The sequence below is a fragment of the Salvelinus alpinus genome, chromosome 28 (genome assembly GCF_045679555.1).
Source record: "Salvelinus alpinus chromosome 28, SLU_Salpinus.1, whole genome shotgun sequence".
NCBI classification, from domain to species: domain Eukaryota; kingdom Metazoa; phylum Chordata; class Actinopteri; order Salmoniformes; family Salmonidae; genus Salvelinus; species Salvelinus alpinus.
Genome location: NC_092113.1, coordinates 18,698,642 through 18,770,730, shown reverse-complemented (window position 1 = coordinate 18,770,730; position 72,089 = coordinate 18,698,642). Strand labels below are relative to the sequence as shown.

At 42.2% G+C, this 72,089-nt stretch overlaps 1 protein-coding gene across 2 annotated transcripts; it reads left to right on the top strand.

Annotated features, from left to right (window-relative positions):
- The first annotated feature begins 20,902 nt into the window (after window positions 1-20,902).
- Window positions 20,903-49,587, top strand: LOC139557324 (gamma-aminobutyric acid receptor subunit delta-like). 2 transcript variants are annotated; one of them, XM_071371984.1, is made up of 9 exons: window positions 20,903-21,273; window positions 36,108-36,223; window positions 37,649-37,716; window positions 38,297-38,517; window positions 39,056-39,138; window positions 40,837-40,974; window positions 41,538-41,693; window positions 45,254-45,465; window positions 45,690-45,989. In XM_071371984.1, the coding sequence occupies exons 1-9, from the start codon at window positions 21,206-21,208 to the stop codon at window positions 45,852-45,854; spliced, it is 1,227 nt and encodes a 408-aa protein (XP_071228085.1). In that variant the 5' UTR covers window positions 20,903-21,205; the 3' UTR covers window positions 45,855-45,989. The 2 variants fall into 2 exon arrangements, with proteins under 2 accessions (XP_071228085.1, XP_071228084.1); XM_071371983.1 differs by having other exon boundaries at window positions 20,906-21,273; window positions 45,715-49,587.
- Window positions 49,588-72,089: the final 22,502 nt, after the last annotated feature.

Genomic DNA, 72,089 nt, shown 5'->3' with positions numbered 1-72,089 from the left:
TTTCCTCTATACAGTATACTTCCTTTATTGTGTATTTCATATATCTTACTCTTATTTTTAGTGTTTTTTTGTAGATTTCTTTCTAGTAATACATTGATATTGATTAATGCATTGTTGGGTTTTGAATTCGCAAGAAAGGCATGTCACTGTATTTGTGCATGTGACATTAAAACTTGAAACCTCCCAATTTACAAATTAAGCACTGAACACAGGTAGTCTAGACTCTAGATAACCACCATATCAGTGGAGGTCGGTGCCGTTTAAGATGAGGGAGGACAATAAATGTTTTATGAGCATGGCCTTATTTCTATTACAGCATATTGGATGACTGTCATTCTTATTCCATTCAACCAGCTCAATGTAACATCGATAAGTTTAGGCTACAACATGATACTCAAATGTTCCCTATACTCAGCATGAGGTTGCTACCACCTAGCCTATGACTCAAAGTTTACAACGTAGACTTACATTTTTTAAAAACAAAATAACAGTTTACAACGTCGAAAGAAATTTAAGTAATCAAGATGACAGACATTGACACATTCAATACCACCTTGCACGCTCTTGCCTGCATCTAGCTGATCTAGGGTGTAATCATTAGTCCAACAGTTGCAAACGACAGTTTCTATTGGAGAAACTCAGGTATGTTTATCCCCGCTTCATTCCATTTGCTTCCATTTAAGAAACATTTTTCAACACAAAAAACAATATGGCTCTGTTGGAACCTGATGTGGACACCCCTGTGGCAGGGATCAAGGGTAAGGGTCTCATCTGGGTGCTGGTGGAGGAGGCCTTGGACAGGCCCTGAGCCTGGGCCTGGAGCTGGGCAAGGGCAGGAAGAGGGGACCAGGGTGAAGGATGTCCCCAGGGCCCTCCTATTGGTCAGGGTGATAGCCCGGGAAATGGTCTGGCCCACCACGTGGGTGCCAAATACAATGAGGCTGCTGTCCACAGAGCTAGGAGATGCATGACATGAGACACAAAGAAAATGTGCATAAGTACTTGGATGACAGTACACAGTATGAGAGGGTAAATTAATAGAGATGAAGAACTACAACATTGAGCATGTAATACTATACATAAGGAATAGGAGGCGTGAGGGCCGTTTGGAGCCATTTAAGGAAATATGCAGATGACATCAGGCTAAGCTGCAGAGTAGGATGCCGAGATAAATGGGCACTCTTCAGACGAGGTCATTCTTAGTACTCACATCACATTTCTTTATGGTGCATCTGATGGGCACAGAGAAGGAGCCAGCTGCTGACACAAACTGGACCTCTGCCTTCAAATCCCTATTTATCTGGAAGGACATCAATGGTGATAATTTGTAGTTTCTCACTTTGGAGAAAGATGGGTATGCTTGACAGACTGACTGACTTACCATTGGTTGAAAAGCACCAGCCATTCATACTTTAGACAGACGTTTCAGAGCCATTGAGACAACACAGCGTGATATTTTCCATACTCAGTGGAATGATATTGCAGATCCATTTACAAAATGCTTCTGAAGATTTGACCAGGTCATGCTATACATTACGGATACAATTGAGGCAGATCAAAATGGCAACAGAGTGTGTGAGCGTGTGCATGCATGTATGTGTAATTGCTAACTTCCACATGTGCTAAGTTCTGTGTGAAAAGCAAACAAGCAAGACAAGCTCAAAATGAACATATAAAATATTAAATTGCAAGATGTGTATCTGTTGATACATTCCAGATAGAGCCCAGAGATCGCCCAAGAGCACCTCACAATGCTCCTGCCTCCAAAAGATACAAAAGGTTACCCAATCGATACGGTGGAGAGAACAGGAGAACTTCTCAAAACTCAATACATAAACAATGAGTTGGAAAAAACAACCATAAGCACAACTTAAGGAAGACTCTATAGAGCACAAGCTGAGAATCAGTATCAAACTATTGTGTGATTATGGCGCAGTGATTCCAATGATTATACAGTATATTGCTGAAACCCATTTTAGGTCTAATATAACCAGGCTCAACCAATTAGACTAGTTTCGGAGTGTCCTCTTTCTTCAATGTCGAGGAAGGGCTTTTAATCTGGGACTCTGGCAGAGAGGCTAGGAGAGGAGGGCTGAAATGCTCCCTGGATCCCATTCCTCACCCGCCTCCAAATAGAACGTATTGTCGATGCTGTCAATATTTGTCATATTCCCATAAACTAATGATCCATCTCCAAACTCCCAGAAAGATATGTGTGTGGGAGATTCTGGCAACGGTTGAAGACCAGGAGAGAGCTAGGGATGCCTTGCATCCTCACAGAGGGTAGAGGAAGTAGCTAGACTTTCTGACCCATCTGACCATGATATTCAGTTAGAGATCAATATTTGACCATATTTCTACAAGCACAGCACTAACACAAATTACTGATAATTGGCTGAGAGAAATTGATGATAAAAGATTGTGGGGGCTGTTCAGTTAGACTTCATTGCAGCTTTTGATATTGTCGATCATAGTCTGCTGCTAGAAAAACGTATGTGTTATGGCTTTACACCCCCTGGTATATTGTGGATAAAGAGTTACCTGTCTAAAAAAACACAAAGGGTGTTCTTTAATTGAAGCCTCTCCAACATAATCCAATTAATTGCCCAGGGCAGCTGTCTAGGCCCCTTATTTTTTCAATCTTTACTAATGACATACCACTGGCTTTGAGTAAAGCCAGTGTGTCTATGTATGCGGATGACTCAACACTATACACTTCAGCTACTACAGTGACTGAAATCACTGCAACATTTAACATAGAGCTGCAGTTAGTTTCAGAATGGGTGGCATGGAACAAGTTATTCCTAACTATTTCTAAAACTACAAGCATGGTATTTGGGACAAATCATTCACTAAACCCTAAACCTCAACTCAATCTTGTAATACATAATGTGGAAATTGAGCAAGTTGAGGTGACTAAACTGCTTGGAGTAACCCTGGATTGTAAACTGTCATGGTCAAACCATATTGATACAACAGTAATATTGATGCAACATAATAATCTGTTGCTCTAACTTCATAACAACACTATCAACAAGGCAGGTCCTATAGGCCCTAGTTTTGTCGCACCTGGACTACTGTTCAGTTGTGTGGTCAGGTGCCACAAAAAGGGACTCAGGAAAATTGCAATTGGCTCAGAACAGGACAGCACGGCTGGCACTTGGATGTACACAGAGAGCTATATTAATAATATGCATGTCAATCTACCCTGGCTCAAAGTGGAGGAGAGATTAACTTCATCACTACTTGTATTTATGAGAGGTATTGACATGTTGAATGCACCGAGCTGTCTGTTTGAACTACTGGTGCACAGCTCGGACACCCATGCATACCCCACAAGACATGCTACCAGAGGTCTCTTCACAGTCCCCAAGTCCAGAACAGCCTATGGGAGGGGCACAGTACTACATAGAGCCATGATTACATAGAACTCTATTCCACATCAAGTAACTGATGCAAGGAGTAAAATGAAATTTAAAAAACAGATAAAAATACACCTTATGGAACAGTAGGGATTGTGAAACAAGACAAACATAGGCACAGACACAAACACGATAACATACGCACTATTCACACACATACACATGGATTTTGTACTGCAGATATGTGGCAGTGGTGGAGTAGGGGCTTGAGGGCACACAGTGTGTTGTGAAATCTGTGAATGTATTGTAATGTTTTTAAAATTGTATAAACTGCATTTAATTTTGCTGGACCCCAGGAAGAGTAATGGGGGTCCAAAATAAATACAAATACAAATACATAATAAGTTGCATGGACTCACTTTGTGTGCAATAATAGTGTTTAACATGATTTTTTAATGACTACCTCATCTCTGTACCCCACACATACAATTATCTGTAAAGTCCCTCAGTCGAGCAGTGAATTTCAACCACAGATTCAACCACAAACACCAGTAGGTTTTCCAATGCCTCGCAAAGAATGCCACATATTGGTAGATGGGTAGAAATAAAAAAGCAGACATTGAATATCTCTTTGAGCATGGTGAAGTAGGCCAATGGTGACTTAAAAACAGTTTCAGAGTTTAATGGCTGTGATAGGAGAAAACTGAGGACAGATCAACAACATTGTAGTTACTCCACAATCCTAACCTAATTGACAGAGTGAAAAAAAGGAAGCCTGTACAGGTTATAATATACCAAAACATGCATCCTGTTTGCAACAAGGCATTAAAGTAATACTGCAAAAAGTGTGGCAAAGCAATTATGTGTCCTGAATACAAAGTGTTATGTTTGGGACAAATCCAATATAACACATTACTGAGTACCACTCTCCATATTTTCAAGCATAGTGGTGGCTGCGTATTGGTGGCTGCCTGCGGTTATGGAACCCCTACCTGTCCCAGACCTGCTGTTTTCAACTCTTAATGATCGGCTATGAAAAGCCAACTGACATTTATTCCTGATTATTATTTGACCATGCTTGTCATTTATGAACATTTTGAACATCTTGGCTCTCTCTAATTCTCTCCTTCTCTCTTTCTTTCTCTCTCTCGGAGGAACTGAGCCCTAGGACCATACGTCAGGACTACCGGCATGATGACTCCTTGCTGTCCCCAGTCCACCTGGCCTTGCTGCTGTCCCAGTTTCAACTGTTCTGCCTGCGGTTATGGAACCCCTACCTGTCCCAGACCTGCTGTTTTCAACTCTTAATTATCGGCTATGAAAAGCCAACTGACATTTATTCCTGATTATTATTTGACCATGCTTGTCATTTATGAACATTTTGAACATCTTGGCCATGTTCTGTTATAATCTCCACCCGGCACAGCCAGAAGAGGACTGGCCACCCCTCATAGCATGGTTCCTCTCTAGGTTTCTTCCTAGGTTTTGGCCTTTCTAGGGAGTTTTTCCTAGCCACCGTGCTTCTACACCTGCATTGCTTGCTGTTTGGGGTTTTAGGCTGGGTTTCTGTACAGCACTTCGAGATATTAGCTGATGTACGAAGGGCTATATAAAATAAACTTGATTGATTGATTGATATTATGGGTATGTTTGTAATCGTTAAGGACTGGGGAGTTTTTCAGGCTAAAAAAGAAACATAATGGAGCTAATCACAGGCAAAATCCTAAAGGAAAACCTGGTTTAGTGTGCGTTCCACCAGACACTGGGGAGATGAATTCACCTTTCATTAGGACAAGGCCAAATCCTCACTGGAGTTGCTTACCAATAAGACAGTGAATGTTCCTGAGTAGCCGAGTTACAGTTTTGAATTAAATCTTCATGAAAATCTATGGCAAGACTTGAAAATGGCTGTCAAGCAATGATCAACAACCAACTTGACAGAGCTTGAACAATTAAAAAAATTATCATGTTCAAATGTTGTACAATCCAGATGTGCAAAGCTCTTAGAGACTTACCCAGAAAGACTAAAAGCTAATTTCTGCCAAAGGTGATTCTAACAAATATTGACTCAGGGTGTTGAATACTTATCTAATCAGTTAGTGTTTAATTCTCCATCATTTTTAAACAAATCTTAGAATTTTTCTTCCACTTTGACATTGCAGAGTATTTTCTGTAGATCATTGACAAAAATTACAATTCAATCCATTTTAATCCCACTTTATAACACAACAAAATGTGTAACATGTAAAGGGGTGTGAATACTTTCTGAAGGCACTGTACATCAAAATCCTAAGGAAGAAGAAGTTATTCTAGATGTTCAGATAGAAAAGGTACTTCCTAAGGATACTCGGGAGATTAATCATGTCATATCACACTATTTCAAATAGAAATTGGAACTATTGAGTTTCAAAGACAGTCAACAGTAGCCTGCTGTGCCCTGGGAATGAATGAAAGAGACCAAAATGGGCATGCTACCAGAACACTACCAACATCTGTTGTCTCAATAAGAGGAGAGCACACAAAGTAGTACTACTATCTACTGTATCTACACTATCTTAAATTCTACTTTCAAATGTCATATGAATGCATGCAGGAAGCATTCTTTTTTGGGTCAGTATTTATTTTTTTATAAAAAAAAAAGAGAACAGTTCACTAGGGATTGAGTGTTGAGTGAGACCACGTTGAACACATGTGGTGAACAGTACTGTAAATGAGGCCATGTTTACACTTAGATTAAATATATCGGGCTGGAGCCCATGGGTGCAGTATGACTCTGCCTGGCATAGACATTATCCAACTCTCCTGGGTCACACTGATCCCATAACAAATCAATCAGCACTAGTTAGTTCATCAACACTAAATGCTGTTACACCTAAACATGCCTGATGGTTACATACGGTGCTGTGCCAAAACATGACTCCTGTCACATAAATCAGAAAAGAGATTCTGAGTGGTGTCCATTTTGGAACCATCTTAGGCTCCAGCTCATTCTTAGGCAGTAGCATAATGAGCACAGAAGGATGTCTGTAAGCCAAAATTATTATTACATTTTTTTAAACTGTGAAAATGCTGTGTTTCCATATGTATAATGTCTTAGTAACGTTTGGCTAGCCTGGGAAGTCCACCTAGCAGAGTCCCAGCTGTATATGGCTAAGATGGCAGGGAGAGCAGTAGCCCTGGCACACACACAGCTACGCTGCGGGGAAGAGAGATTGGGAGCAATTTTTAGAATTTCAGGGGGCGTCGAAGGAGCATGCTCTGTAAAAGTCAGATCATGTTCTTGGTTAACGTTTCTCTCCTGCTGAGAAAACTCTGAACATAGTGGTACTTTAAAATAATATTTAAAAGAATAATCCCCCAAAACAAAATTCTAAAATCCACATTACAGATTACATTACAGCTTAATATGATAGTCCTCTTTCCCAATTCATTTTTTATCGATCGCGATAACCATATTACTTATAACATTATAACAATCCACCCCTATTTTAACCAGAAGCAGATCCTCTTAAGTCATTCAAATCGACCTTTTCAGAAGTGATACTACTGCGTACTATAGCTTCAATCAAGGATCCTCCTCCTTCTGAGTCATGGTAGTGGTGGATGAGAGGCTGTGGCACTGGCACCCCAGAGGAGTGGGTGAGTTGAGCGGCTCACTGAGAAAAGTGTGGAGGCGATGTGTGCTGTCAGGCCCTGCCAAGGCTCCAACATGCCCAGCCACGAGACACTCTGACTGGGCTCCGTTTGAGCCGGCAGCAGCCTGGGAGGATGAGAACTTAGTTCACTCACTCAGGCAGAAAGAGCAGAGGCCCATGTAACTGCATCAAGTCAGAGGGATCTTACAATCTTTCTGGAAAGGGATAGAGTGAGTGATGTGTGAGACCCATGTGTAACACTCATCGCTCCTTTGTTTATGTGTGGGAGGGATGGAGGCTCGGGACTGAGAAAAACGCATTACCGAGACTGAGCTGGTGTGTAGGCTGTGTGAGGGGGTGGATGCTCGAGGGAGAAGTTGTGCCGACCTAACCAAAGATGGATCAGATTACCCAACCTCAAATTGTTAACTTAACCATTTGAAGGATTATATAACAATATCACCCTGGACCAGGCATTATGGGCACCTTTGAATGACTCCGGGGTGGACATTCCACCTCCGTCCATGTGAAGTTAGACCCTTACATTAACTATGCTCTGTTTTTTTGAGCCTACAAGAAATGAGTAACAGGTTTTGATCGGTTAGCAAGACAGTCATTTTCCACTTCTGTTCCAATTCGACCTACCATGGAACATAGGCTATAAGGCGTATCTTACAGAAATGGAATCCATCAGATCCATGGTGACACCAAGTAACTTGCAATAACTGGTTGTGTAATTGACATTAGGTCAGGATGACCTTCTTCTTGTACATCATCTTTTCCACCTCAAATTCCTATGTAGATGTGTAAAACAACTGAATGTCATGAAAATGACTGTCATTTTGTTTGAAGTGACTGCACAACATGAAATAACTGCATGTCATTTTCTGTGAAATGACTGCACAGTATGAAATGACTGCATGTTCTGCGATACAATACAATGCATAGTTACATAATGCTCAGCAGTGTACATTGAAGAGGACGATTTCTGGCTTGCTGATGCAAGGTGAGCCTTAGAATTCCTTCCTATGTATAACTCTTTTACCAGCCGCTGGAGGTTTTCCCACCTCCAGTAAAGACATGTCTCTGCTCGCGACTGCAATGATTAAGCCTCTTCATTGGAAGTGCTCAGGAAAATTCTGTTAATATTTCAAAGTTGACAAATATCCATATATCGATATACTACAGCTTGTAAATTGTTATAATTTTTCACAAGACAAACAAACAGATAGAAAATGTTAGCCTATATTTCTCTCAAAGCCACATTGACACAAAAGGGCATGGACAATGCAGCCAACATCATGACATAGAAACCATTCAATAAACAATATGCTTATTGTGGGAGGCAGCAGCTCTAAATTCACAATTATAAACTGGGTGGTTCAAGCCCTGAATGCTGATTGTCTGACAGCCATGGTATGTCAGACCATATACCACGGGTATGACCAAAAATTATTTTTACTGCTCTAATTACATTGGTTTATAATAGCAACAAGGCACCTTGGGTGTTTGTGGTATATTGCCAATATACCACGGCTAAGGGCTGTATCCAGGCACTCCACATTGCGTTGTGCTAAAAACAGCCCTTAGCCCTGGTATATTGGCCATATACCACACCCCCTCGGGCCTTATTGCTTAAATAGACTTGAGTAAATTAACTCCACAAACAAAACACCAATTACGTATGATTGTAAACAGTAGTTGCATAATATGTACTGTCTTGCAGAGAGACTGGAAACCGATCTGAATTCTCATGGATAGGCCAAAGTTGGGGGTTTCCTTGGGGGTCGGGTGTGGGGCTACACCGGTGCCATGATTACTGTATATATGTGATAACCTTTGTATGCTTGCAATGCGCAATGATAGAAAAGTACTGGGTAAACGGAGAAGTACTGCATTAGTTCTCAGGCTGATAACTGTCTGCAACTGCTGATAGTCACGCAGGCTGAAGGCCAAGATAGTAGAGTGAGAAACCACAGTCTAGACATGTTTTTCTCATTTTAGATACTTTGTATCTAATCCAATGCAACAATGTTAAGGTATGATTGACGGTAGGTTGTCCACACCACTAGTATAAAGAGCGTTGTCTCCTGTTTCACCACACAGATCTTTACTATAGACTACTGAGGTATTCTGTATGTGAATCTCTGTCTGCAATTGCATTTTATTACTAAAGAGTTTTATACCAAGGTTCCTGTGCCTGTGTCATCTATCGGGAAGACTGATTGTTAAAGGAAACTTACATCACCCCATGCAAAGGACCACCCAACACCATTCATGTCTTGCCTGGCTACCCTAACTCCTTGCTCCGTCCAAATGCTACGCTATGCCCACGGACGTTACTTTCCCACCGGAATGAGTCTGTATCTGAGTACCTCCTCGAAGATTTCTAGAATGCAAACACATATCTAACCGTTCTTGTCACCTTTACTCCCGCTCCCCCTCTCCGGCGCTCGACATCGCCAGTTTACTCATTATTACGCACACCTGCCACCATTGTTACGCGCACCTGCTCCTCATGAGACTCACCTGGACTCCATCACCTTCCTGATTACCTCCCCTATATTTGTTACTCCCTTTGGTTCTTTCCCCAGGCATTATTGATTCTGTTCCTGTGTTATATGTCTGTACGCTACTCTTGTTTCTTGTTATGTTTAATTTATTATTGAATTCACTCCTTGTACTTGTTTCCCAACTCCTAGCGTACCCGTTACAGTTCTGATTGGTACCAGAAACAGTTGGGTTGGGCCAGAGACAGAACATGTGGGTAAAGTAGCATTTAGAAAATCCGTCATTGGGTTTGATACTCTGATTGATTAGAGATGACCCAATCGCTGATGCCTTTTTTTAAATTTATTTTTTTACAATAGCTCTGATTTTGACGTCCCCACAAACTATTTCAACGATGGCAGTCTCAGACTGAAGTGTGTAGCGAACATACAGCAGCAGAAGAATTCAGTTTGAGTCGTCAGACAAATTCATGTCATGCTCAGTTAATCAAAATGCTAGACGAGGCAATATCAAGACACAAACAAGACAAGACATTAATCTTTAAGGGAGAGCGCTAATGTGATACAAACTTAGGAAAATGTTAATGTTGATAACATTGCAGTGATTTCTGACTTCCCCTTAAGAGTTGAGGATCTGAATAATTTGCTCTGTTTTTTTCTACAACGTCTTTTATATTGCAATGTCGCTTTTTTAACTTGTAACCTCATTGTGATAATAACTGCAATTACAATATAATCATTATGATCACCATTATCATCATCATCATCATCATCATCATCCTGGAATTAAGAATATTCCTTTGTTATGCTGGAGAAGGCGGTAGCATTTGGCCTATGGTCCTTTTCTTTTGTGTAAACTAAACCCATAACTCGGCTCACAACCCAATCGACATGTGGCGTGTTGTCATGAGAACCTCATTTGTGCAAGTGCAAGTGAAAAATAAAAACCTTTCCGCATGACTTCTCGCACACAGTACTATCTGGCCTAAATGACTCTCATGTTCCGTTGGAGGCTTTCAAGGCACTAGTAAATGAGAAGTGATAACTGTTGCCATGGATCTCAGGAGTGGGAGAGAGGCAGAGGCAACCCATTGCTGCTGGCTGGGACCTAACTGTTGGCTCTTATCCTAACTCAACTCAATGCCTTAACAATAGCCTTGGGTGGTGGTATTTCATGTTCACCCTCAAAAAAGTGTGCAGTGCTTACTTGGGTGGCTGCAATGTTGGCATTCAACGACATTATGACTGCCTGCATCCTTTTCTGCCTCTGATCTCGACTCTGCTGCTCTTTCTCTGCCTCCTCCTGATGCATCCTGGACACAAGAGGGATGTAGCTATCACTCTTAGGGAGTCAACCACAATGTTACGAGTTCATAGCTATCCAACTGGTGTGTCGCCTGTATATAAGCCATTCACTACTGTAGGGCATTCTCATCACCAATTAAGCATCCTATCATTATACCTGTTAATACTGTAGGTGAAACACAGCGGTTATCTGTTGACAGTGTCTTTTAGATACAGTGTTGCTTTCTGGGAGCTAGCCTGGGCCACCTCTGTGGTCTCCTCCTCCCTCTCTATGTTCACCTGCCTCCTGTTAACACCTAGGCTACTGTGTAGTATATACAGTACCAGTCAAAAGTTTGGACACACCTACTCATTCAAGGGTTTTTAATTATTTTTACTATTTTCTACATTGTAGAATAATACTGAAGACATCAAAACTATGAAATAACACATTTGGAATCATGTAGTAACCAAAAAAAGTGTTAAAGGAAACTCAGGGGCATTGTATTTGTTACTAAGTGTTGAATAAATGCAAATAATAATAATTATTATTATTATCATCAAATAGTTTTGTTTGGATCAAGTCAAAATCCCATTGACTTAATTCACATGGGGATAAAGAGGTCATCACCTGGGGACGTATCAAGCGCCTTTTAGATCACAATTAATTAAATTACATGGACAGAGGGGACTTGATACCAGAGCATAACTCCTACTCTGAGACACTACATACTGTACGTCCCCTGACCTGGCTATATGTGGGTTTGTTTTGTTTGTGCCTACCTATTGTCTGCCCTACCTATCTCCTCTTCCCCTTATCTATCTGCTTCTCCAGCTCAGAAATATGCAGACTGCAAACTTTGAGCTCCTTCCTGGAAACCAAGAACAACAACGACAAACCACCATGTGAAAATATTGAATTTTGACAGTCACAAGACCATTCAGAGATTTCTTGCAAAGTAATAGGTTGGATGTGTCTGTAAAAATGATTTTGTGACTGAAGGTGGCCTTGACGAAAAGGTTCTATTTGTTGTGCTCACAAGGAAGTAATGAAGGTGTGCTATAGCAGAGACAGCTGCGAGATTTCAACGCACCCTCATCTCAACAGCTTTGTATAGCCCAATGTTCTCTTTGCAATCAAATTAAGTGCATCATAATCTGTAACTGGGCTAAAGTGCTAAAGCAAAACATTAAGGACCATTATGTTTCAGGTCATCTGTATATTGGCTAAATGCCAGGTGCTTAAGTTGCCGTTCCAATATGACCCTGACCACAATTGCTCCACACAATCTCTATTTGCTCCACACAATCTATTGCGGTGTGTTGTTTTGAGTCAGCGGAGAAGGAAAACCATTTATGTTTCTGCTAAAGGTTTGCATCACAGCTCATTGGGTTCTAAATGGCTTGCTGTTGCAGAAAACAACAACATCAGAAGTGCATCCTCTTTTTTTGAATATCCAAATCAGTGAATTATAGAAACGGTCCCTTGGTTTAGGGCAGGACTGAAAAGGGGCATTGGAATGTATTTGGGCAGAGAGAATCTTTGATTTGGGTTAAGGTGGCATATGGTTAAGGTGGCATACAAAGGTCTGATCCTTGCCAGACACAGGCTGTATCCCAAATGGCATCCTATTTCCATTATAGTGCACTACTTTTGACCAGGGCCCACGCAGACACCGACCTGGCTTTCAGCACGTTGTGCTCCTTCTGTCAGTGGAAGCGGTCCATATGGTCTAGGTTTCTTCTCAGCTTGAACATCCGTGCTGTCCCGCTATAACTCTTCTTTCCGCTACCGATGCCATCCTCCACAAGGTCGTTATAATTATCCTCCCTTTGACGATACAAGAAAACATTGGCCAAGGTTTGGTGAATGGTCAAGAATAGATAATCAGTAACAACATGAAGTAATCTAATAGGTATTAACAATATAAGGCACACCTCTATTCATTTAAAATAATTTATAGATAACCCTTAATCTCATTCCCAGACACTTGCGCAACAGCCTGGGCTCATGTTTACTGTATCCTTGTTTCTCTGTTTGACAAGGAGTATGGAGCTGTGGTACGGAGTATTGTTTCTTCATCCTATGTAACATATTCTCAGTCAATTTGGTTATGTTTTTTCCCCCTCTTCAGAGAAATTTGTCATTGAATGTCCCATCCTACATCCTGATATTACCAAGTTCTGACCACTAGATGGTGAAGTTCCTGCTATTAGGATTATATATATATATTTTTAATCAATGTTAAAGGGATAGTTATTGCAAATTACAAAATTACATATTGTTTTGCTTAACCGGTAACAGTTTATGAACAAGGTATGACAGCAACCCATGCTTTGGTTTTGGTTTTGTTTACCTTACCACTAAACCTAACAACTTCAATTCACTGACAATCCATTACATAGGATGAAAAAACAATATTCAGAGCCACAGCTCCATGTAATTGTCAAACATAGAGAACTGATACTGTATACTCATTGTTAAGGTGGGATTGGCATGGGGTGTGGGGGTCCATGGGTGGCTTTTGACTATTAATATGGATTCCTCAAGTCTTACTCATTGTAAGAAAAAAGTTTGGCACAAATAGGATGTTAGGCTAATTATTATATGAATCCTATAAATCTTATCTGTTTATAACAATTTGAGATGGTGGGTGTCATGGCTTGCTGAAATTACATGGAACAGCCCCTGTGCCTTATCTGAATTAGTGTCAAAAAAGTAAACACTGTAGAAACACCACTTTAGAATGAGTAACTAGCTAGGATACTGTATGCTTGCATGAATTTGTGATGAAGGGAAATCTTAATGTTACAGCATACAATGACATTATTGTAACGAATGTTCTCCTCCTCGTCTGAGGAGGAGCAGGGATCGGACCAAAACGCAGCTGGTGATGAATACATGTTGAATTTATTTAAACAAGACGAACACGAAACACACTTGATAAATGACAAAATAACAAACGACGTAGACCGACCTGAACATGAGAACTTACATATAACGAAGAACGCACGAACAGGAACAGACTAGACAAACGAAACAGTCCCGTGTGGTACAAACACTGACACGGAAGACAAACACCCACAAAACACACGTGAAACCCCGGCTGCCTTAGTATGATTCTCAATCAGGGACAACGATTGACAGCTGCCTCTGATTGAGAATAATACCAGGCCGAACACAAAATCCCAACATAGAAAATCACACATAGACAAACCCACCCAACTCACGCCCTGAACAACTAAATAAATACAAGACAAAGGAAAACAGGTCAGGAACGTGACAATTATACACAATTCTGTGCTTCCAACTTTGTGGCAACAGTTTGGGGAAGGCCCTTTTCTGTTTCTGTCACGCCCTGACCTTAGTTATCTATGTTTTCTTTATTATTTTGGTTAGGTCAGGGTGTGACGAGGGTGGGTATGCATATTTTGTATTGTCTAGGGTTTTTTGTATGTCTAGGGGTGTTAGTAAGTCTAGGCATATGTATGTCTATGGTGGCCTGAATTGGTTCCCAATCAAAGGCAGCTGTTTATCGTTGTCTCTGATTGGGGATCATATTTAGGTTGCCATTTCCCTTTTGGTTTTGTGGGTTCTTATTCTATGTTTAGTTGCCTGTCTGCACTAGCCATATTAGCTTCACGGTTCGTTTTGTTATTTTGTTCGTTTTGTTCAGTTTTCGTTCTATAAATAAAGAAGAATGTACGCTTATCACGCTGCGCCTTGGTCTCCTCCCTACGACGGCCGTGACAGACGAACCCACCATAAAAGGACCAAGCAGCGTGAAAAGGAGGAGCAGCGTTTTATGGAAAAATGGACCTGGGAGGAGATACTGGATGGAGCAGGACCCTGGACGCAGGCTGGGGAGTATCGCCTTCCGAAGGAAGAAATTGAAGCAGCAAAAGCGGAACGGCGATACTATGAGGAGAAATACAAACAAGGCAAGCACGAGAGGCAGCTCCAAAAAAATGTTTTGTGGGGGCACACAAGGAGATTGGCTGAGTCAGGTTGCAGACATGAGCCAACTCCTCGTGCTTACCGTGCTCCTCGTGCTTACCAGTGTGACTGGTCAGTAACCGTGTTATGCAGAAATGCGCACGGTGTCTCCAGTTCGCATTCATAGCCCGGTGCGCTCTATTCCAGCTCCTCGCATTTGCCGGGCTAGAATGGGCATCCAGCCAGGACACATTGAGCCAGCTCTACGTTCCAGATCTCCAATGCGTCTCCACGGCCCAGTGTATCCTGTGCCTCCTCCCCGCACTCGCCCTGAGGTGCGTGTCCTCAGCCCGGTACCACCAGTTCCGGCACCACGCATCAGGCCTCCAGTGCGCTTCCACAGTCCAGTACGGCCTGTGCCTCTTCCCCGCACTCGCCCTGAGGTGCGTGTCCTCAGCCCGGTACCTCCAGCGACGATCCCCAGTCCGGGGCCTCCAGCGACGATCCCCAGTCCGGGGCCTCCAGCAACGATCCCGAGTCCGGGGCCTCCAGCGATTATCCGCGGTCCGGGGCCTCCGGTGATTATCCGCAGTCCGGGGCCTCCGGCGATTATCCGCAGTCCGGGGCCTCCGGCGATTATCCGCAGTCCGGGGCCTCCGGCGATTATCCGCAGTCCGGGGCCTCCGGCGATTATCCGCAGTCCGGGGCCTCCGGCGATTATCCGCAGTCCGGGGACTCCGGTGATGATCCATGGCGCGGATCTACATAGGTGGAGGGATCAGTGTAATGGGGGGGGGGGCGGCGTCCAGAACCAGAGCCGCCACCGAGGGTAAATGCCCCCCTATAAGTTCAGGTTTGAGGTCGGGAGTTCGCACCTTTGTGGGGGGGTACTATCACACCCTGACCGTAGTTATCTATGTTTTCTTTATAATTTTGGTTAGGTCAGGGTGTGACGAGGGTGGGTATGCTTGTTTTGTATTGTCTAGGGGTTTTTGTATGTCTAGGGGTGTTGGTAAGTCTAGGCATATGCATGACTATGGTGGCCTGAATTGGTTCCCAATCAGAGGCAGCTGTTTATCGTTGTCTCTGATTGGGGATCATATTTAGGTTGCCATTTACCCTTTTGGTTTTGTGGGTTCTTATTCTATGTTTAGTTGCCTGTCTGCACTAGCCATATTAGCTTCACAGTTCGTTTTGTTATTTTGTTCGTTTTGTTCAGTGTTCGTTCTATAAATAAAGAAGAATGTACGCTTATCACGCTGCGCCTTGGTCTCCTCCCTACGACGGCCGTGAGAGTTTCAGCATGACAATGCCCCCATGCACAAAGCGAGATCCATACAGAAATGGTTTATCGAGATCGGTGTGGAAGAACTTGACTGGCCTGCACAGAGCCCTGACCTCAACCCGATCAAACACTTTTGGATGAATTGGAACACCTACTGCGAGCCAGGCCTAATCGCCCAACATCAGTGTCCGACCTCACTAATGCTCTTGTGGCTGAATGGAAGCAAGTCCCCGCAGCAATGTTCGAACATCTAGAGGTAAGCCTTCCCAGAAGAGTGGAGGCAGGGACCAACTCCATATTAATGCCCATGATTTTGGAATGAGATGTTCGACGAGCACATACTTTTGGTCATGTAGTGTAGCTATAGTAGACTGCCATTAAACATGTTCAGGTAGGCTCGTGCATTACAGTCATTTGCAACAGCCAACCTAGCTAACGTTAGCTAGCTAGCATTGTAATCTAACTTACTAACTAACCTTAGCTGAACAGGTAATATGTGGGTTATCTTTATTGACTTTGTTGCTGTTACCTGGAGTTCTTTCTAACTGTGTAACTTTGCAAGCTAACTAGCTATGGTAGCTACTGCCTTCTCTTGTCTTCAACTTCCAGCCAGCTGCCAAACCATGTGTTAACCCTTACAAACCCCCCCCATGAAGAAGAGGGTGCATCCAGGGGTTCGTTCAGCAGGGCACAACATTTTGGAACGTTCAGATATTAGTTTGTAGCCTAATATAGAACAAATATGCCTCTCTGACATGTAGACCAAGGATTTAAAAAAATTATGTTTTTATGAATATCGCTAGCAACAAAATCGCTTACATACCTACAGTAGAAAACAGGAGAATATCTTCTTTATCATGATGTCAAATTTATTTCTCAACTCCTTATACTGAGTAAATTACATTAATTGAAGACAATTACACTCACTGGAGAATCTGATATAGGCTTTAAAAAAGCAACTGTGAATCGGCTATCAGTGCGGCAAGTGCCACTGGCTGCTAGTAAGCTTTCTTGACTTGGACAGCTGCTCTTAGCTAAAATGTGTTTGGAGTTACCTTTCTAGCTAATAGGCTATGTTAGAGTTTACACTCGTCTTCCAATATTTACCAAATCTATTAATTTTAAAATGCTAATTACTTCTCCTTGCCATTTTCATTCACCTGATGATAACACAAGACGTATGATGGGAGGTCCCTGTGTGGCTGTCTTGCCTGGGAGGGGGTCCCTGGGCAAGAAAAGGTTGAAGATCCCTGATATACAGTCAGCGTGTGCATTACTAGGATTTAGGATTTTATCTGTTTTCTCTCTCTCTGTTAAAATGAATTGAATAAGGAAATTAATATTATTAAAACTTATGCTGTTTATGTTAGCATTGCAATAATAAAACTGCTTTATTCAAGTAGGCTGTACTTGGGACTTCAGTTGAAATGTGTAGGCTAACCAGTAAACTACCAGAAATTTGTTATCTTTCAACAACTTTATGTAATCTATCACAAGACATCTAGTGGCCCTTTTGGGTACTTCAGATTATCAAAGGTGTCTGTAATTATCTCTAGCCCTCTGTGTGGCCTTATCACACGTAAAATACACTGAACAAAATTATAAACGAAACATGTAAAGTGAAATAAAAGATCGCTGAAATTTTCCATACGCACAAAAAGCTTACTTCTAAAAAAAACATTGCACAAATGTGTTTGCATCCCTGTTAGTGAACATTTCTCCTTTGCCAAGATAATCCATCCACCTGACAGGTGTGGCAAATCAAGAAGCTGATTAACAGCATGATCATTACACAGGTGTACCTTGTGCTGTGGACAGACAAATGGGCAGTTTTGTCACACAACACAATGCTACAGATGTCTCAAGTGTTGATGGAGAGTGCAATTATGACTACAGGAATGTCCACCAGAGCTATTGCTAGAGAATTTAATGTTCATTTCTCAACCATAAGCCACCTCCAATGTCATTTTAGAGAATTTGGTAGTACGTCCAATCGGCGTCACAACCACAGACCACGTGTAACCACGCCATCCCAGGACCCCCACATCCGACTTCTTCACCTGCGGGACTGTCTGAGACCAGCCACCCAGACAGCTGATGAAACTGTTTGTACAACTGAAGAATTTCTGCACAAACCGTCTCAGGGAAGCTCATCTGTGTGCTCGTCGTCCTCACCAGGATCTTGAACGTACTGCAGTTCGGCGTTGTAACCGACTTCAGTGGGCAAATGCTCACCTTCGATGGCCACTGGCACACTGGAGAAGTGTGCTCTACAACTGACTAGGGGGATACCTAGTCAGTTGTACAACTGAATGCATTCAACTGAAATGTGACTTCCGCATTTCACCCAACACCTCTGACTGTACCAGCCAGATGGCAGATAGAGTGTATGGCGTTGTGTGTGCGAGCGGTTTGCTGATGCCAACATTGTGAACAGAGTGCTCTATGGTGGCGGTGGGGATATGGTATGGACAGTCATAAGCTTTGGACAATGATAACAATTGCATTTTATTGATGGCAATTTGAATGCACAGAGATACCATGACGAGATCCTGAGGCCCATTGTCGTGCCATTCTTTCACCATGATAATGCATGGCCCCATGTCACAAGGATCGGTACACAATTCCTGGAAGCTGAAAATATCCCAGTTCTTCCATGGCCTGCATTCTCACCAGACATGTCACCCACTGAGCATGTTTGGGATGCTCTGGATCGACATGTACGACAGCGTGTTCCAGTTCTCGCCAATATCCAGCAATTTCGCACAGCCTTTGAAGAGGAGTGGGACAACATTCCACAGGCCACAATCAACAGCCTGATCAACTCTATGTGAAGAAAATGTGTCGCGCTGCATGAGACAAATGGTGGTCACACCAGATACTGACTGGTTTTCTGATCCACTTCCCTACCTTCTTTTTTAAAGGTCTTTGTCACCAACAGATGCATATCTGTATTCCCAGTCATGCGAAATTCATAGATTAGGGCCTAATGAATTTATTTCAATTGAATGATTTCCTTGTATGAAATTGTTGCATGTTGCATTTATATTTTTGTTCAATGTATATGAAATAATTAAATAAGATGATTTTTAAATAAAAAGTATAATGACAAAGCTGTAAAACATTATCTTAAATATAAACCATCAACTCCGTGAATAACATTGGTGTTTAATATCAGAATTTCTTCATGAAATATCCTTTATATATTTTTTCAACACTTTTTTTACTATGTTAATATGTATTTCATGTCAATGTTTCGGAATCAAACTGATGGCAGTTGTGAAAAAAGTCAATAGGTGGACTAGTTACAGAGGTAATTAAAAATAATGCCATTGTTTTGAACCATAATGTCTATCTAGTAGAAACTCATGGACAATATGGACACAGATAAAAAAAACATGAACACTTTATATGAATAAATGTTAAGTTATTCAAGTATAAATTACCAAAGTTACAATTGCCATAGAGTTTCTGTTAATTACCAAAATTACTGAAGATTCCGGTAACTTTGCTAAATTACTGATAGCTTTACAACACTAATAATAGGATACTTATATTAGTATATGTGATTCTATTATCAACATTTTCAAGGGTGTCTTGACATTGAGATCCCTATATAAATGCCTGCCAATGTACTGCACCCCTGCAGTTAATAGTTAACTAGAGGGAGAGTATAGCCTTAGTCATAAAATCAATTTAGAGTACATCATGATGACTTACATAAAATCCCCCTCTATCATGACTTCTGCTTCAAGTACGAAGTAGTGTACACAGTTTAACTGTATATCGCGGGGCAGCTATCAGGGGTTTATGCAATATCATTATTTGACTGTGAATCATTGGTGTGAGACTATTCAACCATTTTGTTTTGAGATCCATTGATTATATATGTTTAACTGAGTAAACATGTGTTAGAAGACTGTGTTCTGTGTCATAGGACCGTGACAAAAACAAAAAGGGAAGCTGAGGTGTTAAATGCTGATGGAAGATAAAATCATGAGGTTTCTACTAAATATTTTTGCCAGGTGTATGTAAAGTATGTATGCAGAAAGACATTTTTACATAGTCCTTACAAAAAGATGTCTCATAACTCCTAATTGTGATTCTAATATATGTCACTATGCACAAAGGCCCTAAAGAAAAAGAGCAACTGACCCACGAGGGAAAAGGCAAGGAGTGTGACCTTACAGAATGGCAAAGCAGATAACTGCCCTTTACAACTGGAATAGTGCCACCAGGAGAGGAGAGCAAGGACAGTCACTTGCTCCTTTCTCACTTAGGTGAAGCAAATGAAAATGAAACCAGGGCAGGTGCATTGATATGAAAATACTTTTAACATCACAAAAGTGTGTGTGTGTGTGTGTGTGTGGGGGGGGGGGGGGGGGGTGTAATATCTGAAGATTAAATAGTGTATTTACTACATCAATTATTTACCACATCAAAGTAGTTTTTTACTACATCATAAAGATTGGGGTCAACGTTTTCCTTGTTCTTACCACATAATACAACGTTTATAAAGATGTCTGAAGTCTCATTCTAGGACACAAAGTTTGAAAAAAACAAGGTTTTAGAGATAGGCCTACATTTTCTATAAATATAAATAATTGCCTGTACTAGCTCATTCATAAACTATGGATTTGTTGAATTGCTATTGTGCACAATGTTAATTGGTCTATTGTGCGTTTTGATTTAACAACTGAAATTAATAGGATGTGCAGATGAATGTGCAGATAACAATAATATATAAACGTTTAAGATAAAAGTTGAATAAATAAAAGTTTATCAAATCCATTACATAATATCGGTGTCGTCTCTTTTCGCGCCTTGGGTTTACATTGGAGACAGCGTTTCCATGAGGACGATTTAATCTGACGTTGCTATAAGCAACGCAGTGAGAGAGATTAGTGTGGTCCTATCTCTCTCGAGCCAGTGCTGCGAAAGTGGAGTGCAAGAGTGCGCTCCAGTAATCGACTGTTGTGGTCTGACCAACGAGTTGACACCGTGCGTTCTGTGTGCTGGGCCAGAACAGGGAGGAAGCCAGGCGCGCGTGTGTGAGCAGAACATGGGTCATCACAACAGATTACTTTATCCCGATCTTCCTCCGCATTATGGGACCGTAGGAACGCAGTCTGTGTGAGCCCCTTCGTTTTTTTGATAGTTTTTGGTTCTGGGAACTTTGGCCAGCCATTAAAATGGAGATGATAACTTTCATGTTGGCGAACCTTGCCCTCTTGAATATCAGGGGCAACATTTTCACCAGGTAAGATTGACTATATGGACTATATATTTTTTGACTAGTGTTACAGAGAATACCTTCCCATAAAATTTACTCGGGTTTTATTTGAATGGCGTATATTATTGAATTGGAGCCAATTGTTTCGTTCAAAAATAATTGTGGTTATGTTGTAGGTCAGCTGTTGCGATGTTCTGATTTATCCTATAACCGTTTAGATTACCCTTAAAGCGTTTGTGCATTTCTGCAAATTGAGTTTTTAGTTGGATTTAGATTTAGAGCATATTGAGGCCATAGCATCTGTTTCTAATTTAGCCTAGATCATTTTTCGATGGAAACGAATTCCTAACCTACATTTTCTGGATTGGTCCAATTTGCGTAAAATGAACTGATTAATGAATTCTAAAACCTGAGGATGTATCTGCAATAGCAGAGGAACAGCCTACTCAACGCCCACATAGCTTTCGAGCAGTTACTGTACAGCTTTAGTGCTATGGGACCAATCATCAACATATAGTAGACATGCTGATCATAAGGTCATATTAAAGATAGAGATAGAGGCTCAATCAATAGTGGATATGTGGTGAATAATGTAACATTATATCATGTGTGACAGATTTGGGTACAATGTCACACCATAACTTGTAGGCCCATTGAATTGAGGTCAAGTATCATGTGGTGTTCAGCATAATGCAGTTTAAAACTAATTATTTCAATAATTGCATTGATTAACATTAGTTGTTAATAATAACATGTTGTTACATAGTCATTTTGTAACTGGTTTGTAATTGCATTGTAATAAAATTGAGTGGTCTTTGTTATAACACAAGTGGAACAAGGAACAATCCCTATATACACTCTTGTACAGTACTTACAAAAAACAGTCAATCCCATAATAACTATGCAATGTCAATGCAAATACTATGCAATTACTAAAGAGTTATGGAACAACATGTTTTTAATCAATGCTATTATTAGAGTCATTGCATTGTTATGGTATAATAGCAACTTGATGTAAAGTCTTGTTAACACAAGGTTATTGTATTATAACATCAGAAGATAAGAGTCCCAGTCTATCTCCAATCACTGTTTAAATACTATTTGTGAGTAAACATATATAAATACAGTGCCTTTGGAAAGTATTCAGACCCCTTGACTTTTCCCACATTTTGTTACATACATTCTAAAATTGATTTAAAAAAAAATTCTCAGCAATCTACACACAATACCCCATAGTGACAAAGCGAAAACAGGTTTGTATACATTTTAGCAAATTTAAATTTATTACAAATAAAAAACAGAAATACCTTATGTAAGGTATTATTTAAGTATTCAGACCCTTTGCTATCAGACTCGAAATTGAGCTCAGGTGCATCCTGATTCCACTGATCATCCTTGAGATGTTTCTACAACTTGATTGGAGTCCACCTGTGGTAAATTCAATTGATTGGACATGATTTGTCTTCTTCAACCTCGTGTTGCGTTCTGGGGGTTGTGACTATCGTAGACCTCGCTGCAGCGTGTGGTCCTTCTAGTCTGATATGTTCATTCTTAACTCAAACTTTTTATACCCTTGGGTAAAAAGTGGCATTTACGTCATGCTGACACGCTCTCTGGGCTCCCTGGGGCGTGGCTAGATACGGTTGTACAAAGTGTAAAAGCTCTTCAAGTTACAATGTTTGCGTTATAACGTCTTAATAACCATTTTAATTACATCACAAAATATACATACATTTTCCATATTCCATCTCTCATCATCCCCAACATTCGGATGTTGAAATAAATTGTCCCAGTGTCCATTATTTGATGTTGAAGTTTTGGGCGGCAACCTCTTCTCTAACAAATTGACATTCCATTCACCCAAACAGAAATCAAAAGGAATTGTCTGCTGCCTACAATTTACGATCACGTGAGGTGTCATAAAACCCTCACATCCATCCCTCCCCCCTTCTGCGGGTGAGAGGGCCCTATTGAACGCTGATCCACTGTAACCTGATCTTGGGATCCTCCCAGAAGAGTCATGACTGTCACGTTCCTGACCTATTGTTCCTTTTTCTGTTATTTATTTAGTTGGTCAGGGCGTGAGTTGGGGTGGGTTGTCTTTGTGTGTTTTGTCTAGTCTAGGGGTGTTGTATGTGTATGGGGTAGAGAAGAGTGAGGCTGTCTAGTTATGTCTATGGCTGCCTAGATTGGGTCTCAATCAGAGACAGCTGTCATTCATTGTCTCTGATTGGGAGCCATATTTAAGGCTGCCATAGGCAGTAGGCTTTTGTGGGTAGTTGTCTATGTTGAACGTTTGTAGCCTGTGTGTGTGCACTACGTTTATAGCTTCACGGTCGTTTGTTGTTTTTGTATAGTTTGTATAAGTGTTTCGTTTCATGTTCATCTTCGTCGTTCTAATAAAAGAAGATGGCTTATTTTCCACATGCTGCGTTTTGGTCCGTCTCTCCTCCACACGATCGTGACAGAACTACCCACCAACCATGGATCAAGCAGCGTGAGCGGAACCAACAACAGCGGCAAAGTAACCAGGACTCGTGGACATGGGAGGAAATATTGGACGGAAAAGGACCCTGGGCTCAACCAGGAGAATATCGCCGCCCCAAAGCTGAGCTGGAGGCAGTGAAAGAAGAGAGGCGGCGATATGAGGAGGCAGCAAGGAAACAAGGCTGGAAGCCCGTAAGTCAAACCCAAAAATTTCTTGGGGAGGGGCTCTCGGGTAGTTTAGTTGGGTCAGTCGGGAGACGTGAGCCAACTCCTCCTGCTTACCGTAAGGAGCCGGTGAGGGCGGATTTGGAGGTGAGTGACGCAGAGACAGTAAAGGAGTTAATGGAGAAATTGGAGGAGAGAGTTATGAGGGATGTACTGGTTTGGTGCATGAGGCACGGCATTCGTCCGAATGAACGTGTTGGTGAGTTAATGTCACCGGGAACAGCTCTCCATACTCGTCCTGAGGAGCGTGCTAGCCGTCTGGTTAAGACAGTGCCTACAGCACGCACAAAGCCTCCTGTGCGTCTCCAGAGTCCTGTGCGTCCTGTTACTGCTCCTCGCACTAGCCCTGTGGTGTGTGTTCCCAGCCCAGTACCACCAGTGCTGACACCACGCACCAGGCTTCCAGTGCGTCTCCAGAGCCCTGTTCCTCCTCCACGCACTCTCCCTGTGGTGCGTGTCTCCAGCCCAGTGCCTCCAGTCCCGGCACCACGCACCAAGCCTCCTGTGCGTCTCCAGAGCCCTGTACGCACTGATCTTTCTCCCCGCACTCGTCCTGAGGTGCGTGCCCTCAGCCCGGTACCACCAGTTCTGGTACCACGCACCAGTCCTATAGTGCGCCTTGAGAACTCAGTGTGCCCTGTTGTTGTTCCCCGCACTAGCCTGAAGGTGCGTGTCCTTAGCCCGGTACCTCCAGTTCCGGCACCACGCACCAGGCCTACAGTGCGTCTCAGCCGGCCAGAGTCTGCCGTCTGCCCAACGGTGCCTGAACTGCCCGTCTGCCAAGCGGCGCCTGAACTGCCCGTCTGCCAAGCGGCGCCTGAACTGCCCGTCTGCCAAGCGGCGCCTGAACTGCCCGTCTGCCAAGCGGCGCCTGAACTGCCCGTCTGCCAAGCGGCGCCTGAACTGCCCGTCTGCCAAGCGGCGTCTGAACTGTCCGTCTGCCAAGCGCCGCATGAACTGCCCATCTGTATTGAGCCTTCAAAGCCGCCCGTCTGCCATGAGCCTGCAATGCCGCCCGTCTGCCATGAGCCTACAGAGCCGTCCGCCAGACAGGAGCCGCTAGAGCCTTCCGCCAGACAGGAGCCGCCAGAGCCTTCCGCCAGAACGGATCAGCCAGAGCCTTCCGCCAGACCGGATCAGCCAGAGCCTTCCGCCAGACCGGATCAGCCAGAGCCTTCCGCCAGACCGGATCAGCCAGAGCCTTCCGCCAGACCGGATCAGCCAGAGCCTTCCGCCAGACCGGATCAGCCAGAGCCTTCCGCCAGACCGGATCAGCCAGAGCCTTCCGCCAGACCGGATCAGCCAGAGCCGTCAGCGAGCCATGACCAGCCAGAGCCGTCAGCGAGCCATGACCAGCCAGAGCCGTCAGCGAGCCATGACCAGCCAGAGCCGTCAGCGAGCCATGACCAGCCAGAGCCGTCAGCGAGCCATGACCAGCCAGAGCCGTCAGCGAGCCATGACCAGCCAGAGCCGTCAGCGAGCCATGACCAGCCAGAGCCGTCAGCGAGCCATGACCAGCCAGAGCCGTCAGCGAGCCAGGACCCGCCAGAGCCGTCAGCGAGCCAGGATCCGCCAGAGCCGTCAGCGAGCCAGGATCCGCCAGAGCCGTCAGCGAGCCAGGATCCGCCAGAGCCGTCAGCGAGCCAGGATCCGCCAGAGCCGTCAGCGAGCCAGGATCCGCCAGAGCCGTCATCCAGCCAGGATCCGCCAGAGCCGTCATCCAGCCAGGATCCGCCAGAGCCGTCATCCAGCCAGGATCCGCCAGAGCCGTCATCCAGCCAGGATCCGCCAGAGCCGTCATCCAGCCAGGATCCGCCAGAGCCGTCATCCAGCCAGGATCCGCCAGAGCCGTCATCCAGCCAGGATCCGCCAGCCAGCCAGGATCCGCCAGCCAGCCTGGTGCTGCCCCTTATCCTGGTGCTGCCCCTTATCCTGGTGCTGCCCCTTATCCTGGTGCTGCCCCTTATCCTGGTGCTGCCCCTTATCCTGGTGCTGCCCCTTAGTCCGGTGCTGCCCCTTAGTCCGGTGCTGCCCCTTAGTCCGGTGCTGCCCCTTAGTCCGGTGGGGTTAATTTGGAGGGTGGCCATTTGGAGGAGGCTACGAAAGCGGGTAGTGACTATGGTGGGGTGGGGACCACGACCAGCGCCAGAGCCGCCACCGTGGACAGACGCCCACCCAGACCCTAGATTTTATGCTGGTGCGCCCGGAGTTCGCACCTTAAGGGGGGGGTTATGTCACGTTCCTGACCTATTGTTCCTTTTTCTGTTATTTATTTAGTTGGTCAGGGCGTGAGTTGGGGTGGGTTGTCTTTGTGTGTTTTGTCTAGTCTAGGGGTGTTGTATGTGTATGGGGTAGAGAAGAGTGAGGTTGTCTAGTTATGTCTATGGCTGCCTAGATTGGGTCTCAATCAGAGACAGCTGTCATTCATTGTCTCTGATTGGGAGCCATATTTAAGGCTGCCATAGGCAGTAGGCTTTTGTGGGTAGTTGTCTATGTTGAACGTTTGTAGCCTGTGTGTGTGCACTACGTTTATAGCTTCACGGTAGTTTGTTGTTTTTGTATAGTTTGTATAAGTGTTTCGTTTCATGTTCATCTTCGTCGTTCTAATAAAAGAAGATGGCTTATTTTCCACATGCTGCGTTTTGGTCCGTCTCTCCTCCACACGATCGTGACAATGACACAGTGCATGTCAGAGCAAAAACCAAGCCATGAGGTCGAAGGAATTGTACATAGAGCACATAAAATAATTGTGTGGAGGCAAAGATATTTTATTTATTTATATTAAACCTTTATTTAACTAGGCAAGTCAGTTAAGAACAAAATTTACAATGACGGTCTAAAACCCTAACCTTGACGACGCTGGGACTCCCAATGGGACTCCCAATCACGGCTGGTTGTGATATAGCCTGGAATCGAACCAGAGTCTGTAGTGACGCCTCTAGCACTGATATTCAGTGCCTTAGACCACTGCGCCACTCGGGATCTGGGGAAGGGTACCAAAACATTTCTGCAGCATTGAAGGCCCCCAAGAACACAGTGGCCTCCATCATTCTTAAATGGAAGAAGTTTGGAACCACCAAGACTCTTCCTAGAAACTGAGCAATCGGGGGAGAAGAGCCTTGGGAAGGTGACCAAGAACCCGATGGTCACTCTGACAGAGCTATAGAGTTCCTCTGTGGAGATGGGAGAACCTTCCAGAAGGACGTCCATCTCTGCAGAACTCTACCAATCAGGCCTTTATGGTAGAGAGGCCAGACGGAAGCCGCTCCTCAGTAAATGGCACATGACAGCCCACTTGGAGTTTGCCAAAAGGCACCCAAAAACTCTCAGACCATGAGAAACAAGATTATTTGGTCTGATGAAACCAAGATTTAACTTTTTGGCCTGAATGGCAAGCGTCAGGTCTGGAGGAAACCAGGCACCATCCCTACGGTGAAGAATGTTGGTGGCAGCATCATGCTGTGTGGATGTTTTTCAGCGGCAGGGACTGAGAGACTAGTCAGGATCGAGACAAAGATGAACGGAGCAAAGTACAGAGAGATCCTTGATAGAAACCTGCTCCAGAGCACTCAGGACCTCAGACTGGGGTGAAGATTCACCTTCCAATAGGACAACAACCCTAAGCACATATTTTCCGAAGGCTCTGTATGTGAGCAAACAAAGCAAGTGAACATATCTAAATACTGTCTGAATTGACTCAACAGTTGAATTATTTTGTAAGTTGCCACAGCCAGTATGGCAGTGTAGGTGATATTAGTGACACACATCCTGGTTCTGTCATTGAAACAGTCTCTAAACAGTAAACTGTTGACCTATGTTCAGTTACACAGGGTTGCAAAGTGTTGCAATGTGTCCCAGGTCAAAAGGTTGTACAATGTTGTGTACTGGCAAATGTATCAACCTGGTAGCCCTCTCCTGACAACACATACCAGCAGAGGTATAATTGTTATTAGACTGTGATCTTTCACAGGCTTTTCTGAGATGTGTGTGTTTCTAATGAAAATATAAAATCAAAGATATAATATATTGTCCTCGCTTCATGATCGTGATGCATTAGCATTTTTCCCCCCAACATACGATCCTTCACATATTTAATGTGTGAGTGTTTTGGAATAACAATCTGATAGTGCCTCTTCTCTCTCTCTCCATGTATTATGAGCTTTTGTCAACAGCTTATTTTGTCACCATTTTGAATATTCTGGCAGAGTAGCTCTTCTGCTAGAGTTAAAAGGACAAAAGCTTAGTAGCCAAGTTACCTTGTTACCATCTCCGGTATGCATTTTGCATGCTTTTCACTCTATCCAAGTGTAATTTACCCTGCTCTGAGAGAAATCAACATTTGACAGTATTTCTCCTCAGTCAGTTTATTACTATTTGAAAATAGCTTTACACTTTTTCTCTATCCATCCTTTTTTATCATTCCTTTCACTGGCCTACTAAACTATTAATTGTGTTGCTACTTGACGTTGTGTTTTGACATGTTTTTGAAAAAATAAGCCAGAGTCGGACTGGCACAATATCTCACTACCTTTGGTGTGAGTCACCGCTGTTAATAAATCTGGATCCAGGTGACATGCACTATAGCCTTGGGGGTGATACTCCTTAGAAGTAAGCCACTTACTGGATAAATTCTCTTCACTCTAAGGAGGAACAGATTTTGAAATAGCACACAAATTTCACTGCAACGTGATCTCACATTTTTATGGGATACATTTTTGTTGTTTTAAAATATTACGACTTATGATAAAGTTTTCATATAATGTGTGTCCTGTAGAGCAGTTTATTTTACCCACACGAGGCCTAGGCCTACTATTTATTTAATGTATTTATTTAATGTATTTTTTATTTAACCTTTATTTAACCAGGTAGGCCAGTTGAGAACAAGTTCTCATTTACAACTGCGACCTGGCATGGGTTTAGTACAAAGCTAGGCTTTTTAGGAAATATCTGCATTTAAAGGAAAACGGATGATTGTTGCAGTACACTGGAAGTATCATAATATCACAATGTGAGGTTGCATTTATTCTTGTTAGCTTAGTGGGGTAGCAGTTGCATAGTCAGTGACCTCTCTTATGCCCTACTGTAAGACATGGACGGCCCCTTAGGCTAGATGACCTTAGTATGTCCTTAATGCATGCTCCATATGTGCATATCAGGCAGATGCTAGTGCTGAGGGGTCCAGATATGTTCTAGCCAAATGAATGTGGGAGCACAGTTACACTACACTGCGTTTGTGATGGAAAGACCACAGTATGCAGAGAGAGCTTTCACCTTATAGAGGCTGTAGGGAATTAATTTGGCTAATCAAGGTTGGAAATGACAGATCTTGTATGTGCCATATCTGTGCAATGCCACCATTTCATTCTCTACTGATTGGCATTTAAAAGGCTGTAGATTTAATTAGCTAGCTTTACGTGCTGTCACATTCAGGATTTACAACATTAACAATATAGGGCTACGCAAGGATGACTAGTGCTAGTGCGGTTCTCTTCTCTGTTCTCAGGTACAAATTGATGTCATTGTAGGAATCTAATTACGCTTGTTAGAGCTGGGGCTACATTACAAGGCTTTTTTAACTTTGTTTTTTATTTATTTATTAAATCTGTGGGAAGAAAAGCTGCTCCTTTTGTGTTTCTTCTCTTTCACCTCAGCACTCAGTGAATGTATCTGAAATGTCTCCCTATTCCCTTTATAGTGCACAAACCATGTCAAAAAGTAATGCAATGTATAGGGAATAGTGTGCCATTTCGGACATACCCAGTGTGTTAGCTCGTAAACAGACGGTTAGCGAAACAGGGCCTCTGGAGATCCTGTTAATGAACCAAAATAAAAGACTAAGAGGAACAACATGAGCAGGAAATTGACTTTGAACTGTTATAACAGAGTTTGGAGGGGTGAGAGCAGGACTAGCATGTTTAAAGAAACGCCCTCGAGACCAATCAAATTCTCTGCACTATTAGCATTTTATGACATCACATTTCCTTTACTGCATGCATAATGTGTATCCTGTTGTGCTGTACACTGCACTGGAGTTACTACAGGTATACCTACAACAGCTTTAAATAGGTCCCATCTCTTTATCAGTTAGGTTATTAAGTTAGAACACCTAGTTGCCGAAGGGGAAGGCCACAAAGGGAGGCACCTCTTGGATATTCCAATATCTATAGCATATCAGTATAGCTGCAAGCTTTGGCCCCATAGTGCCACCATCAGGACAAATTGGACACATTGCCCTAAGATAAGCTAGATCTGTACTTCTTACCACAGTTGTCAAATATCAGAACGCAACGTTGAACAAATAATGCAATATGCTTTTAAACTATTTTGGATCATTTTGAATGATGTTGACTACTTTAAACGTTTTCTTCCAGGACTCTAGCTCTAACAATAGGGCGGTTCCCTTCTCTGTGAAAAGATGACGCCGACAGAGATGGTTGCCTCGCTTCGAGTCCTTAGGAAACTATGCAGTATTTCGTTTTTTTATAGATTATTTCTTACATTGTTAGCTCAGAAAATCTTAAGTGTTATTACATACAGCCGGGAAGAACTATTGCATATAAGAGCAACATCAACTTACCAACATTACGACCAGGAATACAACTTTCACGAAGCAGATCCTTTGTTCGGACCACCACCCAGGACATTGGCTCTAATCGCAGAGATCGATCCAAAACAACGTCGCTGGCAGAAGAGGTAGACGGAGTGGCCTCCTGGTCAGGCTTCGAAGGCGTGCTCACCGCCCACCGCTTCCGAGTATACTACTCACCAATGTCCAGTCTCTAGACAACAAGATGGATGAAATTAGGGCAAGGGTTGCCTTCCAGGGAGACATCAGAGATTGTAACATTCTCTGTTTCACAGAAACATTGCTCTCTTGGGATATGTTGTTGGAGTCGGTACAGCCATGGGTTTCTTCATGCGTCGGTCCGACAGAAATAAACATCTCTCTGGGAAGAAGAAGGGGAGGGTGTATGTTTCATGATTAACGACTAATGGTGTAATCATAACAACATACAGGAACTCAAGTCCTTCTCTTCACCTGACCTAGAATTCCTCACAATCAAATGCCGACCATATTATCTCCCAAGAGAATTCTCGTCAGTTATCGTCACAGCTGTGTATATACCCCCTCAAGCAGATACCACGATGGCCCTCAAAGAACTTCACTGGACTTTATGTAAACTGGAAACCATATATCCTGAGGCTGCATTTATTGTAGCTGGGGATTTTAACAAAGCAAATTTGAGAACATGGCCACCAAAATTCTATCAGCATATTGATTGCAGCACTCGCGCGGGTAAGTCTGAGCCGCAATTCAACGGCTCAGACACGAGACGTACGTGGCGGTCTACAGGTAATTACGGACTACAAAAAGAAAACCTGCCACGTAACGGACACCAACGTATTGCTTCCAGACAAACGAAACACTTTCTTTGTCTGCTTTGAGGATAATACAGTGCCACCGACACAGCCCACTAACAAGGACTGCGCTCCCTCTCCTTTTCCGTGGCCAACGTGAGTAAGACATTTAAACGTGTTAACCCTCGCAAGGCTGCTGGCACAGACAGAATCCCAAGCCGCGTCCTCAGAGCATGCGCAGACCAGCTGGCTGGTGTGTTTACCGACATATTCAATTGCTCCCTAACCCAGTCTGCTGTCCCCACATGCTTCAAGATGGCCACCATTGTTCCTGTACCCAAGAAGGAAAAGATAACTGAACGAAATGACTCTCGCACCGTAGCACTCACTTCTGTCATCATCAAATGCTTTGAGAGACTAGTCAAGGATCATATCACCTCCACCTTACCTGCCACCTTAGACCCACTTCAGTTTGCTTACCGCCCCAACAAGTCTACAGACGATGCAATCGCCATCACACTGCACACAGCCCTATCCCATCTGGACAAGAGGAATACCTATGTAAGAATGCTGTTCATTGACTACAGCTCAGCATTCAACACCATAGTAACCTCCAAGCTCATCATTAAGCTGGAGGCCCTTGGTCTCAACCCTGCCCTGTGCAATTGGGTCCTGGGCTTTCTGAAGGGCCGCCCCCAGGTGGTGAAGGTAAGAAACAACAGCTCCACTTCGCTGACCCTCAACCCTGGGGCCCCACAAGGGTGCATGCTCAGCCCCCTCCTGTACTCCTTGTTCACCCATGACTGCGTGGCCATGCAGGCCTCCAACTCAATCATCAAGTTTGCAGCCAACATAACAGTAGTGGGCTTGATTACCAACAACGACGAGACATCCTACAGGGAGGAGGTGAGGGCACTCAGAGTTTGGTGTCAGGAAAACAACTTCTCACTCAACATCAACAAAACAAAGGAGATGATCGTGGACTCCAGGAAACAGCAGAGGGAACGCCCCCCTATCGACATCGAAGGGACAGTAGTGGAGAAGGTGGAAAGTTTTAAGTTCCTCGGTGTACACATCGCAGACAAACTGAAATGGTCCAACCACACAGACATTGTGGTGAAGAAGCCGCAACAGCGCCTCTTCAACCTCAGGAGGCTGAAGATATTTGGCTTGTCACCTAAAACCCTCACAAACTTTTACAGATGCACAATTGAGAGCATCCTGTTGGACTGTATCACTGCCTGGTAGCGCAACTGCACCACCCTCAATCCGCAAGGCTCTCCAGAGAGTGGTGCGGTCTGCACAACGCATCACCTGGGGGCAAACTACCTGCCCTCCAGGACACCTACAGCACCCGATGCCACAGGAAGGCCAAAAAAGATCATCAAGGACAACAACCACCTGAGCCACTGCATGTTCACCCCACTACCATCCAGAAGGCAAGGTCAGTACAGGTGCATCAAAGCTGGGACCGAGAGTCTGAAAAACAGCTTCTATCTCAAGGCCATCAGACTGCTAAACAGCAATCACTAACTCAGAGAGGCTGCTGCCTACATAGATGCTCACTAGTCACTTTAAACAATGGCACTTTAATAATGTTTACATATCTTACATTACTCATCTCATTACGCATCTTATACCATCTATTGCATCTTGCCTATGTCGCTCGGCCATCGATCATCCATGTATTTATATGTACATATTCTTATTCCATCCCTTTAGATTTGTGTGTATTAGGTAGTTGTTGGGGAATTGTTAGATTACTTGTTAGATATTACTGCACTATTGGAACTAGAAGCACAAGCATTTCACTACACTCACATTAACATCTGCTAACCATGTACAGTGCCTTGCAAAAGTATTCATCCCCCTTGGCGATTTTCCTATTTTGTTGCATTACAACCTGTAATTTAAATGGATTTTTATTTGAATTTCATGTAATGGACATACACAAAATAGTCCAAATTGTTGAAGTGATATTTTCTTTTTATTGTTTAAAAAAATTCCAAAACAAATGAAATGGAAAAGTGGTGCGTGCACATGTATTTACCCCTTTGCTATGAAACCCCTAAAGAAGATCTGGTGCAACCAATTGCCTTCAGAAGTCACATAATTAGTTAAATAAAGTCCACCTTTGTGCAATCTAAGTGTCACATGATCTCAGTATATATACACCTGTTCCGAAAGGCCCCAGAGTTGGCAACAACACTAAGCAAAGGGCACCATCAAGCAAGCGGCACCATGAAGACCAAGGAGCTCTCCAAACAGGTCAGGGACAAAGTTGTGGAGAAGTACAGATCAGTGTTGGGTTATAAAAAAATATCCGAAACTTTGAACATCCCACGGAGCACCATTAAATCCATCATTAAAAAATGGAAAGAATATGGCACCACAATAAACCTGCCGAGAGAGGGCCGCCCACCAAAACTCACGGACCAGGCAAGGAGGGCATTAATCAGAGAGGCAACAAAGAGACCAAAGATAACCCTGAAGGAGCTGCAAAGCTCCACAGCGAAGATTGGAGTATCTGTCCATCGGACCACTTTAAGCCGCACACTCCACAGAGCTGGGCTTTACGGAAGAGTGGCCAGAAAATAGCCATTGCATCAAGAAAAAATAAGAAAGCACGTTTGGGGTTCGCCTAAAGGCATGTGGGAGACTCCCCAAACATATGGAAGAAGGTACTCTGGTCAGATGAGACTAAAATTTAGCTTTTTGGCCATCAAAGAAAATGCTATGTCTGGCACAAACCCAACACCTCTCATCACCCCGAGAAGACCATCCCCACGGTGAAGCACGGTGATGTGGGGATGTTTTTCATCGGCAGGGACTGGGAAACTGGTCAGAATTGAAGGAATGATGGATGGAGCTAAATGCAGGGAAATTCTTGAGGGAAACCTGTTTCAGTCTTCCAGAGATTTGAGACTGGGATGGAGATTCACCTTCCAGCAGGACAATGACCCTAAGCATACTGCTAAAGCAACACTTGAGTGGTTTAAGGGGAAACATTTAAATATCTTGGAATGGCCTAGTCAAAGCCCAGACCTCAATCCAATTGAGAATCTGTGGTATGACTTAAAAATTGCTGTACACCAGCGGAACCCATCCAACTTGAAGGAGCTGGAGCAGTTTTGCCTTGAAGAATGGGCGAAAATCCCAGTAGCTAGATGTGCCATGCTTATAGAGACATACCCCAAGAGACTTGCAGCTGTAATTGCAGCAAAAGGTGGCTCTACAAAGTATTGACTTTGGTGGGGTGAATAGTTATGCACACTCAAGTTTTCAGTTTTTTTGTGTTATTTCTTGTTTGTTTCACAATAAAACATATTTTGCATCTTCAAAGTGGTAGGCATGTTGTGTAAATCAAATGGTACAAATTCCCCAAAAATCCATTTTAATTCCAGGTTTTAAGGCAACAAAATAGGAAAAATGCCAAGGGGGTGAATACTTTCGCAAGCCACTGTATATGTGACCAATAAAATGTTATTTTATTTGATTACAATATGTCCACTATGAGCCAGTGCGCTTGCATACATTTTTTTCCGGTCCAACTTTGCCACCATGCATCCAAACAGAAGCCATACTCTGCAGGTCAGCTATACTCACATCCCTGAGCATGTGTACCACATTTCTTTGGATTTTGGCATATGGTCTGCACAACCGCATTTCTATTTGACCTCACAGGTTTAGCACATTTTGAGTTTGTGAAGGTAACAGCTACCTCCGAATTTTGACACCGCTAATTAGGTTAGTGATGGATTACAGCCGTCAGTCATACTAAGCCTAGTTCATTACTCTAAAAACACATCCACAAACATACATTCCATGGTTTTAAAAGACAAAAAAAGTGGCAGGTTTATTTTATGGGTATGTTTAAGTTACTATGTAATGACAAATGAACAAGGAGTAATATTAAAAGGGCTTTATTCGTTTGAATGTTGTTGATAAATCACCTCTGCATGTTCTGTGAGCTGTCTGTCTTCTTACAATACTCTCTCTTGTCTCTTTTGTTCAGGAGGGTGCAATGTTCCAAAGCGTTATTCAAATAGACATGCATTAGAACATATATCAATAAGATTGTCAGTCTGGTAGAATAAGGAATTGTTTCTCTCTTAATGACAAATCTATCTGCAACGTTTTAAACATCTCATGCCACTGAATACACCACATAGTAATTTGGATCAGTCAGAATGAGACTGTCTTGGCCCGGTGTCTCATTAGTCCATCAGTCCCAACAGTGTAGACAGTGAGCCTTCTTAGTAGAGAACTCTGCCTCCTGGTGGTCCGTTTATGTGTGCACTTTGTGCTGTCAGTAAGCAGCACATAGAACATCAGGGTCAGAGTAGGAGTGCTGATCTAGGATCAGTTTAGCCTTTTATGTAATTTTAAATAGGATAACATAGACAAGATTACATAGATAGGACCTGATCCTAGATCTACACTTCTACTCTGAGACGCTTACGGCTCCAAGATGCAAGGGTTTATATGAATCTCTTGAGTGAGATAGCTTTGTCCATTATTCCAAAATCCCTACTGGATAATAGGCACTGTGTAAACATTTATTATTTTGATAAGTTTGCTCTTTTCTACAGTTAACAGTAAACATATTGTTTTTATTTCCATATTTTTTTGCGCATGCCCACCGATCTTGATCGCAAAGCTATGTTCAACATGAAAATGCAACTTTCTCCTGTTTACTACTATCTTTGCCTCTCTAGCTTTCTTCCTTCTGGGCTTCTCCAGTGCTGTGGATGCAGAGAGCTCAAGTGTGCTGTGTTTGTTCCCTATAGGGCCGAGCTGAGTGACATTGGGGACTATGTAGGTTCAGACATACAAATATCCTGGTTGCCTAATCTGGATGAGTTAATGAAGGGCTATGCACGAAATTTTCGCCCTGGGATAGGAGGTGAGTATGAGATCTACTGCTTGTGGCATTGGATTGCATTTCACCCCCTCACATTTACAGACATTTGTAGCATACCAGGAACCGGGTATAAGTGTTTTCAAATTCATCATGCTGTATTCATCTTATTAGATTCCACTTCCCCCAAGAAAGTGCTTTAAGTTATTTTTAAATCCTAGTTTAAAGACATATTTACCCATATGTAAATAATAGCTTTAAATCTATGAAAAGTTTTTGCAATTGAACGTGATGCAAAAGATCATAAACAAAAGCAATTAAGCGTTGGAATGAGTTTGCGGAAGAGATTGAAATGATGCTTTGGAAATGGAAGACGTGCGTAGTGTTGCTAAAGAAAAGAAAGGAGCATTGCTGGAGAATGCCTTTGCTAAGAATGCTTGCCAAATGTGAAATATCCAATGTCCGCAGCATTAGATTTCTCAACCTCACAGCTTAACTCAGGTCAGCAGAGGTGAAAAAACATTGTCGATATATAAGAATCACCACCACCTTGCCAGGCCTTGTGAACCAGCAACAAGGCTATGGCAGCCAACAGCAAACAATTTTACATACTGTACCTATAGTGCAACATTATGCTCAACACTTATGTAGTCCCTCATTACTTCCCCTTATAGAAATCAGAGAAGATACGGTAAAATCTCCCTCAGATATCATCTAAGTGGTAAGACAGCTACCATAAAGCCAAACTCAACCATTGAAGAATAATAATATCAGTTGGTGTGGTCTTACTCTGTCTATTCAACTCACATCCCTTCACCATTTCATATTTGAAGGAAAGTGGTGCTACGATGGGCATCTAGAATCTATACAAATAAGTTGAACACTGAGCCTATCACAAAGAGCCATTTGTCAAAATGAGCTCGGTTTTAGTGACAGGCTGAGGGATTATGGATTTATTTGAAGTTTCATTGACTTTAACTGTCCTCCCACTTGTCAGTGCTGATGACTGCTCTCTATGGTGGGTAGGATAATGGCTACAGAATACAATTTGACGTAAATGGTTATGGGATGAGTACTAAATGACAGAGAATGGTAATATATGATTCCTTAATGTTCAGAATAAATAGCCTTTCAGTTCTGCTTCGGTAATCCTGATCTCCCTCCCTCTATATTTTCTTCAAGTATCCACAATCTCAGCAGCACAAATTATGCTAATCATCGAGCAAACTACAACAGCATACTAGCTATGTATGCACTTCTAAACTCACCACTGCGCAAGCCCATGAGACCCCCATTGTCATGTTTATGAATGTACATAGTGCTATGTCACTTCACTTAGAGCAATGTTAAGTGGGGAAGTGGCCCTTGATCCTTGTCTAGGTGTGTCCTTGGGAAGGAGGGAAGGGATGGATGAAGGGAGGGAGCGAGGGAAGGAGGGATTGTTTTCTTTTCTCACTTTTTTCCCCACAGGCCCACCTGTGAATGTTGCCATGGCTATTGAAGTAGCCAGTATTGACCACATCTCTGAAGCCAACATGGTAATGTGTAAATTCACCTGCAGGCCTTTATACAGAATGGTTGCCATATTTCACTGCTACTGTACTGTTCCAGTAAAATTAGAAAACTACCACTTATGCATCAGCCATTAGGTAATCTAAAAAGTTAATGATACCCTGCCTTTTTCAGTAAGAGCATGCATGGCCCTGTTTCAAATCTTATGAAATGCATCCTTCCTTCCTCCATTGATGCATTCAACAAATTCAACCAGGTTGGTTTGGTTAAAAGCAATAGTTTTGTAACCTATATTTATTTTATCCAATACTATTCAGATCAGTGATTACCCAAAGGAAGGTAATAAAGGCCACATTTGAAAAGTATTGAAACAGGCCTTTTATCCATCTTCTATTCTCCTAGTTACAGTACAACATGATCAACATGATCCACCACTCTCTCACACCAGAGTTGGAAATGCCCTGAGCTCAGCTTTGTACCTTTGTGTGTGTGTGTGTGTGTGTCCTTCTGTCTGTGTGTGCATTTGCCTGTGCATTTGCATATGCTTATGCTTATTCTTGTGTTACCTTATGTTACCGTGTGTTACCGTGTGTGACCTCTTGGCAGGAGTACACCATGACCATTTTCCTGCGGCAGAGCTGGCGGGACGACCGCCTGTCCTACAACCACACCAACAAGACTCTGGGGCTGGACAGCCGCTTCGTGGATAAACTCTGGCTGCCCGACACCTTCATTGTCAACGCTAAGTCCGCCTGGTTCCACGACGTCACTGTGGAGAACAAGCTGATTCGCTTGCAGCCCGATGGAGTCATCCTTTACAGCAGCCGGTGAGAAGGGCAGAGGGAGGAGGGTGAAGAGAACTAGGAGGGGGGAGAAGAGTAGGGGGGAGGGTTGAGGGGCTAAGGGAAGAGGAGGGAGGAGGGGGAGAGAAGATGGAGGGGGTGGAGAGGGGGATGATAGAGAGGGGAAGGGGGTGGAGAGGGGGATGGTGGAGAGGGGAAGGGGGAGAGGGGGTGGAAGGTTAAGAGAGATAAAAGGAGGAAGAGAGAGGGTGAAGATAATGTGTGAGGGGAAGGAGCATATATTGAGTAGGAAAGGAGGAGGGGAAGGAGCATATATTGAGTAGGAAAGGAGGAGGAGAAGGATGAAAGGGGTAGGAGAGATGGAAGGCATGGGGACAAGGCAGAGAAGAAAATGGCGTGAGGGTTGGAGAGGCCCCTTAATAACTTGCCGTAGCCTGATGTTAAGGCTATATAATGCCTAATGATAATGTCAACGTGAGAATGACATTTAACCTACCGTTCCTTGTCAAGTTACCATTTTGGTTGACATGGTTGTTTACTGAATTACTTGTTCTCCTCTCAGGATCACCTCGACTGTTGCGTGTGACATGGATCTGACCAAGTACCCCATGGATGAGCAGGAGTGTATGCTGGACTTAGAAAGCTGTGAGTGGATTTATATATTACATGGCCAAAAGTATGTGCACATCCCTTCAAATCAGAGGATTTGTTTTTTTTTAGCCATACCCGTTGCTGACAGGTGTATAAAATCGAGCACACGGGCATGCAATGTCCATAGACAAACATTGGCAGTAGAATTTCCCGTACTGAAGAGCTCAGTGACTTTCAACGTGGCACTGTCATAGGATGCCACCTTTCCAACAAATCAGTTCATCAAATTTCTGCCCTGCTAGAGCTGCCCCGGTCAACTGTAAGCGCTGTTATTGTGAAGTGGAAACGTCTAGGAGCAAAATCGTCTCAGGCTCGAAGTGTTACGCCACACAAGCTCACAGAACTGGACTGCCGAGTGCTGAAGCGCGTAGTGCGTAAAAATCGTCTGTCCTTGGTTGCAACACTCACTACCGAGTTCCAAACGGCCTTTGGAAGCAACTTCAGCACAATATCTGTTTGTCGGGAGCATCATGAAATGTGTTTCCATTGCCGAACAGCCGCACACAAGCCTAAGACCACCATGCACAATGCCAAACGCCGGCTGGAGTGGTGTAAAGCTCGCCGCCATTGTACTCTGGAGCAGTGGAAACGTGTTCTCTGGAGTGATATTTCCCACTTTACCATCTAGCAGTCCGACGGACGAATCTGGGTTTGGTGGATGCCCGCAGAATGCTACCTGCCCGAATGCATAGTACCAACTGTAAAGTTTGGTGGAGGAGGAATAATGGTCTCTGGCTGTTTTTCATGGTTTGGGCTAGGCCCTGTAGTTCCAGTGAAATGAAATCTTAATGCTACAGCATACAATGACATTCTAAACGATTCTGTGCTTCTAACTTTGTGGCAACAGTTTGGGGATGGCCCTCTTCTGTTTCAGCATGACAATACCCCCGTGCACAAAGTGAGGTCCATACAGAAATTGTTTGTCAAGATCGGTGTGGAAGAATTTGACTGGCCTGTACAGAGCCCTGACCTCAACCCCATCGAACAACTTTGGGATGAATTGGAATGCCAACTGCGAGCCAGGCCTAATCGCTCAACATCAGTGCCCGACCACACTAATTCTCTTGTGGCTGAATGGAAGTCCCCTCAGCAATGTTTCAATATCTAGTGGAAAGCCTTCCCAGAAGAGTGGAGGCTGTTATAGCAGCAAATGGAGGACTAACTACATATTAATGCACATCTTTTTGGAATGAGATGTTCGACAGCAGGTGTCCAAATACTTTTGTAGCCATGTAGTGTATGTACCGCTCTTCTTGATGGGTGGAAGTCAATACCAATAGTCTGTCATGTTCCCTAGCACTCTTAATGGATGGATCTCAATAGTCTACAGCATGATTATTTATTTCCCAATTCGAAGGTGGTTTACTTTTCTCCCTGGTAGTTCAGTGATCGATTATTGTAATTGTTAGGCCAGGTAATTCACTCACCTGATCTCCTAAGTCTGAAACAGTCCCTTATTAAACTTAAGGGTCAAAACGTGCAGTGCTGTGGCACTGCAGGGACATAGTTGAACAACCCTGCTCTACAGAGGAAACAGGACAGGAAACCATTTTACTCCCATATTGTGTATGATGAGTACCAGAAGCAAGGCAAGGGTTAATTCACTACACATTCATTGAAAATTCCAATAATACACCATTGTTGTTGGGATGTTTGTTTGTTGACTGTTTGTTTGTTGACTGTTTGTTCCAGACGGCTACTCCTCAGAGGATATTGTGTACCACTGGTGTGAGAGTCAGATACACATCCACGGACTGGACAAACTGGAGCTCTCCCAGTTCACCATCATCGACTACAAATTTGTCACAGAGACTATGAACTTCAAATCCGGTGTGCTCCCCCCCCTCTATCCTCGTTTCACTATCACCATGGTTACTGTACTGAACAGCCAGTGGGATGTCTGTGAGATTCCTCTTCACTTTTATATACAGAGCTCTTCAAATATGCCTCTTTCACTGTACAGCGCCTCTCCATGCTTTTGAACATGTAGGAGACTCCAGGACTCCTATAGATAATTTTTTAACTAATCTGTTTTGAACCCAGACACCTCTGTGGATATTTTTTATGCAGAGACAGAATGGCTCATGTTATTTGGGAGAGGAGACTTATGAGAGGAAGGGAGTAGATTATATGTTATGACTTCTTCAAGTGAGAAATCTGGTACAGCGAGGAGGACGTGCCCCCTCCCCTGAGTCTGTTTCCTCTCAAGGTTTCTTCCTTCTAGAGACTTTTTCCTTGTAACTTGTTCTTTGGGGTCTTGGTCTTGGTCAGGTTACCGTAGGACTTTGTGACAATTGTTGATATAAGAAGGGCTTTATAAATAATTTTGATTGATTGACTGATTGATTGATCGAAAAGCTTAAGCTTATGTTGGTCTACTTTTTCGCTCCAAGCCGGACGTTTCCCGCGGCTCAGCCTTCGCTTCCAGTTGAGACGTAACCGAGGCGTCTACATCATCCAGTCCTACATGCCCTCCATCCTATTGGTCGCAATGTCCTGGGTGTCCTTCTGGATAAGCCAAACAGCAGTCCCGGCTCGTGTATCCCTGGGTTAGTATCATGTTAAGAGTATCTGTTAGTGATATTGGTGCAGTGGAGGCTGCTGAGGGGAGAACAGCCTCATAATAATGACTAGAATGTAGCAAATGGAATGGCATCAAACACCTGGAAACCATGTGTTTGATGTATTTGATGCCATTCCACTGACTCCGCTCCAGTCATTAACACAAGCCCGTTCTCCCCAATTAAGGGGCCATCAACCTCCTGTGTATTGGTGGCGAAGTCTGCAATCTAGTTGGCCCGGAATGCGGCCATTAGCTTGCTGTGGGCATGTTAGTAGAGATACTGTATGAGTGTTAAGAAAACACAGATGAATGAGACAGCAAGAATAAATGTGTCTGCGTGTATATTGAAAAATAGACAGTACCAGTCAAAAGTGTGGACACACCTACTCATTCAAGAGTTTTTCTTAATTTTTACAAATTTTCTACATTGTAGAATAATAGTGATGACATCAAAACTATGGAATAACACATATGGAATCATGTAGTAACCAAAAAAGTGTTAAACAAATTCAGATGCTTCAAAGTAGCCACCCTTTGCCTTGATGACAGCTTTGCACACTCTTGGCATTCTCTCAACCAATTTATTTAGCTGCAATCCCGTTAACGGGATGATATGACAACAGCCAGTGAAAGTGCAGGGCGCCAAATTCAAACAACAGAAATCTCATAATAGATATTCCTCAAACATACATGTGTCTTATACCATTTTCAAGGTAATCTTGTTGTTAATCCCACCAAAGTATCCGATTTCAAATAGGCTTTTCAGTGAAAGCACCACAAACGATTATGTTAGGTCACCACCAACTCACAGAAAAATTCAGCCATTTTTCCAGCCAAAGAGAGGAGTCACAAAAAGCACAAATAGAGATAAAATTAATCACTAACCTTTGATGATGTTCATCAGATGACACTCATAGGACTTCATGTTACACAATACATATATGTCTTGTTCGATTAAGTTCATATTTATATCCAAAAACCTCAGTTTACATTTGCGCCATGTTCAGAAATGCCTCCAAAATATCCGGAGAAATTGCAGAGAGCCACGTCAAATAACAGAAATACTCATCATAAACTTTGATGAAAGATATATGTTTTACATAGAATTAAAGATACACTTAATTCTTAATTCAACTGCTGTGTCAGATTTCAAAAAGCTTTACGGCAAAACACAATATTCAATAATCTGAAAACAGCGTTCAGCCACAAAAGCAAGCCATACAGTTACCCGCCAAATTGTGCAGTCAACAAAACTCATAAAAAGCATTATAAATCTTCACTTACCTTTGCTGATCTTCATCGGAATGCACTCCCAGGACTCCCACTTCCACAATAAATTTTAGTTTTGTTCGGTAATGTCCATCATTTATGTCCAAATAGCTATTTTTGTAGCGTGTTTGGTAAACAAATCCAACGTCAGGAAGCGTGTTCACTAAAAGCTGACGAAATGTCCAAAAGTTACGTAACAGTCAGTAGAAACATGTCAAACGATGTATTGAATCAATGTTTTTAACAAATCTTGAATAACGTTCCAACCGGAGAATTACATTGACTTCAGATGAGCGATGGAACAGAGCTCCCTCTCATGTGAACGCGCATGGTCAAAGCATGGTCAGGTCATGGCAGACCTGACTAATTCCCCTCTCATTCGGCCCCCCTTCACAGTAGAGGCATCAGACAAGGGTCTTCAGACTGTTGACATCTAGTGGAAGCCGTAGGAAGTGCAAACTCATCCATATCTCTGTGATTTCAATAGGATCTTGGTTGAAAATCAACCAGCCTCAGAATTCCCACTTCCTGTTTGGATTTTTTCTCAGGTTTTTGCCTGCCATATGAGTTCTGTTATACTCACAGACACACTTCAGAGTGTTTTCTATCCAATACTAATAATAATATGCATATATTAGCAACTATGACTGAGGAGCAGGCCGTTTACTCTGGACACCTCTGTGCACCTTTCATCCAAGCTACTCAATACTGCCCCTGCAGCCATAAGAAGTTAAATTAACAGGTGTGCCTTGTTAAAAGTTAATTTGTGGAATTTCTTTACTTCTTAATATATTTGAGCCAATCAGTTGTGTTGTGACAAGGTAGGGATGGCATACAGAAGATATCCCTATTTGTTAAAAGACCAAGTCCATATTATGGCAAGAACAGCTCAAATAAGCAAAGAGAAATGACAGTCCATCATTACTTTAAGACATGAAGGTCAGTCAATCTGGAAAAATTCAAGAACTTTGAAAGTTTCTTGAAGTGCAGTCGCAAAAACCAGTAAGCGCTATGATGAAACTGGCTCTCATGAGGACCGCCACAGCAATGGAAGACCCAGAGTTACCTCTACTGCAGAGGATAAGTTCATTACAGTTACCAGCCTCAGAAATTGCAGCCCAAATAAATGCTTCACAGAGTTCAAATAACAGACACATCTCAACATCAACTGTTCAGAGGAGACTGCATGAATCAGGCCTGCATGGTCGAATTGCTGCAAAGAAACCACTACTAAAGGAAACCAATACGAAGAAGAGGCTGGCTTGGGCAAAGAAACACGAGCAATGGACATTAGACAGGTGTAACTCTGTCCTTTGGTCTGATGAGTCCAAATGTAAGATTTTTGGTTCCAATCGCTGTGTCTTTGTGAGACGCAGAGTAGGTGAACGGATAATCTCAGCATGTGTGGTTCCCACCGTGAAGCATGGAGGAGATGGTATGATGGTGTGGGGGTGATTTTCTGGTGAGACTGTCAGTGATTTATTTAGAATTTAAGGCACACTTATCCAGCATGGCTACCACAGCATTCTGCAGCGATACGCCATCCCCTCTGGTTTGCGCTTAGTGGGACTATCAACCCATTTGAGATGGTTTGGGATGAGTTGGCCGCAGAGTGAAGGAAAAGTGCTCAGCATATGTGGGAACTCCTTCAAGACTGGAAAAGCATTCCAGGTAAAGCTGGTTGAGAGCGTGCCAAGAGTGTACAAAGCTGTCATCAAGGCAAATGATACTTTTAAGAATCTCAAATATAAAATATATTTTGATTTGATTAACACTTTTTGGGTTACTACATGAGTCCATATGTGTTATTTCATAGTTTTGATGTCTTCACTATTATTCTACAATGTAGAAAATAGTAAAAATAACAAAAAATCCTTGAATGAGTAGGTGTGTTCGAACTATTGACTGGTACTGTATGTTGCCCTAGAACTTGAAGAAATAAAGTGCATTATCAGTGAGACATATATTAATAGTTATGTGATATACATAACAGCATATTTGATTGAAAAATGTGAAACCTTCGTTACAGTTCTAGTTGTAGATTCTTATCTTAGGTTGTTTATGGTGCATAGACCAAAAAGTAATCCGTAATGAATAGAAAAAAGGTTTGTACTCTATCTTTGCAGTGAAATAAATGGAATACAATTTCATCTTAAACAAGATGGAATTTATTTATCTTTCACTTTTTTATTTCACTTTAGTTCACTGCAAAGATTGAGTCTGGACCTCTTTTCTATTCAAAATAAATATTTAATTTCCATATATATTTTGATAAAGGGATCACCACTGTGCTCACCATGACCACTCTGATGGTGAGTGCCCGCTCGTCTCTTCCTCGAGCCTCGGCCATCAAAGCGCTGGATGTGTACTTCTGGATCTGCTACGTGTTTGTGTTCGCAGCGCTCATCGAGTACGCCTTCGCTCACTACAACGCTGACTACAGGCTCAAAGAGAAGGCCAAGAGCAAGGCCAACAAGATGAGCTCAGAGGTAAGAAGGGAGGACAACGCTCCCCAACCTGTGGTGTTTAGTGCTAGGCCCGTTCCTTATTTGACCCATCAATGTTCATACAGTGTTCAAGGGACATTGGGTTGACACAATAAGTGCAAAAAAGGTAGTAAGAACCTGCAAGCACTTGAATTCTTATCATGCAAGCTTTCCGTTGGGTTCCTTGGTGTGAGGTAAAGATACTTCACGAAGGAATTGAATTGTAGCCTTTCTCTATTGATATTTCTCCAGTCGATCGTGAAGAATGGGAAGCAGGCCATGGTGCTCTTTTCCCTGTCTGTGGCCGGAATGAACCAGGGCCTGATGGTCTCCAGCCGCCGTCCACAGCGCTCCGGTGCCGAGGCCCCCGGCGAGGAGGACGTGGAGCATAGGAGGGGGCGGGGGGCCAGAGCATCAGTAGAGAGAGAACAAGAGAAGAAGTGCTGTAGTTGCTGTTCTAAGTGTTGTTGCGCTTGTAAGCCTCTCCAAGCTGACACCATAGACGTCTACGCCAGGGCCGTGTTCCCAGCTACCTTCGCCATCGTCAATGTGATCTACTGGGTGGCATACACAATGTGAGTTGGGAAGACTAAAGACAGGCATCACCGCCAAGGACGGGTGTACTGTACATAGGGGAAAACGGGCCACTTTGAATTCAGTGACATATAGGGGCACCGATGTAAACAAGGCTTCCTTAAGAAGAACTGTATTCATGTATACAGTAATATGGTGAAGTAAGGACCTGGTAAATAGCAGATAAAGTACAGTAGATTGACAAACGAAATCAGATGAGGTATATGGACATGTTCTGAAGTACAACTAAGTTACGTACAATGGAGCCGTGAGTGGTCGCCAATGTCTTATCCTGAGTGAGGCTCACTGTATGATAACCGAGCAACAGGCTTTTATCTCCAAAACCCTCCACTAGCCACCCTACCCCTACCCCTACTGCTCTAATCCCTTTCAATACTGATCGCTACCCACGAAGCCACAGCAATGGACTGACGTTCAGCTATGTCCTATTACCGTACATGTATGAACTCTGCTCACACCAGCAACATACACAGCAAGCTAATGTTTCATTGCTGAAAACAAATGCACACGACAATTGCTATTTGCTTAACTCACAAACACATCTGTGGATGGACTAACTGTTGAAAAAATGAAAGTGTCCAAACTTCATAATGATGAGATGAGGTGTAGTCTATTATTCTGCATGGCTGATGCCCCCCCTTTCACCGTCCCACCTCCCAACACCCCACTTATTTTTTTCCTTCCTGTAATTCCACCCGTTTGTCCACTCCAGTTTGTTTTGGGCTTTAGAGCATCTTATCTCCTCTTGCCAGGTCTTCCTGTTTCCTGATTATTATTATTATTAAAGGACTTCCTCCACTACCTGGGTATCTCCAAGCTGGAAATGTTCCCTTTGGAGTTTTAATGCCTCTGCTTAAAGTTTAAGAATAGTTGTTTATCATGATTGTCTTGAGAACATCTACAATCACATGTACTGTAGGACTGATAAAAGGGTTCTCCAAATTCCAAATGTTATGTAACTTTGCGGGAATTATGGTATGTAATGAATTCATTAACAGCATCAAAATGGTGGCTTACACATCTATTTCAGCTACTTTGCAACAGGTGATCAATGAACTCAACTCTAGTTTGAGGAATAGACCAATTGGAGGCATGTTTAATCCAATTTCCAGATGATGCACTTTGCGATATGAGCAATATTTATAATTCAGATGATCTAAGGCAGCGTGTCCCTTTGTGTAACAGTTTAACTGGAACCTCATGGGTTATAACATACTGATGATGAAATAATTAATACTGTGGTCCCCTAGAAGTAATTGCGGCTGCACGTGATGAAGTAAATACTGAGTTGCATTTGGGCAATTCCACATAACAGAATGACACTGAGACTACGATTCTTTTTACTTTAAAGGTATTCCAAACAAAAATGATTGATTGCAAAGTTAAACAAACCATACAACTGCATGCACAATAACTACTTTGAATAATTTCCACAGAAGATTTTACAAAAACACATTCACTCGAAGAACTTTGCAGATGTCAAGTTTGGTAACAGAATGATGGTAAAATTTTAATGTGACCACATTTTCCCAAAACTCTTAAATATCTGCTCTGAATTAAGATTCAAAGATGTCTGCAGAAGGAATGGGGTGTCAACCTTGAGTTTGAAAACATTTATTTTGGTTACTGAACTACAGTAAGCTCTCTATTCAATCAGATCTGCTCTAGTCGGCATCCGCATAGCCGTTGTTTTGGCGGTGTTTGAGAAGGAACTGGATGCTTAAAGCGTACAGTTCTAACACTGGAATGTGAGATGTAATCTACATTAGGATGATTGAAATCCTCATGATTAATTTGATGATTTTTTAATTTGAGCGTAATTATTTCTATATAGCCTACACTTTCTAGTTCTGAACTTCTAATGGGTGGGGCAAGTGTGGCTTCATGACAATGATCGAGCAGCTGCTCACCAATTTGATGGCTATAACGTAGTTCCACCTTTGAGACCACCAAAACATCCTCTATTTGGGTGTCTGCTATCGCCAGTTAACACTTGATCTGATTGAATCTAGGCCTAAATGAAGTGGATTAACACCCGGTAACAGAATGATAGTAACATAATGACATCATGGGTCCCTGATTTGGACTATACAGAAATTATTGATTATGGATGTAATTCTCTTCATGGTGATGTATCCTTAATCCTACACAAAGGTAGGAAAGCTTCCTTTGCATGCTTGGGTATTGCTCTACACACTGGCTATTATTCGACCTCCAAACAAGACCACATTTGGTTGGTCCGGATCAGACCAAATCTGTACCAATCACAGACGTGTATGTTTCACAAGTTTGGACATCACAGTAGTTCACAGTAGAACACAGTGAAGTACAGGACATCAGAGTAGATTCGAGTAGAATTCAGTACAGCACAATACAGTACACTACAGTAAGTTGAAAGCCGGACTGAGTTCCTTAAAATAAAAAATACATATATATACAGCACCAGTCAAAAGTTTGGACACACCTACTTATTCCAGGGTTTTTCTATAATTGTACTATTTTCTACATTGTAGAATAATACTGAAGACATCAAAACTATGAAATAACACATATGGAATCATGTAGTAACCAAAAAAGTGTTAAACAAATCGAAATATATTTTATACCACCCTTTGCCTTGATGACAGCTTTGCACACTCTTGGCCATTTGTTTAACACTGTTTTGGTTACTACATGATTCCATATGTGTTATTTCATAGTTTTGATGTCGTCGACATTATTCTACAATGTAGAAAATATAAAAAATTAAGAAAAACCCTTGAATGAGTAGGAGTGTCCAAACGTTTGACTGGTACTGTACGTATATATTTGTATATTTTTTGAGGGGGGTCCTCCACGCCCCCCTTGCCACCCCACAGTTTGGGAACCACTGCTCTACTGTACAGCATTGTACTGACCTATACTCTACTTTACTTTTCTTTACTGTAGATGCATTGCACTGCATTGTACTGTGCTCTACTGTACTGTACTGCGCTGTCTAAACTTGTGAAACAGATGTATATGATTGGTTCAGATTTTGGCTGACTAAATTTAAACTACTTTTCAATGTCCGGTCTGTGCTCATTGGGTGAGAGGGCTGATTACAGTAAATAGAAAGAGAGGGGGCTCATGGGTAATAGACAGGGGAGGTGAAATTAACTGGAGAGATAAAGAGAGACAGGGAGGGCGAGAGGAAGGGGTTGTCCAGACGGTTTTTTACACTCTTGCTTTGAACAGCCACATGGCAAAAAGGGAAAGAAAACATTTATGAGCTGAACATAACAGTATGCCAGTGGAAGGGAGGAAATTAGCAGGTGACCCAACTGTGTTTTGTGATGTCTATGAATTCTCATTGTAGCTAATTCAGTTGCAGTCATTCTGTTAATGATGTGTTTTAATCACTTAATAAATAATAAACCAAATTATTAACAGTAAAAATACTACAACTAATTGGTAGGGCTACCTATACTTGTTACTTCTGTGAACTTTCATTATCCTCCCTCCTCATGAGGCAAATCATTTCTGCAAAACTAAATAAAAATGTTGATATTAGTTGGCACGGGTCTTACCTTCAACATGATTGTGTTTGGATGTTTTTCTAATATATTTTCAGACTTTTTCTGCTTGATGTTTTCTAAGACCAGTTTTCCATCTGTTTGACCAGAAATCCAAGCCTTTGCTTTTTCTGAATTTTTAGGATGGAAAATGGTTGAACATTTTATATATGCCTTCATTTCTGAAAGAATATATACTCTTAGCTTTCATTTTACATCAAATTTGATGTGCTCCTATGAACTTAGTGCTCATGGGGCTTTTTACATGGAAATGCTCTCTAACCAGAAATAAGCTAGTGGATTATTTGCAGTATGGTTAGTACTGCTTATTACCTATTATTTGTGCTTACTAGAATTGCTACTGGTTGTTGTCTGTATGGTTAGAAAGTAACATACAGGCGTAACCTTCTTTAGTCTGAAGTGATAGCTTAGCAGTGTGTTTTTGGTCCATGTTTTCTCTGTGTGGAGGCTGGCTGGGGGGCGAGTTAGTAAGGCTGTTATCAGATTCAGCAGTGCTGAACAGGGCAGGGGCCAGACCTAAGTGGGAAAGGGCAGTGCTGGGTGCTCTTTGAACGTTGCCCATCAAAGGCTAGCTCCACTAGGGTAGATAACTTTGTTCTGGGCTTTGTTCTTGTTCTGACATCATGAAGGATGGCGGTGAAGATGTCGCCGCAGAGACGGGAAGTGTAATCTGCTGTCCTTCACTAACAATGGCACCCAGAGGACACACACACACACTCACACACACACACTGAAGAAGTCTAACATAATATTTACAGTATGACTGGTGCTCCAGGCCAGAACACACGGTCCACTTCAGATCCACTTTCTCACGGATATTGTCAGAGAAAAGTTCCTAATTAAATAAGACAATTCATAAGACAATTCCAAGAACTGTTTACCCAGTGGCATTTTGCCAAATTAAGAGAACACGAGAGGAAACTTCTAATAATGTTGGATAAATGTGTTCTGAAAGTTGTTATGAATGATACTGCAACACTCATTGAGGTATTATGACTGGTTTTTATAAAGATGTTATGAATGCCTTATATATACCCAGTGGCGTAACTAGAGTTTTATACAGGGGGTGGCCGAGGCTACTTCAGGGGGTCCATAGACCATGAAAGAAAATGTGTGTGTAACCCTAACCTGATATCTAAGGAGCATGAATGAATCCTATGATTGCTGATTGGATGTAGAAGTGATAATTCACTTAACCCGGAGTTCTTCAATGTGGCAGATAGCACTCACACACACACACACACACACACACACACACACTATACTCACATACTGGAGAGACTTGGGTCACTCTGTTTTCATTAATACGTAATCTGGGTCTATAAGTGTTGAACATCCAAAATATTTTCTGAAAATAAAGCTCAAGCACCAAGGAGATAAGATAGCATTTGTGTGTTACATAAATTGCATAGTTTATTTACAAAAAAGTACATTTACAACAATTTTTTTGTTGTTGACATAAGGTACCAGGTATCAAGCAGAAATGGACTTGAAAAATCATCAATATTACAAACTTACAGTATAATATTTATGCTCATATATATTATGTTAACTAATAGCAAAGATACGTTTTGGAATTGGCCTAATCAAGACCAAATTAAATCTGACATGATACCCTTTGGATTTATAATTGTGAAATGTCATTGTACTAGCTAGTACACAGTGCAGGTTTTAATTATGACCAGAGGGACTGTCTAAGTGCCAAATTATCCTAGGTAGATTTAAAACAGCATAATTCTGCGGTTCTGTTGAGAACTGGCAAAATGTTTCACAAACTCATCCACGTTGAGGGAGCATGCCCTCCTTGACTCAACACTGAGAATTCCGAGGTGACTTAACCTGTCATCAACCATTGTTGTCCTAAGGTGGGTTTTAATCAGTTTTAAAGCTGAGAAGCTTCTCTCGCAAGAAGCACTGCTGACTGGTATAACAACAGAAATCTTACAATGTCGAAATAGCTTATGGAAGACCTCTTTATAAGGTTCTAGAAACACAACAAAGTCAAGAAGAGTAGACGGCCTGTCCCTTCCACTTTTCTCCCTCCTATCAAGAAGCCGCTTGGTTTGATGAACCTCACGTTTGAGGTCCTCTAAATCTGACTCAAAGGTCTGAGCAAAGGCAAACAGAGGCTCCTCATTCAAGAATGTTGTACTCTTTAGGTTGAGAGACTGGACCCCTTGCATTATCTCACAATTATTTTTGAAAAACGCCTCTGTAGCTCAGCTGTGAGACTGTCAAGCACCTGATAAAAGACAGCTCTTTGGAAGCTCTCACCATCACTTTGGTCACTATTTTTCTCTCCTACAGTGCTCATCGTCAATGAGTCGTGAAATCTTAAGCTTGTTTTAGGCTGTCTTTTACATATTGTTTGTACACTTATTTTGCAGTGCTCTGCAATCTCTCAACCTATTTCCATAGTTCTCAAAAGTAACCCTCACTTCTGTAGTCCTGTAATGTGTCTGTAAGAGCACCTACTAGATCCACAGCCCTTGCTAGGTCAAGAGAGCTTGATTGGAGAATGTCAGAAAGACATTTGGCATCACCAAGCACTTTACAAAAGGTAACCAAAAGCCCTATGAAATGTAAATGTATCTGAGAAAGAAGGCCCCTTGCCTCCACTGATCTATCACCACTATTTTCAAGTGTGATATCCTGTAGCATTCTCAGAACTGCTGGAAGCTTGTCTCTCAGATTGCAGCATGCCATGTATCTGCATGCCCACCTTACATCCGTAAGTCTCTGTAGTTCCCTGGGCTGCTGCTGTGGATACAGCTCTTTCTGAACTGCAAGCCACTTGAGATGAATGTACGAGCCAGATACAAAGTTATTAAGCTTCTGCAGGAGAGCAAAAAAGTTAACTGCCTCAAGCACTGATTTTACAGCATCGACAAGAACGAATTTCAAACAATGTGCATTACAGTACACATAAAATGCAAATCTTGCACTGTTTTTAATCCGTGCAGACACACCAGAATGCTTTCCGCTCATGACGGATGCACCGTCATAGCCTTGCCCCACAAGATTATTTCTGTAGTCCAGACCATGTTTTTCAAGGCAATCAATTATCATTTTTGTGAGGCCTGCTGCATCTAAGCTTTCAGCTGACTGAAAGTGTAAAAAGCTTTCATGGGTGGCCCTGTTGTAATAGTACCTCACAACTAAAGACATTTTATTTTTTATTTTTTATCTTTGGTTTCATCTGCAATTACTGAACACTAAAAACTTCACTTTCTTTTACTTCTCTTATTTCACTCTGTACCATCTCAAAGTACCCTTGTTGTGAGAGTCATCAAACTATCGATGACCTCTCTGCGCTATATTTTGAGTGGCAGTTAATAGGAGCATATCTGCAATTGTTTTAATGTAAGTACAGTTTCCTCCACTTTCTTTTTCCGGTCCTCATTTATGACATCTAACATTGATGAGTTGCTGTCAATAGCCCTTTTATGCTGATTCCAAGCATACATAGCATTGATATGATGCTCTGCCTTCGAATGGAGCTTAAACCCAGAATCTTTAAACAGTGCCTTTTTCCTGTTACGAAAACCAGACTGTGATGTGAGGGCAGATTCAGGTGTATTGGGCAGAGAAAAATGCCTACAGACGAAACAATAAGTTTAATCTTGACTTACAGAATATTCAAGCCATGAGTTGTCCTTATACCAGGAGCTGTTGAAAGCCCTTTTCCTAGTACCATGCTGAGTTCTGGGAAATGTTGTCAAACACGTCTGTACAGGACCCTCTTCTCTAGATCTTGAAATGTCTGAAATACACATTAAATAATGTGGCATATCTCTATGGAAATGTATAATTAAGGGATCCACAAGATTAGATACTAACAGCTGCTAACTGAAATGTGTAGTTTAAAGTATAGGCCTACCATTGGGTCCTTTTGGAACAGCATATCTGGTGTTTGATGCAGTTGGGAGGGTCTCGATGACATCTCCTGTCAGCTCTGGCTCTCTGTCTTGCTCAGAGCCAGAGGTCTCTGTGTCATCCCTTGATACATATATGACATTACAATAACACAATAACCATTAGTGTATAATCACAATAAAAATGCCACAGTCATCCAAACAAGAACACACATGAATCAACAACCAACATTTTAAAGTGAGGCTTAATCTGACAAAATCATCTATTACAAGCTGAAGCTAAACTTAAATTCTGAATTGAGCATGTGACTGATTGCCTGGTAGATGCTCTGACCTGGTGGTGGTAGACTGGGTCCATGTGAAGTCTGACCACACTGACTCTGACTAGCCTCAGGTAGGGAGCTGCTCTGGGGTCCGGTGGTGATGCAAGGGCTGGGGTCTGTTTGCACCTGATCTGCCTGCTGTGCTTCTTTAAAAAGAAGTCTGATACCTCTCCAGTTCTTTTCATGTTTAATTGACCCTATGCAAAAATGAGACAGTCTGTGGTTACATCTAAGCATCCAATTACCCACATTTTAGTCCAATCTCAATCTTAATTACAAATCCCCATTATCATAACTGTACCTTAAAATCAACTACCAGCTTAAGTTACTAGTTAGATCATGGCTAGCCCTACTCTGCAGTAAGTAACTTAGCTAGCAGCAAATTGTGGTAATCATTTGAGTAACGTTAACAGATTGATAATAACAATTGTTCGTTTTGAGTTCAAGTACAAAAATCTAACTGAGTTAATGGATTTCAAATTGCTGAATGTTAACTTGCTGAACACTGACAGCTGGTGCCTACTAGTTACCCCACATTAGCTAAACATTCGTATACTGTGACTTACGACACTGCACCCTATATGCGTCTATTACTAGCACAGATGTAAACATAATGTTAGGCTATATTGGGAACCTATCTCTCTTATCTGATTAACTGTCTGATAATGGAGTCAAAGGTCTAACAGGCTGACCAAATTTAGAAATCTATGTAATTCAATTATTGCACCCACACCTCTCGCGTGTGTCAACAAGTGTCTGCGTTGCCAAGGGCTAAAATAGAAGTCCTTTCTATTTCTGACGCAGATCGCGCTGCAAGTCCTGCCTCTCCCATCTCCTCATTGGTTTATAGAAGCAGGTACCCACGTGCCATCTTCTCATTGGTTATACCCACGTGGGTAATTGAAAGACAAACTGTTTTGCCGGTCGGTGTAGTAATACTATGAAAGTTCAAAGACGAAAAAGCCTGGAAGGAGGAGAGATGACTAGAAACGATTCGGTTGACCGTTTTATGTGTGGAATAATTGTTGGAGTAGAGGACCTTGTGCATTTCAGGTAAAATAAACTCAATGTTTATATCCCAGGACAAATTAGCTAGCAACAGCAGCTAGCTAAATAGGACAAATTAGCTAGCAAGTGCAAGCTAACTAGATAAATTGCCATAAATGTTTCCTGCTTTTCGACCTGTCCCCAAATGAATGTAATTGGTTCAGAGTTTTGATATTTTAACCTGCGTGTCGTGATCGCGTTTGGTGTAGGGGGACAAAATACATTTATGCACGATGGCACACGACGGCACACGATGGCACACGCGCGCAACCGGTTTGGTTCCGTGTTGCGTTAACTTACACAGCGACTCAACTTCCGTAAATGTTGTTCAGGAAACCTAAACCAAATGCTAAACCTTAAAACTTCAAATATGATGCTTTCGCCAATCGCGAAAAGAGCTTGTAGAGCTGTGGAAATATTATCTCTTCTTCTTCTGTGTGTTATTCTTATTCTTCTGTATCTTGCAACCAACGATAATATTCTCTCTTCCCCGTCCTCGCTTTGAAAAATGCGGCGCCGAACGTCAAAATAAATGAGAGGTGAAATGAGATGTCAGTCAGCATCAAACTGCCAGTAGTGAATGACATTTTGTGTGGCACCCGGAGTGGCCAATCAGATGTCAGGGGTGTCCAGTTCCACAACCCCTCTGGCTCCGCCCCTGTGTATACCCCCTCCAAGTGAAATGTTACCCAGATATTCAGGGATCCCTTATCTCCTGTGTCTACTCATCCAGTGGGGCTACCTCCAGGGCCGGATTACCAAACGGACACACAGGGCACGTGCCCCGGGGTCTGTGACCTCCAGGGAGCCCCCAGGTCGGGTGCCCCGGGGCCCCAAATGCGGTAGTCCGGCCCTGGACCATGTCGGGAGCCAGGGGTGGTGGTGGTGTGTGTATTTATGGTGGGAGTCTTTTAAAAGGTAGACACAGTGGCACAACTTAGCCATATCATATAGAATTTAGTGACTGCAAATTACAGAGGTATATCTACTCACAAAAACAAAAGCCTGTTTTTAAACTTGAAGAAAAATGGAGCTACATTTAAACCACTCTCAGCAAAGATTTAATTTCATCTGGAATATTTTCACTCTAAGTATGACCATACAGTTTATATATTGTATGAAGAAATTAGACTGACAACACATTTTGATCATCACAATATTTTTCTATTTTTAGTACATAGTTTAGTTAGTTAGCTACTTATAGTTTAGTTAGCTATCTAAGTACTCTAACTGTGTTAGTACACAAAATATGAAGTACATAATCACTTATTTCTAATTGAAATTCAGTGACGAGTAAATTCCCAGTGTGAATTTAACCAGCTGAAATTGTAACCAACAGTAGATGTACCAAACAGGGACAGTACATTGGCCAGGGACTGCTCCTAGTCATCATGATCATACAGCAGATGTACCAAATGTATAAAATGATACTCATTAAAAACATGCTATTCCTTTTGATGTCTCTGTACAGTCCTGTACAATCCTTTGACTGGTCAGAACAGTTGAAAATGTTGTAATACATGCTCACTAATCACTCTCACAGTCACACTTTGGCTCCTGGCACTGTTTTCAAATCAGCAATGGCTTTGTTTCATCCTACATCCTAGTTAATAATACACTATGGAGAGGCTATTCACTGTCTAATGCCAATTCAACTGTTTGGTTTGGTCACAGTATGGGCTAATCGTGACTATGGTTTGATAAAGCTATTAGCCATACAGTATGGCATTTACTTATTTTTAATTTTTATGATGACTCAAATATAAAAGGCTTTTAGAAAAATGACTCAGTACACTCAGTTCATAGCAAAAATGTGTTAAAAAATATCTGTTATTTTTCCTAACCTCTAACCACTCTTACTATCCTGCCTGCCACTGACACTCACTAACCTCCTGGTTGATACCTCACATACTGTAGTAGAGCACTGGTGAGGTTCCAGGTAGAATAGCTGATTCTAGTATAGGGTTATCATTATGCTGTGATTACTGTTGATTTCAAGAAGCTGTAAAGCACTTGCAGGACATTTTTCGAACAACCTTTTTTTTTTGCGATACTTTATTAGTTTTCGACTTGGTAGACAGCTGGTGTCTTCCAGACATCGCTAGTTGCAGGTGAAACGTTTGAATTGAGAAGATCCTCTGTTATTAAACCAAATAAATGTTTTCTCCATTAAATATTCTCACAATTTATTTCAATCAATCAATCAATGAAATGTATTCATAAAGCCCTTTTTACATCAGCAGATTTCACAAAGTGCTATACCCCAAACAACAAGCAATGCAGATGTAGAAGCACGCAACACTCATGTATAGGCTGCCATCTTAGAGTATATTTGTCTTCTCTGATTGATCAAGACAGGTGGGTGTCCACCCCAAATTGCTGCATGTCATGTGTGCGACTCAGAAATCAAGCACCGATTTTAATGGACACTCACCATCAGAGAAGACAAAGATAGTGTAAAAAAATGGCAGCGTATCTATACATTGTCGGATTACATCATGGAGCAAAAATGTCTTGAAGCTAGGGGGCAGAATTTTTATGTTTGGAAAAAATAACGTTCCCAATGTAAGCTGCCTATTTCTCAGGCCCAGATGCTAGAATATGCAGTTACCAAAACTGTCAAAATGATGTCTGTGAGTATAACAGAACTGATTTTGCAGGCGAAAACCTGAGGAAATCCAACCCGGAAGTGTCTCTTATTTTGAAAAATCCCTGTTCCATTGCCTGCCTTTCCTCCATTTAAAGGGATATCAACCAGATTCCTTTTCCAATGGCTTCCACAGGGTGTGAACAGTCTTTAGACATAGTTTCAAGCTTATATTCTGAAAAATGAGTGAGATTTATCAAAACGCGTCAGTGGATAGACTGAATGGATAGATGTCCTTCCATTAGTTCATGCGCGCGAAAGTTGTAGCTCAACATTTTCTTTATCTCTGTTATTGAATAGTTTACCGTCCGGTTGAAATATTATCGATTATTTACGTTAAAAACAACCTGAGGATTGATTATAAAAAACGTTTGACATGTTTCTACGAACTTTACGGATACTATTTGGAATTTTCGTCTGCCGTTTATGACTGCTCGAGCCTGTTGATTTCTGAACATAACGGACCAACCAAATGGAGGTTTTTGGATATAAAAATAATATTTATCGAACAAAAGGAACATTTATTGTGTAACTGGGAGTCTCGTGAGTGCAAACATCTGAAGATCATCAAAGGTAAGCGATTAATTTTATAGCTTTTCTGGCTTTCGTGACCAATCTACATTGCTGCTAGCTGTTCATAATGTTTTGTCTAGTGATCGATAAACTCACAAACGCTTGGATTGCTTTCGCTGTAAAGCATATTTTCAAAATCTGACACGATAGGTGGATTAACAACAAGCTAAGCTGTGTTTTGGTATATTTCACTTGTGATTTCATGAAAATAAATATTTTTTGCAATTTGTTTTTAATTTGGCGCTCTGCAATTCAGCGGTTGTTTACGAAAATGATCCCGTTAAAGGGATCCGTGCGCCAAGAGGTTAATATCAGAGCATTTTGTAACTTCAAACATTACACCTGTAACTGGTGATGTTTAGAAGACACCAGATGTCTTCCATGTCAAGAATGAAGAAAGTATCGCAAAGAAAAGGTTGGTTGAAAAATGTCTGAGATCAAATCAAATCAAAGTTTGTCACGTGCGCCGAATACAACAGGTGTAGACATTACAGTGGATTGCTTACTTACAGGCTCTAACCAATAGTGCAAAAAAGGTATTAGGTGAACAATAGGTAGGTAAAGAAATAAAACAACAGTAAAAAGACAGGCTATATACAGTAGCGAGGCTATAAAAGTAGCGAGGCTACATACAGACACCGGTTAGTCAGGCTGATTGAGGTAGTATGTACATGTAGATATGGTTAAAGTGACTATGGATATATGATGAACAGAGAGTAGCAGTAGCGTAAAAGAGGGGGTTGGCGGGTGGTGGGTGGGACACAATGCAGATAGCCCAGTTAGCCAATGTGCGGGAGCACTGGTTGATCGGTCCAATTGAGGTAGTATGTACATGAATGTATAGTTAAAGTGACTATGCATATATGATAAACAGAGAGTAGCAGCAGTGTAAAAAGAGGGCTTGGGGGGGGTCAACAGTAATCACAGCATGATGATACCTCTATGATACAATCTGCTACAGGTAGGACAGATTTAGGATCAGCATACGTCCTTCATAGGCTGGACCAATTTGTTTGTGTTTTAGCCAACTCCTCTGACTATTCATGTATGGCATGGCAACGATAATCTGAGGAGTTGACTGAGGCAGATATGGGATCAGACACCTCATCTCATCCTGGTCCTAACCATTAGGGGCCAAAGGTCAGTGTCTTAGCGGACAATACATTCTCCTCCACTGGGGCTTGTGGTACTCCTCTCTCAGACAGGATGTGTCATGTCATCAACTTCCTGCTGGCCCTGCTGAGCCGTTTCCTGTTTGCCGTCCATGGCGTGGCGACCGTGTGGCGTGTAGTCGTCGTCAAAGGGGAAGGGAGCCCCTCTATCGGCTGCTTCTGATTGGCGTGGCTCTGTTGGGGGTGGAGATGGCAGTCACCATCAAGTATACCCGCAACGCAGAGTGGAAATGGTAACAACGTCTATATAACGTATACAGCCTTACAGTGTCTTCTACAGCAATGACACACTAATAATGATGATCACTCAGGATCATTACCTATCATACCCGATTAAGTCTTATAAAAACTGCATTAAAAATGCATTACACTTGTTGGCAAAGAGAAGTATTACCCAAACTAGTTCTGGAACAAGTGTTGTGTTGTAAGAATAAACATTAACACTTTACTTGGCACCCAGTGGCATAACACAGTATGACAAGGTCCTAACCTGTCATAATATGGTCATAACACTGTCATGACCCATATACAGTGGGGAGAACAAGTTTTTGATACAGTGCCAATTTTGCAGGTTTTCCTACTTACAAAGCATGTAGAGGTCTGTAATTTTTTAAATCATAGGTACACTTCAACTGTGAGAGACGGAATCTAAAACAAAAATCCAGAAAATCACATTGTATGATTTTTAAGTAATTAATTTGCATTTTATTGCATGACATAAGTATTTGATACATCAGAAAATGTATCTTGTCAGCTCGGGGATTCGATCCAGCAACCTTTCGGTTACTGGTTACTGGGCCAACGCCCAACGTTCTAACCACTAGGCTATCTGCTGCCCCGGCTGCCATAATCGACCATCCTGCGTCACTTTACTTGGACTAAGAAAATACACTTTATGACACTGTCAAGAAGCATTATGACCATCCTGTGTCACTTGGACTAAGAAAATACACTTTATGACACTGTCAAGAAGCATTATGACCATCATAAGCATATAAGGCAGATAGGTCTATTACATACATGGTGTCTTGTCTTGCTCCTGAAATCTGCTTCTGCATTCATACCAGACAGCAGCGACAGACCGTTGGGGTAGGTGCATGTCTGACATCAATGTGTGCACAATTACAATGATAATTTAACATGGCAAATAAATAAATAAATTGTTTAACATAAACCCACCGTTGACCCGCAGGCTATGGTGTAATGGAATGTTTTGCCTTGTGTAGGTTTTGACACTCTTATGTAGGTGTCATAAGCAGCCATAAAATAACTATCATGGTAGGTTTTATGGGTTTTAACACACTTATGTAGATGTCATAAGCAGCCATAAAATACCCACCATGGTAGGTTTTGTGGGTTTTAACACTATTATGTAGGTGTCATAAGCAGCCATAAAATAACCACCATGGTAGGTTTTATGGGTTTTAACACTATTATGTAGGTGTCATAAGCAGCCATAAAATAATGCAATATATGTCACAACAGGTCTAAATATATGTGCAACGATAGTGTTCAGACTATATTATAATCGGTTATGACAAGTTATGTTAGCTGTCCATCACTCCATCTACATTCCACAAGGCAGTAACTTGTCTAACATCATCCACTTATACTGCACTTATTTCCAATTTGTATTTACACTCACATTCAACTAATTTAGCAGCAATATGTTCCATTAAATTGCATGACCTTGATATACACGTCTTCATTTTCACAATCTACACACACACACACACACACACACACACACACACACACACACACACACACACACACACACACCAACGTAAGACTTACAGCAGCACCTCCATTTTTGCACCATCTTCATTATCTAGTTCTGTCTCGGAGTCATAGCCCAAGTGGAAAACCTAATGAAAAACAATCAAACAGCCCCAGGGTTACAGAGCAATTGTAATAATGATTAACCACACAAATGAACTCATTAATTTGATGCGAGGAAAATGTTTTTTCCTCTCCTGTTCATGTTGCGATAAATGGAAATGTTAGATAGAAAGACATTAGCAATTCACCCGTTGGCCTAGCTGTCTTCGCACTCTGCTCTGCCTGTGTTTTTTGTTTTACAGGGGTGGTATAGGGTTGTAGTTGTCTCCACATAAAGCTTTTTGTATGGGGATAAATCATATCTGAACTCACCACTGTACTGGTGGAACTCTTTTATGAGTTCCTGCCAGAGGCTGTGTATGCATCCAAAATATCTCTCACTATCTAAAAGAAAAAAAAGTTTCTTTGTCCTTCAAAAACACTCTGTCAATCTCTTGCTTGCTGGAAGCACTGTCATTCTCCATGAAAAGCCACTCTTTACATGTGTGTGTGTGTCGACGTCCAGTTATTTTACCTTCATACTCCTTTTCTCACCATTGTCTACTGCATGGCCTGGCTCAGGCCCTGAACTGAATTAACAAGCTTTTATTTCACACCCTTCAAAGAGATGACACGAAATGATGTCATTGCTGACTGAAACACAACGGTGGAATCATTTCTCCATCCATCCAAACGATGCTGAATCAGCCAGCCATCATATTGCATCCTATGTGCGAAGGGGCATGCTGAGACAGAAGCTTACTCCAGGTCCCTCTCTCCCTCTAACTTTGAAGTTCTCTCCTCATGGAGAAGGCTTTGCGCTGTCAAGTGGGATTTGCATACATGATGAGAATAATTGGCTGTCTGAAATGGGAAACTTGTGGAAGCAATACTTCTTATACTGACTGCCCAAAAACTGTGTGTGTTGCTAAAAATAACTCTCCCTATCCCCTCCTCGCTGCTTTGCTTTTAGGTTCTCCCCCATGGTTTCCTCTACCTCAGTGCCGTCATCCCCTCAATTTGGTTCCTGGAGCTCAGCCTGCTGCAGTACAAGCTCCCGGTCAACATCTCCTCTAGTCTTGAGCTAGAGGAGCTACTGGCTCACATCCCCATCTCAGCGGTAGGTGTTACACCACAAAACGCACAGCAACTTTCTTGGAAAGTAGACATTAAAGTATCATCTAATCTCATTGTGTTTTGACTGACGCAGGACATCTTGCAGCTGGGCCAACAGGTGAGCGAACGACAAAGCTGCCCGACAGAGATGGAGGGGGGGGGGGGGGGGGGGAATCAGATCAGAGAGGTTGCCAGGTGTGGAAAGCATATACGATGCTGTGAGGCATGACTCGACCCTTAGGGGGAATCTCCTTCACACACCAGGAGTCAAGTTGAACAGATCTGCCAACTCTATAATCTCCAGTTCAAAAGTGTACCATGAAGAGACTCTGGTCTCTGGAGGAGGTTCAATGCCAAGGAGTAGAGTATACCACTGAGCAAGGGGAGTCCCTGAAGATTTGATCACACAATATTATGTAATTCCCATGATAAAGATAAAGACCAGAGAGGGAGAGAGCTGCACTTTCCATGAACACTATCACCTGACATACAATGTTCACCAAGTTCACTAGGACCCAAGTCACACTTGTGAATATCTCTGTGACCGTCTTTATATTGTATAAAATGTTGTGTATTACTTAGGTATTGTGACTTTGTTTGAATGTGTCCTTTGGAACTATCTCACTTTTTATATCTCAATTGGAAATGTTATCATTTTGTTACATTAAGACATAGGTATCATAGGTTAGTGTGCCATTTTTTGGTTTGGATGATGATGATGGTGGTGGTGATAAATGTTGTGAGAGAACTGTTTCTGTTTTTTAAAATCAACGTTTCCAGAAAATGCTTTCAAGCTTTACACATTGAGAAATACATTTTTGAACAATCCTTTCTTTTTATACCATGAGATGGCAGTGTTACCAAGTCAAACAAACTACAACTCGTCTGTTTATCAGATTAAAACATACACTCAAATGTGTAAAAAGCTTGTGCTGTGCTCCTAGAAACGCCTCATTCTAAAAGAACCAAGCCTTTACATAGAATGATTGTCAAACGCCTAACTGCTTATATTGACAGTGACCCTTTATATAACTTGAAGGTTTAAATTGGTGTCTAGATAGAGCCCTTAAAGACCTGTCATCTTCAAATCTTAAAGTGCTGTCTCACCCGCTTTAAAACATTGGCAGGAGATAAGCAGCAGGTGTTCCCGATTAGGGATTTGAGTTCAATTCACTCTTATTACAGCCCTCTGTGTCTGTTAGCCGTCAAATAGCTGCGCTCCACCACCCAGAGTACAGGAAAGGAGAGCACTAGAAGGCAGTGTTTTTCTTCCAATAAGCAGCCTGAATTGGTGGAGAGAGGAAAAAATATGCATGGTCTAAAAATATTTAATAATGCATATTTAATCTGTTAAAATGTGTGTGACAAGTCGGAGACCATTACATCGGAGAGAGAGGGAGAAAGAGGGAGAAAGAAAGAGAGAGCGATAGATGCAGACAGAGAGAGAGAAGGGGGGAGAAGGAGAGAGGGGACAAGAGAGAGAGTGAGGTAAGGAGAGAACGAGAGAGAGAGAGGAAGTGAAAAAGAGAGAAGCAAACAGAGAGAGAGAAGCAAACAGAGAGAGAGAGAACGAGAGAGTGACATTTTTCTGGAATGGAAACCAGAGAGCCTCTCTAGAGGAACAGTTAAAGAGCTGTATTCTCCCAAGTGGCGCAGCGGTTTAAGGCACTGCATCTCAGTGCAAGAGGCATCACTACAGTCCCGGGTTTGAATCCAGGCTGTATCACATCTGGCCGTGATTGGGAGTCCCATAGGGTGGCGCACAAATGGCCCAGCATTGTCCGGGTTTGGCTGGGGTAGGCCATCATTGTAAATATTAATTTGTTCTTAACTGGCTTGCCTAGTTAAATCAAAAAAATTCTCTGTGTTTTTGTTGTGACACATTGGTTTCAATTATCCATGGAGGACCGACTTTCACATTTATAAGGAAACGTACAGAGATGTCATGTCTGCCCAAATGCAGCATTCACTTAATTGTCAGATACAGATTGACCAAAATATCAGCCCACTCTCTCTAGACCATCAAAGGAATCAAGTGACACAAGCTAATGTACAATGTGGCTTCTTTAAGTCTAAGTGGCTTTTTCTAACACACCTATATGGATATGAATAAGAAAGAGCGTGATCATGGCAGACAATTGCATGATGAAAGATCTGCTTGCCTAAGAGTTCATTTCTTCCTCAGATTAGCTGCACACTTTAACAAGATTATGTTGGCACGTGGGCAGATGGGACTGTCAGCTGATCGCTGCTTGTTAAACCATGGGCTGCCCTAGATAGAGCTAGAGAGAGAGAGAGAGAGAGGAGGAGAAGAGAGTCAACTGCGAGCCCGCATGCATGGTGAAATGAAATCAGCCTTCCACTTCTCAACAACTTCTTCACATGAACAACCACAGACTGAGCGAGAGAGACACACATGCATGCACATGCACACAAGTACATTTGCGTATGCACGCACGCACACACACACACTCCCTCAAACAAAACAGGTGAATGTTAGGGAAACCAAGAGCTTTAATCACTTGCCACGATTTCCTCTCTCATCTTTCCTCTTTCCTCTCTTCATTCTCAAAGAATCATGAAGGACCAAACATCCAACTTTGTGCATAATAATCCGTTGGAGATCCTTTATAAACCGGAGGCTAATGACAACATGCCATCTCCATGTTCAAAAGGGAGGAGGAGAGAACGATGGAAAACTTTAAATGAACTTGAGAAATTTCTGACTGCTGGCATACTTTCACTGCAGTAGCATCCACACGAGTTGGCAGGATAATTAGCTACATTTCGATTGAGCATGTAGGCTTATCCTTCAGCATCCTGTTTATCAACCCCAATCTTGTAAGACCTCGTCTTGTGCCCACTTTTGAACTTTTCTGCCCACCTTAACTTGACCCAGAATTTTGGGCAAACAATCGCAGCGCTCCAATGGAAAGCAACCGTCGTTGAGTCCGACACCTCAGATAAGCTCATGTTTAAATTGCATAAAGGCCAATGAGGGCTATGGCAAAAACAGAGTTTTCTTCAAAAATTAAATGTTTACATTTACCGTGCACCAGGCGTACTTGCTACAGTGATTCCTGAAATGCAGACACCCGTTGGAGTATTTTTATTACATAAATTATTACTTAAATTATTACATTGTTTGCTAGCTCAGGTGGTTAACTAGCTAGCAGTCTAAGTAGGCAGGTTTCCATTGACCCAGGTTTATATTGACCCAGGTTTATTGCGACGTGTAATGGAATCGGCAGATATAGGAGACATTCTCTAATGATCAACATTTTTATCCATTCGACAGAATTTTTTGTTGTTGTTGAACTTTCTTTATTGCATCAACATAATTAATTAAATTAATAATAATTGTCCAGCAGGAAGGGCGGTCTGGGCTTCGCGTGCTAAATGATACACCCTGTGGCGTTTCCGGTGTATTGGGATCTGAAAATAAATGTAGTCCTGCTTTGTGGCATTTCGCGAAGGCTCTATGGTGATACTGATAGCAATATACTGTACGTCTTTGTGAGTGTAGATATGGTTGTCCTTGTTCGATAGAGCCATTGGACGTCTTTCAGCGGATTCGTTAAATATAGGAGCTGACACATTTTTTTACAGTCTCTTGATGACTACAACTCGTGTAGGGTGGTGCTTCGTGCTCTGGCCCCATCCCTCCCTCAATACAGGCTTTTTTGAAAGGGAGGCAGACACTAACAACACAATCCTTTGGACAAAACTGAAAGAACTGACCAGACCACAATGGCTTCAAGTGATTCCTCTCATTAACACAAATCTGAAGATGGAGCATTTTTTTTTTTGCTACATGGTGACATTCCACCATAAATATTTCAACCAGAATATAGCAAAGAGGATTCAAAACAAAGAGTTGGATTTAGCTACAAGCTCAGCCATAACTGATGCCAGCCCCAAGAGGGCAAATGACAAATACAGTGGCTAGCCAAGGAAGTCATTTTTCCTGTAAGTCACCTAGCTAGCTAGCTAACTTTAGTAAATCTACGGAAACCCACATTGTGTATTGCTGGCTAACATATAGGGGGGACATGTAATAATTTTTCTGTTTGCTAACTTAGTTATGTAGTCTAGCAATCCTAAATTAGCTAAACAACTACAGATTGCCAAATCTATGACTAAAAATAGAAGAAGTTTTACAATTTGAGATCTATTGTATCTCAATTGTAAAAGGACTCCAAACAGATGTAAATAACAACTACTGGTTATCCAGCAAGGTAGCTCACTAAGTTTACTAGTTAACAGTGAGGAGAAACAACAATTGAACTGTTGGAAATCTCAAACAATTATAAGCTGCATTTACTATAAAAATATTTGCCTAGACATGGCTGTAACTAGATACGGTCTGCCTACCTACCTAGGTATATCTGTACAGTCTGGTCACTGAAAAGGTTGAGAGTTATGCCATATGCCTTTCTAATAGGCTAGATATTGTTCTAAATGTAATCTCTGGGCCTCTGCACATGTATGCATGTTCAACTGGTCTACCCTAATGTTGTTATGCTGGCACAGTTCAACTGTCATTCAAACTGTGCAATGGAGTGTAATTACAGTATGCTGCCTGGGCTTCTTCCTTGAGTGGCTTCTTGGAGAGAAACACAATTCCTTTCCCTGCGTGTGTCATTGTAGCAGAACTGTATCCTGTGAACTGTATCCCTCTCTATGGATTGGATTGGATGTTATGCTGGATGTCAAGCAGAAGATGACTCAAGAGGAGCTGAATGGCAGTTTGATCATGAAAACACTCCTCCCACAGTTGTACAAGTGTTCCCTGAACTTACTGTATGTTTCTTTGTAATGGCAATTTCATCATGACCATCTCTCCCATCTGCTGATTGCCAGTTCTCTTAGCTACAGATTGTTACACCAGATACACCAGATAATGTGATTTAAGCAAAGGTTTTTGGTATGCATTACTGGGAGTTATAGGTACTGTTTGGTGTAGCACAGAATTTTAGAAGAAACAGGAGTCTCATAACATGTCTGTGTCCAGTTGCAGAGGGTCAGTTTGAATTTAGAAAATGCTCAGTTATTAAAATAAAGACCTTTTTTGTTCCATGAAGAAATCAAACAATGTGTACGCCGCCATCTTGTCTATTTCAAGTCTTCTCTCATTGATTGAGAGCATTGGTTAAATCACATTATCTGTTGTAACAACCTGTAGCTACCGTTCTCTGCACTTTAAATAAATAAATAATTTGCTGAAAAATTATTTTGGCCATACTGCTATTAGCCAATAACAGATTCACTACATGGAACAATAGATAGTCCCCCCAAAAATGTAAAGTTAGTTTGTTATGAAGTGTCAGTCCTATATCTGAGAGATAAAAGAAGGCTGAGGGAACATTTCATTTTTCCCCCACATGTATTTAACCCACTTTTTGTGGCACTAAATAGTCTCCATGCAGTGCATTAGGAAAGTATTCAAACCCCTTGACTTGTTCCACATGTCATTACTTTACAATCTTATTCTAAAATTGTTAAATTGTTTTTTCCCTCATCAATCGACACACAATACCCCATATTGACAATGCCTGCCCCTGTATTTGAAATAAACTTTTGTTACTTCGACACTGTCTGCATCTGGGTCATACCTCAAATTTGATAGTACGAACTGGTCATGACTGACCCAGCAGACTCGGGCCAGCTCCACAACGTCCTCTCCTCACAACATGTACATGTTCGTGAGAGTCTCAAGTTTCCACAGAGGGGTGTGTAGCCCAAACTGTTTGGACACTACAGACAGAAGTTGGCAGATCGGCTGTACCAACTTCAGATGAGTACCAAGACGCTTGTGGGGGGGTCGTAGAGCAAAACGGAGAACACCATCGTGTTCATGAGAGTCTCATCTTTACATAATAGTTTGTAGGCCAAACCGTTCGGACACTACAGACAATTTTGTGAGAAGTCCTATTTTCGTGATGTCTCATGGTCTGACAAACACCTCTAGCTCTGTCACCTTTCACCTCAGGTTCGGAAGTGCGTCAGATTAAATTTCCTCGGGAGAGCGGATATCAAATCTAGGGGGTTTTAACCACCCCACTAATCGTATTCTCTATTAGACTGGCTAGCTTAGCACACCTAACATGGACATTTAAGTATTGTCAGCTTGCTGTTAGTTAGCGTCACTAAATTGTCAGCAAGATTGCTAGCCAGCTGAGAACCAACTAACCAACCAGAGACAATTTATGCATATTCATCATTACTACCCACACAGAGAGTGAGTTAGCTATATCAAAAATTATATTTTTAGTAAAGGAGTGTTTTCCAGACAAGGGTGGAATAGATGGCTACCAGATTGATTTACTCTTATTTGCTAACGTTAGCTAGCTTACGTTAGCTAGCTTACATTAGTCAAAGATAAAACGAACAGACAAATGTTTTTACTCTGCTGAAAGTAGCTACCAGTCTAGCAGTGACTATGGCGTAGGCGAAATTGATTGACAGTGTGTATCCAAAAGATAAACTACATGGCCAGAAGTATGCAGACACCCTTTCAAATTAGTGGATTCGGTTATTTCAGCCACACCCGTTGCTAACAGGTGTATAAAGTCGAGGACACAGACATGCAATCTCCATAGACAAACATTGGCAGTACAATGGCCCGTACTGAAGAACTCAGTGACTTTCAACGTGGCACCGTCATAGGATGCCACCTTTCTAACAAGTCAGTTCATCAAATTTCAGCCCTGCTAGAGCTGCCACGATCAACTGTAAGTGCTGTTATTGTGAAGTGGAAACGTCTAGGAGCAACAACGGTTCAGCTGTGAAGTGGTAGGCCACACAAGCTCATTGAATGGGACTGCCAAGTGCTGAAACACGTAGCGCTGTTTTTCATGGTTCGGGCTAGGCCCCTCCAGTGAAGGGAAAACTTAACGCTACAGCATACAATGACATTCTAGACGATTGCTGTCATGCCTTGTCCATATACTGCTTACAGGGTAAGGGAACCAATATGTCATTTTGTAATTTGGGTGAACAATCGCTTGAATATAACATGTTTTCTTAGCTAACTAAGTTAGCAATGTTAGGAATACAGTGAATCCTGAGCCATTCAGTGGCTAGCTACACTACAAACATAATTTGACCAGGTTCCCAAGAAGCAATCGTAATGACAGTCCACCACAACATACCCAAGAGTTTCCTGATTAGCAAGGGGTAGTCTGTGTTTAATTTCATTGTGTATTAGAAACACAGTCTGAGATCATTGTGAGGGGACTTTGCCAGTGGTTGAATGGGGGAAATTGGGCTTCCCGGAAAAATGTTGTCCAAGGTTGCAACAGTATCCAGGGAGGGGGGGCTTTGCGAAGGCTCAGTTGGTACACTTGCCTGTTGTTCAATGGTTATTTCAATCAATATGCACATTTATTTGTGAAGAAAATACTTTGAATTGTATTTAGTATAATCTTGAAAGAAGAGGTATGTGCACGTACTCAAGGCTTGTAGAACACACAACCAGGTGATAGCGGTAGTGTGTTCTACATCACCCAAAGATTATAAACAATATAAAAAAGAATAACATGGGTCCAAATTCAGACATTTCTTATGAAATGTGTAATAGTGCTTTATATAGTCTGAGCATTGACTATGGATATAGACAGGTTTAGCAATACGTTGATAAATAAATGAATAATGTTGTATACTGCTGGAATCGGATAAACTTTGAACATTGAGATATTAAATAAATGATAGAGACGAAGCCTTGAATAGAAAGAATCTGTAGCAACCCAGAAGGCTTTGGAATGTGTTTGATGGAGGAGAGGAGAGCGATGTGTTGATATAGGGAAGACAGATGGATATCTGTGGATTAGGTGAAGGAGGGGTTGAGGTCAGGAGGTGAGGGGTGAGGTCAGTTCCCCTTAAGGGAGTAATCAGGGTTAGTATCTGGTTACCTTCTTTCTCTTGGGCATAAACTAAGGATGGAGAGAGGGAGTGTCTTAAGTAGGATGTATATAACTGTGATATCTGAAATGTTTTGCCTTCTGATCACAGCTGTACAGAACCTTTGAGAATAATTATACTTGGTTAAAGCTTCTCTAGTGTCCGTGGGTTATTTACTCTGAAAAATAAGAACCTAACAATACATAACAATGAGCTTCTATATGGCTAACAGAAGAAGTAACGACATCTAACAGATTCATGTTTTACTAATAAGGAATAATTTATTAAGGTTAATGGGTATATAGTAATTTATCCTCATTAGCATAACATTTACAGTAGTAATTTCTACGAGCTACCAACTCTACCATTCACTACCACACATGTAATTCAATGATTCAGTTGTCCATTTACTATCGTACCTACAGACCAGACCCGAGCATGCACTGACAAAAGAAGTCAAGGTAAACCAGACCAGTGTTATTCAATCACAGTAGCACTAACACTCTGATTCAATGTATTACCTAATAATTAAGCCCTTGATCAAGTTGAATTAGGTGTGTTAGTACCCTGTGGCTCTCCAGGACCAGGATGCAAGAACAGTGTCCAGCTAACAAATGTTGGTTCCCAGAATGTTGTGGATAAGTTAAAATCTAAAATAACCAAAGAACGTTATGAGAACATTCTGTGTTAGCTAGGTGAACTAGAGCATCAACTTCACATGACTTGATCATTGGAACCTATGTTTTTTTCAACTAAATGTCTTCTTTGTGCATTCAAATTTGACATTGAACTACTCTGGACTATGTGCAAACTGCATATCCTAAGGGCCGCATTTATTGTAGCTGGGGACTTCACTAAAGGAAATCTAAGTTCTATCAACACATCTCCTCTTGACCATTGCTACTCCCCATTCCAGGACGGTTGCAAGGCTCTCCACCTCCCTCCCCTTCTTCAAATCAGATCACGCCTCCATTTTGCTCCTCCCCTCCTATAGGCAGCAAATTAAACAGGATACACCCGTGGTAAGGACTGTTCAACTTTGGTCTGACCAATCGGAATCTATGCTTCAAGATTGTTTTGATCATGTGGACTTGGAAATGTTATGGGTTGCCTCTGAGAATATTATCAACGTCTACACTGACTCAGTGATTGAGTTCATCAGGAAGTGCATAGAGGATGTTGTTCCCACTGTGACGATTAGAAATTATCCAAACCAAAAAGGTTGGATAGATGCCAGCATTCGCACAAAACTGAAAGCGCAAACCACCACATTTAACCATGACAAGGTGACTGGGAACATGGATGTTTACAAACAGACCAGCTATGCCCTCCGTAAGGCATAAAAGAGGCAAACCGACAGTACAGGGACCAAGTCATCTCAGACACGAGATGGATGTGGCAGAGAATCCAGACAATCACAAATTATAAAGGGAAAGCCAGCCACATCACAGACACTGTCGCCTCGCTCCCAGACAAGCTAAACACCTTCTTGGTCCGCATCGAGGAAATAACAGAGTCACCGATGCGGGCCGCCGATGCTGGCCACCACCGCTCACGAGGACTGTGAGCTCTTGTTCTCCGTGGCTGACGGGTGTCACACCTGTCTTTGTGATTGTCTCCACCCCCTCCAGGTGTCGCCCATCTTCCCCATTATTCCCTGTGTATTTATACCTGTGTTCTCTGTTTGTCTGTTGCTAGTTCGTCTTGTTTGTCAAGTCAACCAGCGTTTTTAACGCAGCTCCTACTTTTCCCAGTCTCTCTTTTTCTCGCGCTCCTAGTTTTGACCCTTGCCTGTCCTGACTCTGAGCACGCCTGTCCTGACTCTGAGCACTCTGCCTACCCCTGACCCTGATCCTGCCTGCCGACTGGTACCGTTGCCCCATCTCTGGTTTACTGACCCCTGCCTGCCTTTACCTGTCTATTGCCTGTCCGTTAGATTATTAAACCATTGTTACTTCGACGTTGTCTGCATCTGGGTCTTACCTTTATACATGATAACGGGA

Excerpts from the sequence above, each read along its gene's own strand:
- LOC139557324 (XM_071371983.1), top strand. The coding sequence starts at position 21,206 with ATGGAGATGATAACTTTCATGTTGGCGAACCTTGCCCTCTTGAATATC. Across the intron at positions 36,224-37,648 it reads TTTTCGCCCTGGGATAGGAG|GCCCACCTGTGAATGTTGCC; the intron begins GTGAGTATGAGA and ends TTTTCCCCACAG. Across the intron at positions 39,139-40,836 it reads TATGCTGGACTTAGAAAGCT|ACGGCTACTCCTCAGAGGAT; the intron begins GTGAGTGGATTT and ends TGTTTGTTCCAG.